The sequence below is a fragment of the Lampris incognitus genome, chromosome 18 (assembly GCF_029633865.1).
Source record: "Lampris incognitus isolate fLamInc1 chromosome 18, fLamInc1.hap2, whole genome shotgun sequence".
NCBI lineage: Eukaryota > Metazoa > Chordata > Actinopteri > Lampriformes > Lampridae > Lampris > Lampris incognitus.
This window is the reverse complement of record NC_079228.1, coordinates 28,799,988-28,871,140: the sequence shown is the minus strand read 5'-3', so window position 1 is coordinate 28,871,140 and position 71,153 is coordinate 28,799,988. Positions and strand designations below refer to the sequence as shown.

The window sequence follows — 71,153 nt, the reverse complement described above, 5'->3', positions numbered from 1 at the left end:
ACATGCCTTCCCTCTCTCCTTCTCCTTCGCCCAACAGTAGCATGGTTTCCGACAGCACCCTGCTGGCCACCAGTACCAGTGGTGGTCGTTGGTAACCTGGACCTTGACTGGATTGGTCGAGGCCCGGGTTATGAGCCATATATTTGATGTGGCAAAGATTTTTCGCCGGATGCCCTTCCTGACACAACCCTCCCTATTTATCCAGACTTGGGAATGCACTGACTTGTGCATCCTCAGTGGCTGGGTTTAACCAGGGCCTTAACCAGGGCCTGTTTAATATGGAATTTCTGCCCTCCCCCGGCCGTTGTGTCGATGAGGACATTGTCAGATCAGTGGTACAGTGTCCTGATGACTCCTAGTTTGCGCTCCAGTGGCTGACGAGAGTCAAATCTTAAGTACTGATCAGTATCTGTTGGTTTTATGGTAAACCTCAACAATCAAATGTCCCCCATCACCAATTGAAATGTCACAGTCTAAGAAGGCTAACCTGTTATTTTTCCTCCCTGGTGAACTTGATGTGGTAGTCCACAGAGTTAAAGTGGTCGGTGAAATGTGGTACATCCTGAGATTTCATTTTAACCCAGGTGTCGTCCACAAATCTGAACCAATGGCTAGGTGGTGTCCCTGGATAGGACATCAGAGGCCTCTTTCCCACTTCCTCCATATACACTATAGGTGAGACTGGGGAACCCATAGCACACCCATGCTTCTGCCTATAGTACTGCCCCCTGTATGTGAAGTATGGGGGCTGAAGATGCAGCTTCAGCAGCACACACTCTTGGTCAGTGTTAAGGGTGGTCCAACAGGAACACACATGAAGAGAGACATGACATCATAAGAGACCATTGTTTCATTCGCCTCCATAATGAACTGATTCAGCTTTCTGCGATGTCCTTACTTGGATTATTAAGCATCCATAAAGACATTCTGTACACTTATTATATTCCATACAAAAGACAATTCTCGACTCCAACAGCCCCCTCCCTCTCTCTTCTACACATGCAAATTTTGTTTCGAGCTGCTTTCACACTAACCTTCAATACAACACCTTGTGAAGGGCCTGGAGCATGTCAAATCATTTTCTTATTCAAAAGTTTTTTTTTCTTTCTTTATCTTACTGATGTTTCAGAGGGTTCCTGTTTTAGGAATGACTAGGGTATGTTCGTTGCGAAAACAATGTGGAAATAGGTGGATTGTGAAACAATGGGCCCTTTTGCATGGACATGTAACCACGCCCCACCCCCCCCCCACCCCCGGCAGGGCAGGTACACTAACTTGCAGCCAACAGCACAATAACTAAATTCACATGTACCTCAACAGGATTTACAGCACATATACACATAATTAACACCAACAGCATATGAACTAAGACATACGTATATTCACCTGCAGTTTCCTTCAGTTTTTCAGTAGGACTTCTGGGGCTCTGTTATTGACATGAGTGACTAAGCCCTTTGACTATGTGACAAGAAATGCAAAGTTAATAACAGTGATTTCACACAGAGGCTCTGGTTTAGGGGTCCCCTGAGCCCTTGCGCCCCTGGGCCTGGACCTGGTTGGCCCGTTAGATAATCCACCCATGAATAGGTGCCACTGAACGCAGCCTTTTGAACCTTTGCGCAGTAATTGTCCTCTCTCGTCAGTTTAAATTGGCGCTACCAAACTAAATGAGCAGAAGTTGTTTGATCAAATCCAAAAATCTGATCCGAATACAGAAGGGGTTGTTCCTGTGAAATTCATATTTGTCGCACTTTTTCGCAAAAAAAAAAAGCATGTGTGCTTTTTATTTTGCTTTTGTTGGACTTGCTAAGGGTTAACCTCAGATTACTTAAACTTTACTTGTACTTTTAGACTTCTGGAATACTTCATACTTTTAAAGAAAGGAGTAACAATACAAACACTTGCAGCTACTTTAAACCAAACGTTGACTTAATAAATATCTTTAATGCACTTGTAAGTTCAGTTCATTGAAGCTGGTATAGTTTTTATCCTCACTGTAGGTATTCTTTAAAAATATACTTATACAATTTTTTCTTATAAGGGACTGGTAAGACCTCAACTGACTCCTAGCCAGTCCCTAATATACATATACTTACATTCATAGTACTGTGTTAAGAGCTTTCCAGTCTCGGCCCCTGAACTTTCTCCCCTACCTTTATTGACTGACACATATGAAATGAATAAATTAAATGGGGAAAAAAGAGCCCACAGAAAGCACCAGGGCGTTTTCTCGGAGTTTTCTTCTATGTGAATATCTAAACCTTGTCTCGCTCTCATTATCTGAACCAACATGAAACAAGTTACTCTGGTCTCTTATGCCAAATGTAAATCCTAACATGTATTTGTAATTCCAGCCAAAGCAAATATATTGTATGGGTCACACCCCTGCTGAATTGATTTCAAACATCCAGCTTATATCTTATACAAAACATCACAGAGTTGACATGCGGGGCACGATCTGACATCGCCGTGTTGTTCACACCACATCATAATTAGTGTTGTTTCAGGACTATCATGCAATGGACCAATGACGTTGCTGTACTGTCATGCTTTTGTGACACAGGGGGGAAAGGACCGGAAAAAGGCTAAAGCTAAGCTATCATAACCTCAACCTAACCCTAACCTTAACCTAACACTTACCTTACCCTAACCTTAACCTTAACCTAACATGTATCTTACCTTAACCTAACACTTACCTTAACTTATACTTACCTTAACTTCACACTTACCTTAATGTCACACTTAGCTTAAACACTTAACTTAACACTTACATTAACTTCACACTTACCTTAACTTCACACTTACCCTAACTTCACACTTCACACTTATTTTAACACTTAACACTTAACTTCACACTTACCTTAAGTTAACCTAACACTTACCTTAACTTGACACTTACCTTAACTTGACATTTAACGTAACTTAACACTTAACACTAACTTAACACTTTAAGTGAACACTTACCTTAACTTCACACTTAAATTAACACTTAACTTAACACTTACTTTAAGTGAACACTTACCTTAACTTCACACTTAACTTCACACTTACCTAAACTTCACACTTACCCTAACTTCACACTTCACACTTATATTAACACTTACCTTAAGTTCACGCTTAACTTCACACTTACCTTAACCTAACATTTACCTTAACTTAACACTTATCTTAACACTTAACTTAACTTCACACTTAACTTCACATGTAACTTCACACTTACCTTAACTTCACATTTACCTTAAGTTAGCACTTAACAACTTCACACTTACCTTAAGTTTACACTTACCTTAACCTAACACTAACGTTTCAAGTCCGAAGGGCTTAAACCCTGTTATTTTTGTGCTGGTTTATTTTTTTCCTTCAGAAATGTTTGCGTTAATTCCCGTGAGATGGTAAATGGTAGAGACATAAGATTTTTCCCATTGATTGGAAGTTGTGTGGAAGTGCTGCCCAAGAAACATGATCTCAATTGGTCTGATGGCGGCGCTATAATTAAAGGTCAAACTTTTGAAAAGTCATAATTCCATAGCTGTAAGTCAAATTTATACAAAACTTTGTACAGACATCAACCCATCCTCACTATACATAATTGCATTTAAAAAAAATTTTTCTCTTAAAACACTTTCTTGACATCTCCTCCTAAGCCATACGTCTGATTGCTTACAAATTTTCTGTCGATCATTATTGGACCAAGCTTATCAAAGGTTGTATAAACCTTGTTGATATCTTTAGTTTTCAAGATATCGACCAATGAACTCCAAAAGGGCGTGGCTCAGCACATAAATAGACCAACAACCGTTCGGCCAATCAGCACAAAACTTGCAGGATATGTCCACAGATCGTTAGACGTTGAAAGCTTCAACAGTTTTATTAAAAATATCCACCAAGTTTCGTGATGTTTGGACAAACTATAATTTATTTATGGCCAAATTTTCACAAGGCCCATGCACGTGTTTGGAACTGGTGGCGTCTCGATTTGAATTAATTTTTCAAGGTATGTTTCAGGTACGTGTTGGCTTGAACTCCTGAATCATTGCTTGCAGCTATATTTCTATAATAAGAATAATTCTTATTATTATATGACCTCAAGGCCAACCGGTAAAGTTCTCAGAAGTCAATGTGGTGGTGGTGTGTAGAGTGTGTAGCCTGCCCCACCCCTCTATACACACACGAGGCTGCAGCAAATACAAGTTGGACTTAATCAGTAAAACTGTGAGGCAAACATGTAAGAACACACTGTTTTGATGCATGGCATGTCATACAAGGGTTATCAGAAGTTGGAGGCCCAGTTGGGAATTTGCCAGCAATTTCCACGTTAGGAGGAGCAGGCAACAAACGTATTCCAAAAAGTGACACCACCCTTTCTTCTCTTATCTGAGGATGCATGTTGTGCCAGGCCAAGATTGCAGTCTGCAAGAACATGTGCCCAATCTTTCAGCCTTTTATATGGCATACTCTTTTATAGGGTATAAATATAATTGCTGCTCTCTAAGGAGATCTCTTCGGTGGGCTCTGTAGGCGACTGTGCAATTGTGCTGCTGCATAAATTGTGTTTTAATCGTGACTGAGAAATCTTGAATCTTGAAGCAACGGCTCAATAATTTGAAGCGAATGTTTATTCATCGAAATAACAGCAAAAGCTTGCTATGAACAATGGACCCCTGTTCACATTATTTAAAGAAAATTTATCTATAAGCACTATCACGTGTTAGTGTCGAGCAAATAGGGAGCAGGCCTGTACCGTCACATGTTGTTCTAAAGGTATAGCTTTGCAACACCCGTCTTCTGTTCGCTGTGTTCAACTACTTTTTGTCACACATGCAAAAAAAGAAGAAGGTGTGAACACTATCCTCCCACTGATCAGAGACGGTCTGAGTAATGTACTAGCTACTCCCCGGCTACTCCCCAGCTACTCCTAGCGACCCCGACTGGGATACGCGGCTTGGATAATGGATGGATGGATGGATAGCTACTCCCCTTTCTTGCCCTCTTTTTCCTTCTTTCTTGTGTGTGCCAGCAGCTGCAATACTCAACTCTGACCACAGGTAGGCACAAGAGCATTTCACATAGACGGCCCAAAGGAAAAGGGGAGATAATGAATAAAAAGGAAGCGATGCTGCCAATGAATATTATCAGTTGTTGCACTCGGATCAGTTTAACAAGAACTATGGTCTGGTAAACAAAATACTAGGAGATCATTTTTAAAAAATATCTCGTTTAAGGATTATATCCGGTGATAGCCTGCATGGAGCACATTAAGTCCTCAAATTGCTGTTACACAGAAACATTCAGTTCTCAGCTCGAACAGCCCCCCTCTCTTTCCTACACACGCAACGTGTGTTCAGGAACTGGGGCGTGTCACATCGTCTCCTTATTCAATTGTTGTTTTGTTTTCTCTTTGTTTCTTTGCTTTAATTGACGTGTGTTTCAAAGGGTTCGCTAGCTGAAGATGTTACAGATGTTTCAGGAGTAACCGGGGTGTGCCCGCTGCCGAAGCCATCGCACCCTTCTTAACCTCTGAGCAGGAGTTTTCCTCTCGCGTCAAGTTTACAACGGGGGTTCTCGCACCACATGAGCAGAACTTGTTCGATCAACCCCCCTAAAAAAAACCGATCCAAATACGAACGGGGTTGTTCCAATGAAGTTCATATTTGTCGCAACAACAAAAAAAAAGTGTGTTTCGGATTTTTGCCTGTTGGCAAAAGTTCATTAAGTTAATTTCACAATCGGTGAAGGCCCGTGGTGCGGCTGTCAGGTTGTAAAGGTGACGCACCGTCGGCGCCGATGTGGCCTACGTACCGCGTGGGCAGCTCGCCATCATGCTTCCTACCCCCGTAGTCATGGAGACACGCGCAGGGCGGCGCCTGGCTATAAAGCCTCGGCCTCGGGGCTGCCAGAGCCTGAACACCGACCGGCCCCTCCGCAGCACCCAGCACCGACACGGTAGGGACCTGCACGCTCATCTGTAACCGCTCTGTCCGGTCCCGCTGGGGAGGCTGTATGTCAGGCGTCACATCAGCCTACTGAAGAAACGGCTTTTCTACAGGCGGAGGCTTTTCTACAGGCGGAGAGTCCTCATGCAAAAGTTTTGAAGGCTGCTAAAGTTAACGCGAAGGGTTTTTTCTTCTTCTTCCGGTTTGAACACGGGGATGCTGCCAATCAGAGCTTTTCAGATTGTGGACCAGCGAATATAAATTATTTTGCAAGTTTGATTTCTTAATGTTTAAAGTGTAAAAAAACAAAACAAAATCTGTTCTGATGTCTTGGAATTGTTTCAGCAGGTTTTACGTTTGCAGGCTGTTGATTTACCCTTTAAGAACAAGGCACAAAGCCTCTTTAGAAAGGCAGTTAGTGAGCGATGAGGCGCGCCTCCATGTCGTTCCTTCACGTTTCATCCTGCTAATGTCTTTCAGTCATAGTTTATTATTAACAGAGTGGAGCTGGGTGTGACTGGGTGGCAACGAAACGTGTCTTGGTTGTGGACATGTCCACATTGTCACGCTGCTGCGGGCGCAGCCTCCTATTCATCCAACTAACCTGGGCCGCGACATTTTTTCCAGCATCTCTCACACAGATGACGCTCACTTCCTCTCTTCGCCTCCCTTCCCCTTTTTTTTTAATTTTTAAATTTGTGTTGCAACTTTACAACAACTGCTCCGTTTTAGTGATCGTTTCATTTTTGCCCCCCCCCCCCCCAGATTGACTTCAGTTTTCCCCCAGGCCCCCCTTCCCCCCAGATTGACTTCAGCTTTCCGTTGCATTTCGGAGGACTTCTTCTCTTGACAGGTTTACCCGAGTGTCATTCATCAGTGGGCGGGGCCTGGCGGCGGGGCACAGCGCCCCCCCCCCCCTTCGTCACTTTTCGTTCCTCCCACGATGAATTACAACACCACTCTTTGGTGGGGTCAGTCTTGTCACTTGAAGGATGTGGTTTCAAAATGCGTCGGCTGTCTTTAATTCTTTTGAATTTCCTCTATATTACCTTAAAAACTGCCGCACAAATAGATTCTTATTAGAAGAATGAGGGGGGGGAGGAAGAAGAAGAAATTGTTTGTAATGTGTGAACATGTATGGATCCGCCTCCCTATCATACAGCCTTGTCAGCTGATAATGTTAATCCCATGTTTGCTTTGTGACGGTAGGGGCTATAAATCCTAGCCAGGTCACTTCTATAGTATCCTTGACATGTTGGGCTGGGTGCAGCACTCTTGCTGTTACTGGTGGACTGGGGGGGGGGGGCTGAGGCCCCCGTGTATGAAAAAATGCTGCAGAAGTGCCCTCTTGGATGCTTCTGTGGTAGATAAAACATGATTAAGTGCCCTCTAGGGTGGCCCAATGTGTAAGACAATGTGATGTAGTACCATCTAGGGTGCCTTTCCAGTGGACAAAATGGGATAAAGTGCGCACTTAGGGTACAACGTCCAGCGCTGGTGTCCTTTTCATTTTTTCACCCCTGCCCTTCAAGTAGCATGAGTCCATCACCGCTTCCTGTTTTTCTTCTATATCCTCTGATAAATTCTTTGCCATGAGCTTGAGGGTCAACAGCAGCACCCCTTTGTGCCAGGGCCTTCGCCAGCAGTGTCCATTTTCAACAATCACTGTCTTTTTTTAAAAAAAAAGTCTCCTCTTCTGTCCTCTGCATCCACCACCACCTCACCTCAACCCCAATTTACTCCGATGTCTCTCTCTCTCTCTCTCTCTCTCTCTCTCTCTCTCTCTCTCTCTCAGCCCCACCGAGTTAAACAGCAGCCATGCCTTCAGAACTGGAGAACGCTATGGAATCAATGATCAAGGTGTTTCACCGTTACGCCTCCAGGGACGGGAAAAACGGCTCCCTCAACCGAAGCGAGCTCAGGGAGCTGATGGAGAACGAGCTGTCTGGCTTCCTCAAGGTGAGAAGGAAGGGCACCCACATCACAGTACCTAAACCTGCATCACCTACATAACAGTGCCTTCATACCTCTATATCACAGGACATCTCTCTCCCTCCAACATTTATATTTTAGGTGTTTAGCAGATGCTCCAATCCAGAGCATATCCGGATTATGGATTTACATGAACATTTCCATTTACGTACTTGCCAGATACATTTATCGAAAGCGACTTACAAAGAGTCAGCAATTTGCAGATAAATTCCAGTGTCACCAACTGACATTATAGAGCACTACAAGGTAATCACAGTAGTACTATATGAGGTAGTAGTTGTAGTAGTACATTCACCACATAGTAATCATATCACAGTAGTACCATATGAAGAAATAGAAATTGTATGTTTGCTACGTAATATTATATCATCGGCAAGACTGCATGTCGTGTCGAGTATAATAATGTGAGTCAAGAGGCAGAGGACGGGAGAATCAAAATACAAAGTGTAGGGCGTCCGGGGTGAATAGTGGTCTATTCCATTGCCTACCAACATGGGGATTGCCGGTTTGAATCCTCGTGTTATCTCCAGCTTGGTCGGGCGTCTCTACATACATAATTGGCCGTGTGTGCGGGTGGGAAGCCGGATGTGGGTATGTGTCCTGGTCGCTGCACTAGTGCCTCCTCTGGTCAGCTGGGGCGCCTGTTCGGGGGGAGGAGGAACGGGGGAATAGCGTGATCCTCCCACGCACTACGTCCCCCTGGTGAAACTCCTCACTGTCAGGTGAAAAGAAGCTCCTGGAGACTCCACATGCATCGGAGGAGGTATGTGGTAGTCTGCAGCCCTCCCCGGATTGGCAGAGGGGGTGGAGCAGCGACCAGGACAGCTCGGAAGAGTCGGGTAATTGGCCGGATACAACTGGGGAGAAAAAGGGGGTGGGGGATAAAAAAAAAATTAATTTAAGAGCATAGAATGTCAAGTTTATGTCAAGTATTTAGCATGAATGTCTGTATTAAGGTGTGCATAGGTCAAATTAAAATGCAGAGTCTTAAGAGTGCAAGTATTATAAACCTAGCTGGTCAAGACCCCTTCAGCTGTTTCCACTTTTCAAAAAGTTTGACTCGTTACAATTGACCTCTCCAGAAGCTGTTGATATGACAGCCACTTAGCCATGAGGATATGTCACCTCATTTAACAGTTTGACATCAGCAAATGTTTGTCTTCCTCTTTTAATCCAGTCTCAGAAGGACCCTGCTGCAGTAGACAAGATCATGAAGAACCTGGATGCCAATAGAGATGGCCAGGTGGACTTTGAGGAGTTTGTTTCTCTGGTTGTTGGACTTTCCATTGCCTGTGAACAGTGCTATCAGATGCACATGAAGAAGACGGGAAAGCATTAAAAAGGCAACAATTGGGAATGAGAGAGGAAAATGAAGAAGGTTTCACTTTTGTAAAGGTTACTAATGTCAATTAAAAATGCTGAATAATGCCCAGCACCCAGAAGTTACGTGTCGTGATTATTGTGTGGATGGGTATAGCTGTGTATGCATGTATTTGTATGTTGGTTTGCAATCGTCTGCACGTTGGTTAACATATGTGTGTAGTGTATAAATCCACCTTCGCATTCACAGTGGTGCTAGCAAGTTTGTGACTCCTTTAGAATTTTCTGTATTTCTGCATCAGTTTGTGACCGGCTCTTCATCTAAGTCCTGAAACTAGATAAAGAGATCCTAATTAAACAAATAACACACAAATCACACTCTTTAATTTATTTATTGAGCAAGATTACCCAACATTAAATATCCTTGTTGGAATAAGTATGTCAACCTTTACCTTTAGCAATTGGTGTGACCCCCTTGAGCAGCAATAACTCCAACCAAACGTTTATGGTAACTGCTGATCACTCCTGCACGTCAGCTTGGAGGAATTGTGGCCCATTCCTCCTCACAAAACTGCTTCAACTCAGCGATGTTGGTGGGCTTCCTTGCATGAACTGCTCTCTTCAGGTCCATCCACAACATTTCTTTTGGATTAAGGTCTGGACTTTGACTCGGCCATTCCAAAACATTACATTTCTTCTGCTTTAACCATACACTGGTAGACTGACATGTCGTTTAGCTTCGTTGTCTTGCTCCAAGACCCACTTTCTGTTGAGTTTCAGTTCACAGACTGACACCTTGACATTCTCCAGTAGAATTTGCTGGTCCAATCCAGAATTCATGATGGCAAGCCATGGTGGTCCAGAGGCAGCAAAGCAGCCCCAAACCATGATGCTGCCACCACCGTGCTTCACAGTTGGGATGAGGTTCCTATGTTTGAATGCAACACAATGCTTCTCATTTAAAACAAGTCATCCAAAGAACTTTTTTCCAATAGCTTTCTGGCCCATCCAGGTAGTCTTTAGCAAACTTTATATGGGCAGCAATGATCTTCTTGGAGAGCAGTGGCTTCCTCCTTGCTATCCTGCTATGCACACTATCCAGAGGTGTGTAGATCTTTAGCTGTTACCCTGGAGTTCTTTGTGACCTCCTGGAATATCATATGCCTTGCTCTTGGAGGGATTTTTGTAGGATGACCACTCCTAGGGAGACTAACTATGGTGTTGACTTTCTTCAATTTGTACACCATCTGCCTGATAGTGGATTGGTTGAGCCCAAACTCATTGGAAATAGTTTTGCAGCCTTTTCAGGCCTGCTGTGCATCACCAGCTTTTTTTTTTCTGAGGTCCTCAGGGATTCCTTTGATTGACACTTGGCTAACTTCCATAAACCTGTGTGGTGAAGACGAGACTTTGATAGTTTATGTTCTTTCAACAGGGTGGGGCCTGCAAAACACACACCCGATTGTCATCCCATTGATTGAAGCACTGATTCCAATTACCCCTTTAAATGAACCGATAATCCTAAAACCTCAAGGATTATCAAGTGACTTGGATGAGTGATGAAACGTTTCTCCCACTAAACGTTGTGTCCAGATGAACTGATTCAACTTTCTGGGATGTCCTTACCTTGAGCATGCATCGAGACACTAGAGTTTCATACACTGTCTCCAACAAAGAGATTTACTTTTGGATCACTTTGCTCGTTAAATAAATGAAAAAGTACAATGTTTTTGTGTCATTTGATTCATTGGTTTCTCTTTATCTACTTTTAGGATTTAGATAGAGGTCTGATCACATTTTAGGTCAAATTTATTAAAAAATACAGAAAATTCGAAAGGGTTCACAAACTTTTTGCCACTGTACATGCCCACTTACTGTTGCATCTGATTATGTTGTGTTTTGTGTGTGTGTGTGTGTGTGTGTGTGTGTGTGTGTGTGTGTGTGTGTGTGTGTGTGTGTGTGAAGTCAAGTCAAGTTTATTTGTATAGCCGCAAATCACAAGGTAGTCCGAAAGGGCCTTACCATCAGTACAATATATGACAATACATGAAACGCGACACCCTCTACCTTGGACCCTAGACCTGAATGAGGAAAAACTCCACAAGAAAAGCCTCATAAGGAAAAAATGGGAGAAGCGCAACAAAGGAAGGATCCCTCTTCCAGCATAGGCAGACGTGAAATAGGTGTGTGTGTGTGTGTGTGTGTGTGAGAGAGAGAGAGAGAGAGAGAGAGAGAGAGAGAGAGAGAGAGAGAGAGAGAGAGAGAGAGAGAGAGAGAGAGAGAGAGAGAGAGAGAGAGAGCGAGAGACAGACAGACAGAGAGAGAAAGAGGGGGAGACAGAGAATCATTAGGCTCTGCACATGTGTTTTATGAATGTTTTATAGTCAGTGCAGTAAAATAAAATTTTCATCCACAAGCCACAGTAGTTGGGGGATTCTGATATTCCAAGTCTCCCTATTCCATAAGCCAAGTAGCGATTTAGAGAGAAAACAACACCAACTGGCCGTCTTAAGTTGCACATAGGGGCAGGCAAACACCAGCCAAAGTCAAACTTTCCCTCTTTTAGTGGCTGGTGTGGTTAGACAGTATAGGACCTGTATCAGAGATCATTGAGTCCTCTCTTGTCAGTTACTTCAGATTTTATGGCGTAACCCTAACGTGTACCAATCTCTGCTTGCTATACCGAAGAGGGCGAAGGGGCCTATCCCTGTCTGCTTGTTTATTGCTGTTTATCCCCGCTTATCGCTGGGCTGAGAAATCCTCAGTATGTTCCCGTGGTGAACACACCCCTGTCTGTACCTCACACTGCGACTCTCAGTCTTACGCACCAATCATAGACACCAGTAATGTCTTCTGTGGGAAAGGAGGGGGGAGGGTTGTTTTGTGTACCGTTATTTAGTGCATTTGTGGAATAGTGGTTCTTTTAGAACTCATTACAAGTAACAGGGAAGTTGGATGAAAATGTGGAAGGGCTGAGTCACAGGACACAGGACACACATCAGATCAACGATTTTCATATCAGTGTTTGTCCACAAGGCCTTTTTTTGTGTTTCATGGACGGGTGGATGGTGTTGTTGGGGAGGAACACACACACACACACACACACACACACACACACACACACACACACACACACACACACACACACACACACACACACACACGGTCTCTCTCTCTCTCTCTCACTCTCCCTCCCTCCCTCCCTTCCTCTAACGTTAGCTGCCTGGGCAAGGCCTGCCCCTGTGGTCTACCAGTGTTACTGGTTACCAGGCAAACATGGAGATTGCTAGGATACCGCAGTGTGGGTGTAGACAGCAGGAAAGTTTAGACTTAACCCTTCATCCACATGAGAGCCACACCCGTGTGACACATGGCGGATGTTAAGGGGGAAAGAATTACTACCGAGCCGACTGAAAAAAACAACACATGTCATCTAGATTGAAAACTTGAGGGAAATATCAATAGCTTTTTGTCGATAGCGTCACAGTTTATTGATATGTGTTACTTTTGTGAGGCTGAGGACAGACTGGTCATTGTTTTATCACATGGATCGTTTTTTGTTTTTGTTTTTTCCTCCAAAAGGAGTAAACAGGAGATGGGAATGTGGCATGTGAGGCCACAGCATCGTGCAGCCTGCAGCTCATCCATTGTCAATGAACAGAGAATGACGGAGGGAATAGGAATGTGAAATCCGAAGTAAAAAAAAAGAAAAAAGAAAAAGTTTTATCTGAATTTAAGCAACCTAGCAGTTTCTTATTATGGAAGCGCCGTTCACTCTAAATCAGAATATATACACAACGACGACCATGGATTCTCCCACAAGTTTCAAAGCCCCCGATTCCTCTCAGTGGGAATGTGTATTGGTGGAAAATCAGAGATTAGCAGCTGGTTTCCTTTCCTCCTCCTTTTTATGTTTGCGCACCACATTTTTCCGTACCGGGATACAGCACAGAGGGTACAGAGATAGCATATTCAGAAACAACTGCTATTCCACTTTATTCCACACACAGACTCTTTTTGCTCTTGAGAGGCTCGGAACACACAGTGCTTTTTATATGCAGTCACATAAAATTCTTTTCTGTTGAGTAATCAGCAAGTTTCCTGCTGGAAGCTGCGAAACTCTCATGAAGAACGAAGGTCCGCCCCGAGTCTACCGCCGTTCAGCCACTAGATGGCAGAAGTAGCGTTTCTCCGTCTCTTGTGTCTCTGTATCTAAACTGCGTATCTGTGTCTGTTTACTGCTTAGTATTATGCAAACCACTGTTAACACACGAAGGAAGGCCTGTCTGCATTTAACCTCAGCTCTAACCGAATTAAGTAAGCGGAGAAAGGGGGCGAACATGGGAAAATACTTTTGTCCTTGTTGTGACAGAGTTAGCAGTCCCCAGCTGACCCATAGCGTGCATCCATTTCTCTGACAAGATTTTTTTTATCAAATGCATTTTAAATTCTTTTCAGGCTGACTAAAATGTGCAAATAGACAAATGCACAGCACCAAACAGAAGAATGTATCGAAGAGCAAATGCAAACAGAGACTTGAGCCGAACGGGCAATGTACACAAGACAAAAGGAATGTCGCTCACCCACCCAGATACCCACACATATACACGCGCGGGCGCGCACACGCGCACGCACGCACACACGCGATGTCAATTACAGCGAGTTTAACAAAAGCTCAGAAGTTTCCATAGAGATTTGTTCTCTCGCGTGTGGCTGTTTGAGACTCCTCTCGTCTTACTCACCAGCTCAGGGACATGACTATGACTCATGGCCTTAACAACGACCAACAAAATAAAAAAAGGAAAAAAAATACCAGGAGCAAAAGTGGACCCATATAACCCCACAATCCTCACTAATTAAGACCATCTCTCCGTTTAACCGTTTAGATGCCCCTTGATGTCTGAGCCCGAGGCTGGGGATGACAATCTAAAATGGCTGCAGCTCTGTAACGCTTCTAAATGTGTGCATAATCACGGCCTCTCCAGAAAGGTAACCCTTCGTGGTTTGTCGCTGAAGTTCCAATTTTCAGCTGCTACTGAAATGGAGTAGCAGAAACTCTATTAGATTTGATCTTTGCTAAAAACAGAAATCATTGATACGGCTTTGTGTCTTTAAGCTTATGGCCTCAGTGGAGATAGTGCCCAAAAGCTTACCGGTCACCTCTTCAAATGTAACTACAGTGGTGCTTGAAAGTTTGTGAACCCTTTAGAATTGTCTATATTTCTGTTTAAATGTGACCTAAAACATCATCAGATTGTCACACAAGTCCTAAAAGGAGATAAAGAGAACCCAATTAAACAAACGAGGCAAAAATATTATACTTGGTCATTTATCTATTGAGGAAAATGATCCAATGTTACATATCTGTGAGCGGCAATAGTATGTGAAGCTTTGCTTTCAGTATCTGGTGTGGACGCCCCCCCCCCCCCCCGCGTGCAGCAATAACTGCAACTAAACGCTTCTGGCAACTGTTGATCAGTCCTGCACATCGGCTTGGAGGAATTTTAGCCCATTCCTCTGTACAGAACAGCTTCAACTCTGGGCTGTTAGTGGGTTTCCTCACACGAACTGCTTGCTTCAGGTCCGTCCACATCATTTCAACTGGACTACGGTCAGGACTTTGACTTGACCATTCCAGAACATTAACTTTATTATTCTTTAACCATTCCTTGGTAGAACAACTTCTGTGCTTAGGGTAGTTGTCTTGCTGCATGACCCATGTTCTCTTGAGATTCAGTTCACGGACAGATGGCCTGACATTTTCCTTAAGAATTCTCAGGTATAATTCAGAGTTCATTGTTCCATCAATGATGGCAAGCTGTCCTGACCTAGATGCAGCAAAACAGGCCCAAACCATGATACTACCACCACCTTGTCTCACAGATGGGATAAGGTTATGCTGGAATGCAGCATTTTCCTTTCTCCAAGCATAACGCTTCTCATTTAAACCAAAAAGTTCTATTTTGGTCTCATCTGTCCACAAAATTTTTTTCCAGTAGCCTTCTGGCTTGTCCGCGTGATCTTTAGCAAACTACAGACGGGCAGCAATGTTCTTTTTGGGGGCCAGTGGCTTTCTCCTTGCAACGCTGCCATGCACACCATTGTTGTTCAGTGTTCTGCTGATGGTGGACTCATGAACATTAACATTAGTCAATGTGAGAGAGGCCTTTAGTTGCTTAGAAGTTACCTTGGGTTCCTTTGTGACCTGGCCGACTATTACACGCCTTGCTCTTGGGAGTGATCTTTGATGGTCGACCACCCCTGGGGAGGGTAACAATGGTCTTGAATTTCCTCCATTTGTACACAATCTGTCTGACTGTGGATTGGTGGAGTCTAAACTCTTTAGAGATGGTTTTGTAACCTTTTCCAGCCTGATGAGCATCAACAACGCTTTTTCTGAGGTCCTCAGAAATCTCCTCTGTTCTTGCCATGACACACTTCCACAAACATGTGCTGTGAAGACCAGACCTTGATAGATCCCTGTTCTTTAAATAAAACAGGGCGCCCACTCACACCTGATTGTCATCCCATTGATTGAAAACACCTGGCTCTAATTTCACCTTCACATTAACTGCTAGTCCCAGAGGTTCATATACTTTTGCCACTCACAGATTTGTAATATTGGATAATTTTCCTCAATAAATAAATGACCAAGTATAATATTTTAGTCTCATTTGTTTAATTGGGTTCTCTTTATCTACTTTTAGGACTTGTGTGACAACCTGATGAAGTTTTAAGTCACATTTATGCAGAAATATAGAAAATTCTGAAGGGTTTGCAAACTTTCAAGCACCACTGTATATAGTGCCAAAATATAAGCATTTTACATTGTCTTTGCTGTAGGTATGCAAAGAAAGGATTTCCATCAAGCACATTTGGAGTCTCCAAATGGACACTTTGTGCCATGTGATGCAATGGGCCTTTCAGAGTGTGCAGGACAACATACCTCTGTACCTTTCAGCAAGACAATGTTGGAGCATTAACTGGGATAACAGCAAACCGTATTTATAGCACATTTTCTAACGAGTGCTGCAAAACTTGCTATAGTGTGACGAAGACAAAGCAAACGAGATGCACAGTAGAAGAAAAAGGTCATGAATTCATACAAAGACATGAAATTTCTTGGTGGCTTAGTGATTAGTGATTTGTGCAGCATGGTGGCCCAGTGGTTAGCGCTGTCGCCTCACAGCAAGAAGGTCCTGGGTTCGAACCCTGGGGTTGTTCAACCTTGGGATCATCCCAGATTGTCCTCTGTATGGAGTTTGCATTTTCTCCCCGTGTCTGCGGTGGGGTTTCTCCAGGTGCTCCCGTTTCCCCCACCATCAAAAGAAACATGCAAGTTATGGTTAATACTCCTGTCTGTGACCCTGACCAAGGCAATGGAAAGAAGAACTGGAGTTGGTCTCCAGGTGCTGCACGGCGGCTGCCACTGCTCCTAGCTACACAGCTAGGATGGGTTAAATGCAGAGAAAATGTTCCATATGGGAATCAATTAATTATCTCAAAATCAAAAAAAAAATAGCACCTGTGCATCACAGCAAGGACAGGAGTTCAATCCCAGGAGTTCGCATGTTCCCCCTGTCCACACCTGTTTCCTCCGAAATCACAAAGGCACTTGTGTAAGTGTAATCAGAGACTTTAATTTGTACGTTAGTAAGCTGTAAGGCAGCTGTAAGTCAATGTGTGTGTGGGCTCTTGCAAGCTAACCAGTATTTCTACCTGCCTTGCACCTCTCAGAAGGTCTTCACACACTGATATGGACTGCGTGGGTATAGAGAATGAGTTAATAATAAGACTGTTAATTGGTAAAAAAAAAAACCAAATACAGTGAGTATAAGATAAACACCAAATAAATTAAATTTAAAGATCAAACTATCTTCTGATCAACTTCAGTGTAATAGATGACACCAAGGTATTTCGTAGTCTCACAGGCTGGACACCCTAACATAAAAATATCTAAGAAGACCTTGCTTTATGAGTAAAATGTAATGTAATTGGACTCCCTAATGACCCCCATGGGGTAATTTGCTTGCCATTTGACTGGCACCCAATTGAGAGGTCCACAGGTCCACGCAGGGGCTTGTAAAGGCTGGTCCCCCTGTTCACTGCACTCCTCTGTTGAATGTAGGACTTGGCTGCAATGAGGAATACACGTTTAGCTCATGAGCTCAAACACTGCCTGATTAATGTCCTGTAAATGAAATACAGGGACAAACCCCAGCCACAAACTGTGCTACCCTGCAGTTGCTATCATATCTGTGTATCTGTCTTTGTATGTGTGTATATGTGTGTGCATGGGTGTGTGTGTGCGTGTGTGCATGCGTATGTGTGTGCATGTGTGCGTGCGTGTGTGTGTGTGTGTGTGTGTGTGAGAGAGAGAGAGAGTGTGTGTGTGTGTGGGGGGGGGTCACATAAGTCTGGAGGTGAGAGCAGTGGCTGGAGCCCTTTACAATGCTAAGGTGAACTTCGGCTTGCAAAATCACTGAATATCATCGAAGTTTCCCTGAAAATCACCATGCTGTTTACTGCCAGTGAAGTTGCTCTTTCCATTTCGGAGACCCCGGCTTGTGATCACAAATCCAGATATAGTCGTCCAAGAATATTATATAAGAATTTGTATTAGCTCGAGTCTGTGCAAAATTATTAAAGTCCATCCACTTAGCTGTCTGCCCTCCAAAGACAACAATCTTACACAGCTTATTTTCATTAGGTTGTAAAACACTCCGATATCAAATGTAACAGGGACCAAAATCACCCCCCCTGACATACATCCTGAGCCTTGTTGCCGCGGAAAAATAAAATAACAGTGTGATTATATCGTCTTCACCGATCTTAAAATCCCTTAATGCTGTGCATCCTGTCTGTTCATTCAAAGTATACTTTTGTTGTTTACCAGTGACAACCATGATGAAAGGGAGGGAAGTGAGGGGGAGGAGTGTTTTGGGATGAAGGAGCATGATAGAGGGGAGGGATAAAGTTCCTGGTGAAGTATAAAACGTCCATTATATCCTCTTCTCTGTTAGTCTTGTCCGTCACTCTCTCTCACTGATTGACTTCAAGCCTCACTTTTACTCTCACTTCTCCTTAAATCCCAACACATCAGCCTTGGTGAGTAGAAAACCTAAACTATGTTTTTGTATTTGTTGTGACATTTACTGAATTTACAGAATGGTGCCAAAACCTCCCCGGTTTTAGTTGTTTCTAAGCATGGGTGTAGCTGAGGATAAACTCGTGTATATTCAACCCATCCACCCCTAAATAAATACATGCATTTTGATGTTATTAATTTGTGGCTTTAAATGGATGTCAGTTATGGGAAGAGGAGGCCTGCAACCGTAACCGGGCATATCTTTTTAGCATGTTGGCCGTGATCAGCCAATCAAATTCTTCGATTTGAATGTAGCCGGGGATTAAGAAAAGCACAGCCCAACAATATTTTGTGTGCCCGCTCCTTCTTTTTCCTGTCTGAAAGCTCTCTGGCACCACATTTTTCTCTATGGGCCACACCCAGAGAGAGAGAGGGGGGAGGGGGGGATGGGGGGGGGGGCAAACCATGTAAGTCAGGATTCATCCTAGCTGTCTGTCATGGGTGCATGCAGTGAATGGCAATAAAAGCAGGTATTCAAGGTATACTATAAACAAGACGTGCTATCGGAGACGATCATATCACCAGGGGGATTGTTCAGGCTTTCACCGTGCTTCCTCACCTATTATCTGGAGAGAAGGAGCTGTCGCCTTAACGGTGGCTGTCCATGTAATTCACTGAGAGAGTCTCGGTGACTTACCGGGGGGGGGGAGGGGAATGAGACCAATTAAACGGATGGAAACTCTGGTTTATTTTTGTAAACAGCTCCACGGGAAGAAAAAAAAATACAGGAAACACTGCTAAAGTCAAAAGCAACCATGTTAACAGCTGCTCGCCGTTGCTGGGCTACTGTTGAATATTGCTGGAACAGAATAAATCAATCAATTTTTTTTCTCTTTTCAGTTACAAAGACTGTTCTTTTGTGACCTGTTCTTTTAAGTTACCACAAAATCGCATGCTCCAGATGGTTTAAGCAATTAGTCGTCGTCATAAATAATTCGTTTTGCATGCGGGAAACAACAGACCAACGCACACTAAGCCCTTCAGAACCACGTTGTGAATTTGGGCTGTACAAATAAACTTGACTTGACATGACTTGACCTGACCTGACCTGACTAAGTCAACAGAAGTCTTGAGCTTGGAGGATTGAAATGCCTCCGCCTCAATTTGCCAGATAAGTTTGAAACCAGCAGTACCCTCAACTCTCAACCAGCTCTTGAGCAACGCGCTCAAATCCAAGATAATCCTATGAAGCTGTTGAACTGCCAACTTTTCCAGCCAGTGGCTGCAATATTTTAGATGTGTGATTATTTCTGTTACCTTCACGCCCCTGAATTTCAGCGTCGTTCTATCTAACCCCTTTGCAGGATATTTGCTGCATGTTACCCCCCCCCTCCCAAACCCTCTTTTAATTTCAACTGTCCCATCCAGTAAAGGTGGTGATTAGCAGGTGGGGAAAAAAAGACAACATTTCTTCCCTGCAGTCCCTGAGCTCCACTTTTTTAGCACTGCACATACACACAATTAACACCAACAGCATGTTAATTAAGACATACCTTTACCTCCATTTTCCTTCAGTTTTTCAGTAGGACTTTTGGGAATCTGTTACTCTGTTACTGACATCAATGGCTAAGCTTTTTGACTATGCAGCAAGAGATGCAACGTTAATAACAACGAATTCACACAGAGGCTCTGGCTTAGAGGCCCGAGTCCTTAGGCCCTTGGGCCTGGGCCCAGTAGGCCCGTTTGGTAATCCACCCATGCTGTCAAAGTAAGCAGTCACCAACTGTGAGTTGTGGCAGCCCAAGATGAAAGTATCCTCCCCTTGTGATCCAACAAATTTTCTGATTCTGCATGAGACAGACAGTATGGTCCCAATTGCTCACATCTGAGCACGCCATGAAATTGAAAAATTGTTTTCCAGCTGCAATGGCAGTCATCTCACTAGCAGCCCTGGGGTAAATTTTCTTTTTCGACTTATTCCATACCCTTCTCTCTCTCTCTCTCTCTCTCTCTCTCTCTCTCTCTCTCTCTCTCTCTCTCTCTCTCTCTCTCTCTCTCTCTCTCTCTCTCTCTCTCTCTCTCTCTTCAAACCAGAAGCCACCATGCCGTCTGGGGTACAGCAAGCCATGGATCTCCTCATCAAGACCTTCTACAAGTACTCTGGGGCTGAGGGTGACAAATACACCCTGTCCAAGTCAGAGCTGAAAGATCTACTTCGTAATGAACTGGGAGAGATGCTTGGGGTGAGTGACAACTATGTTGCTAAAAAATACATTACAGCTGATTTGCAGTAGTATGTGTATTTATAAGTACCCATACTTTAACCAGTCCAATGTGCCTGACTTCATGTGTGGAGAGGGTCAGTGACTGCTTCTGAAACAGAGAGATGTTTGTGATCCATTACAGCCTGTTGTGCTTCCCATTGTCATGGTGTCCAACCAAAATTCCTTCCTGTTTAATCATCGAGGAAAAGCCCTCCATTTAGTCTGGCCTGAAACCTGCAATGTCATATGATGCAACTTGATTGATTGATGATATAACCTTAAACTAAAATGTAGTACTCAGGGGTGTACGGGTAGTGTGGTGGTCTATTCCATTGTCTAGCCACAGAGGATCACCGGTTCGAATCCCCATTTTACCTCCAGCTTGGTCGGGTGTCCCTACAGACACAATTGGCCGTGTCTGCGGGCGGGAAGCCGGATGTGGGTATGTGTCCTGGTCGCTGCACTAGCGCCTCCTCTGGTCGGTCGGGGCACCTGTGCGGGGGGGAGGGGCCACTGGGGGGAATAGCGTGATCCTCCCACGCACTACGTCCCCTTGGCGAAACTCCTCCCTGTCGGGTGAAAAGAGGCGGCTGGCGACTCCACATGTATCGGAGGAGACATGTGGTAGTCTGCAACCCTCCCCGGGTCGGCAGAGGGGGTGGAGCAGTGATCAGGATGGCTCGGAAGAGTGGGGTAATTGGCCAAGTACAATTGGGAGAAAAAGGGGGGTGGAAAAAAGCAGTAATAATATGTAATACTACTGAAACTAAACAAATAAATAATCAGTACCACTTTACAACAATGCATACTTTACAATGGTTTTACAGGTTGTTCAAATTTACTTCATTAACTCATTTATTAATGTGTAATAAGTCAATAATAAGATGGCACAACACACGAACAAACTGACTATTTGGATTGCCATGTTTGGAGCCCACATTTTGTCATACATCATGTCATAACCCATTTGATCGGCACCCATCACCTTCACAGAAAACCAACGACAAGGCGGCAGTGGACAAAATCTTTGCCGACCTGGACTCAAACAAAGACAACAGCGTGGACTTCAAGGAGTACGTCATCATGGTTTCCTGCCTCACTGTCTTGTGCAACGAATTCTTTACTAGCAAGAAATAGAGCACAAGCACCACTGTGACCAACACAGGAAGCTGCCTTCATGATCCCAAGGAGGACATATTCACTTTTGTTTAGAGGCACGAACATACATTTTTTTAAAAGATAGTCTCACTTTCTCTCTATGATATCACATCAACAATAGTGAATCTGTAGAATGACTGAAGACAAAATGTAATAATAAACATTATGTATCTCGTTACCCTTGATTAGTGCGGTTTGTGTGTCGTTGTGTTATTGGGGGTGGGGGGGGCTGCTGTTTACTTACTGGATTTACCGTGTTATGCTTGTGACCACGCTTATTTGACAAACATAGGAATTGTTTGGCTTTTGCTTGGTTCTGAGAAAGTTGAATCAGTTCATCAGTTCATCAGAAGAGTGCTTGGTAAATTCATTGAGACAGAAACCGACCTGCCATGCAATAAATGTCATGAAGTGTTTAAAGGCAACTAATGGGGGTTAAGGCAAAAAGACAAGTTTTAAGTTTGGATTAAAGGACTCAACAGACTCTGATTGTCTGACGGCAGCCGACAGGTTATTCCATAAGAACGGGCCCGATAGGAAAAGGCCCTGCCACCAGCTGACTACTTTTTAACTTTGGGTACACACAGGAGCCCTGTATTTTGAGGGCGGAGAGCTCAAAATGGAATGTAGTTTAAGAAGATCAGACAGGTATGATGGGGCAAGCCCATATAGGATTTTATAAGTCAGCAGAAACACCTTGAAGTCTGATATAACATGGATAGGAACCCAATGAAGGAGGCAAGAATTGGTGTAATATGGTTAAATTTTCTAGTTTTAGTTAGGATTGTAGCTGCAGCATTTTGAACCACCCGAAGTCTTTTAGTACTAGCACATGGCAGACATGAAAACAGAACATTACAGTAATCAAGTCTGGATGAAACAAATGCATGTATTAGAGTCTCTGCATCAGCCATGGAAAGGAAAGACCGAATTTTGGCTATGTTGTGTAAGTGGGGGAAAAAAGGCAGTCTTGGTGATTTCTTCAATGTGCTTATCAAAGGAAAGGCTGGGATCAAATGTAAAACCAAGATTTTGGGATGCCACACTTTGTGAAATCACAGAGTTGTCAATTGTTATTGTTACTTGATCAAATTGGTATCTGTATCTAGCAGGGCCAATGACCAGCATCTCAGTTTTATCTGAATTTAAAAGCAGAGACATCCAATTTTTCTCAGCAGCCAAGCAGGCCTGATAGGCACATACAGCTGAGTATCATCTGCATAGCAATGGAAATCTATCCCACGACTGCATATAATTTGCCAAGAGGTGAAATGTAAAGAGAGAAAAGTAAAGGGCCAAGAATCTAGCCCTGTGGTATGCCATATTTAACATCAGAGAATTTTGATGTAATGTTATTATAGCCGACACGCTTTGTTCTTCCAGATAAGTAGGACTTAAGCCAAGAGAGAGCTAAGCCAGAGACACCAAAATTACAATTTATTCTGTCTAATAACATACAATGATCAATGGTATCAAAGGCTGCACTGAGGTCCAGTAGTAGAAGTACAGAGGTGGACTCAGAGTTCATAGCAAGTAGAAGAGTGTTCACTACTCTGGTCAGAGCAGTTTCAGTGGAGTGACAGGCCCTAAAAGCTGATTGAAAAGGTTTATTTAGATAGATTTCTTCTATATGGGTGGAAAGTTGTTGATACACATACCCTCATGTTGTTAAACATACCCTCTCTAGTACTTGAGAAAAGAATTGAAGATTAGAGACTGGTCAATAGTTATTAAGAGAACATGGATTGAGGTGCAGTTTCTTAAATAGAGGTTTGACCACAGCTGTCTTAAAACTGCTTGGAACAGTGCCAGTAGTAAGTGATAAATTCCAATGTCCAGCATTGTAGGTCCCAGGAAAGGCCAGAGGTCTTTAAAAAGTTTTGCTGGTAAAGGGTCAAGTAGTTGGTTTAGAAGCTGACATGAGCTTAATTAAAGTATCACTCAATCAATCAAGTTGCATTTTTTATAGCGTTTTCTAGCTGCAACAGCCACTCAAAGCACTCAAAGCACTTGATTCAACTCCTTTGGATAGTCAAAGTATCACGAGAGATAGTATCAAAAATGTAAAAACAGGGACTATCAGTGACTCATTGTATAAATATGAATTTGGTAAGGCAGGATCTGCAGTAGTAGCTGGAGCTGAAGAACTAATTTTGTTTATGATCTCATCAACCTTATTGCAGAAAAAGTCTAGAAACTCATGGGCAATGAATGGTGAGCAGCTAATAGACAGCTGTTTTTTAGTAAATTTAACTAGTGTCAAAGAGAAATCTGAGATAACGTTTATTATGCCATCCATTGATTGGATGCAAGACTCCAGTTCTTTTTACTGATTTTTTCTTTACACCATAGAACTAAAAGTGCAGACAGACAAAGAAAAAACAACATCAGCTTGTACAATCGTTAGGAAAATAGCACTGCTTAGCACTGCAGCTAATACAGATAAAGAAAACATAAGCTAATACTAACCACTTTAGCCTGCTTCTCAACCAATGGCAGAGTTATCTTGGATATTCCTCCGAGGCAATCTTCTCAGTCCAAATACGATGCTTGAACATAAACTTTTCTTCAATCTTACATGCACTTTTTCATATGTAACTGTAGTGAAAAACTACAAAGCATAGAGTGACCAAAAACAAAAACGAACTAGCAAGGTTACAGTACTACTACAGGCGCCTCAGACCTTGTGTGAAGTTTCCGGAATTAACGGGCACTACTTCTGGTTTTGAGAATGTCAAAATAAAGGCAAGTATTTCAAATAAAAGCACATAGAATGGCTGCAATTACATTTATTAATATTGAATAAGCGAGATAGATACACTGCTTTTGCAGCAGTTAAAGCATGCTTGTATTTCAATAAACAGTCATGTCAAGATAGATAAGAAAACTTGCAATTTTGATTGTTGCCATTTATGTTCCAGTCTCCAGTAGGCCCACTTAAGAGCACGTCTCATTAATAAACCAGGGTGAGGGCCTCTTTAGTCGCCTAGTTCTGGCAGTGAGAGGTGCAACCGAATCGAGGAGACACGATTGAAAGGAGTCAAAACTTCAGGCAACTGCTGGCCAAATGCAGCTACAGTGGACGGACCAATGCAGTGAGTGGCGATTACACATGTGCTGACATTAACAGGACAGGCCAATAATGCTTCAAATTTAATGACGTGTGTGTGTGTGTGTGTGTGTGTGTGTGTGTGTGTGTGTGTGTGTGTGTGTGTGTGTGTGTGTGTGTGTGTGTGTCAGGGTTGGGATGGAAAAAAAAGTAGGAAATAACTGGCAAACAATTAGAAGTAACTGGACAACAGTGAAGGAAATAATGAAGGAAAAAAACAGTGAGAGAAATTGCACAAAATTGCTGGGGCAATTTGCTCTACACCAGGAACAAACCAGCTATTCCAAAAAACATCATTCACAGTTCTGAAGTGTCAATTAAAATTCCCAGGCACAGACATTTTAACTACTGTAGGCCAGTTTTGTGTTAAAGAATTGTATTACAGATAAAGAGAAATCACATGAACCATCACAAGAATTGTCTGTTTTCCCCAATTCCTCTATATTTTCCATTAGAGTAACCTAAGCTGCTGACCAAGCAATGTCCAATAATGTTTCATTCCTCTGTAAAATGTGATTTTAGCATCAGGATGCTGCCAAGATCATATTGGCAGTGTAACTTTTAGCTTCCCGTTTCATGACAAGTGCCGGGTGAGCACAGTATATAACTTAGGCAAAAATTTGGAGAAAAACAACGTGTTTCACTCCTTACCTGGGTTTATTTGAACGGCACATTTCCCACAGGTTAAATGCAACTAATGTCATTCAGGAGTGGAACTAAATGACACTAAGAAAACACTCTTCAAGTGTGATGAGCTTCTAATTGTATTCTGTTGTGGAGTCATTTTCCACTATGTTGACAATTTGTCACCATGTCACTAAACATATAAGAAGCAATTCTCTCCCCACATACTAATCTTTCTGCGAAAGAGCTAAAAATATCGTTCCAGGCATTCACAAAAATGAATCACAAATGAATGGAAAAAATATATATAAAAACGCCTTAATTGTTAGTGGCTATATCAATAAAAATTTGCCAACATGTTTCAACCACAAAGCTAATCTTTGTCAGGGCATAATCATAAAAATAAACCCTTGCTCATTTATACAAACACTAAATAAGAGGCCAGTTGGTCACATGGTACTTAACAAGAGAAAATTAAAGTATAGCAATAATGAAAATTACACCTGAAAACACAATAAAAAGATATACTGAAAAATAAATGATAATAATGAAAAACAAATGGATGCTAAACAAAAGATAACATTGGCAAAATGTTAACCAAAATTTAATTGAGAAAAGACGTCGGTTAACAAAACCATAAGAAACAAGTGAAATCAATATCCTCAGTTAGACCCAGGCAATTCAAGGCATTCAGACAATGAATCCAAGAGGTTTCTCTGTGGTTTAGTCTCTGGATTCTGTTACCACTCCTGGTTACAGGTTTCACAGACTCAATACCTTCTGTCCTCAAGAGATTCATTGCTATTATGGAACGCCATAACAACTCTGGCTATTGGGTAATCACGATTATGGGTTCAGATGGCATCTTTGTGCTCAGCAAGGCAGTCTCAAATGTGTCTCAAGTGCATGTAAAGGGACAAATAAAAGGCAATAAACAAAAGCAGTGTTGCAGTTCATGAAATCATTAACTGTGTATTATTTCTTGGTTTCAGAATCAAACATTTTTTGTTTGTACCACATATATAACATTAATCATACCATACCATCACCACTGACAGTACCATTGTCAGTGCTGACAATTCATACTGTCAGGCAGGGGTTATGGACTCAAAGGCAGACAAAAAGCTAGAGTCTGAGACGGCAGGCAACATCGTAGTCAGAAAAAGGCAGATGTTCTGAAACACAATAGCAGAACACATATACACTGGCTGAACAAACAAGTACTTAATACAATGGCACAATCCAGCAAGGGAACAGGGAAACCATGGGAGTATATGAGCTGTAGTTAATCAGGGAATGTGGAACAGGTATGGGCTACACGGGGGGGGGGGTTACCTGAGGGGCAGGAACTGACATGACAAGACAGGTGAGAACTTCATATATGAAACAAGTATGGATTACACTGACATGGGAAAGATAGGGGAAAAGACATGCAGAACTAACTCATTTGTCCCAGCTGCTATTGGACTTTTAAATAACTCAATGTGATTTTTATATTGTTATTAATTGTCTATTTGATTGTCTGATGGTTATGTGGTTACTGCTGGCCATACAATTGCTCATCAGGGCTAATAAAGACATGCTTGATCTTTGATCCCTCTCGTATATTTCAAATCGTTCTAATGCGTCACACGAAAGGCCACCAAAAGTTGCTTCGTCAGATTGTGAAGCCAGTTAACACAAAGGCCTAAAGACCAACTTGTGACTAAATGCACTGATGTCACAAACTGTTCATAGATCAAAGGACTGATTTCTGATTTAATTGATGCTTCATGATTCCAAGAAACAAGTTGGGAGAGGTACCAAACAACCAATGCATGCCAAAAGAATATGACTAAAAGACACAGAACAACGCTACACCTCAACTAATGAGTGGTGTCAGTGTGTGAAGTAGTAAACAAGCATTTTATGGTGAAACCATTCACAAATGTAAGTAAGCAAGTAATAATTTATTTATATAGCTCTTTTTAAAACAAAGTTACAAAGTGACTAAGTGCAGCACAAAATACAGAGGCAGAAAATATAAACAACATATATACAGAAGAGGGGGTGGCATGGTGGTGCAGTGGTTAGCGCGGTCGCCTCCCAGCAAGAAGGTCCTGGGTTCGAGCCCCGGGGTTGTCCAACCTTGTTGTGAGTCGTCCCGGGTCATCCTGTGTGGAGTGCGCATGTTCTCCCTGTGTCTTTGTGGGTTTCCTCCGGGGGCAGGTCAGATGAATCGGCCATATTAAATTGTCTGTGTGTGTGTGTGTGTGTGTGTGTGTGTGTGTGTGTGTGTGTGTGTGTGTGTGTGTGTGTGTGTGTGTGTGTGTGTGTGTGTGTGTGTGTGTGTGTGTGTTGGCCCTGTGTGATAGTCTGGCGGCCTGTCCAGGGTGTCTCTCCACCTGCTGCCCAATGACTGCTGGGATAGGCTCGGGCATCCCTGAGAGCAGGATAAGCGGTTTGGAAAATGGATGGATGGTTACTTCGTAGCTTGTAACATAACTACCACTACTTTTGGCTGCTCCCGTTAGGGGTCACCACAGCGGATCATCCATTTCCATTTCTTCCTGTCCTCTGCATCTCCCTCTGTCACACCAGCCACCTGCATGTCTTCCCTCACCACATCCATAAACCTCCTCTCTGGCCTTCCTCTTTTCCTCTCCCCTGGCAGCTCCATATTCAGCATCCTTCTCCCAATATACCCAGCATCTCTCCTCCACACACGTCCAAACCATCGCAATCTTGTCTCTCTTGCTTTGTCTCCAAACCGTCCAACTTGAGCGGTCCCTCTAATATACTCGTTCCTAATCCTGTCCTTCTCCGTCACTCCCAGTGAAAATCTTAGCATCTTCAACTCTGCCACCTCCAGCTCCGCCTCCTGGTCTTTTCGTCAGTGCCACTGTCTCCAAACCATACAACATAGCTGGTCTCACAACAATCTTGTAAACCTTCCCTTTAACTCTTGCTGGTACCGTTCTGTCGCAAATCACTTCTGATACTCTTCTGCACCCACTCCACCTTGCCTGCACTCTCTTCTTCACCTCTCTCCTGCACTCCCCGTTACTTTGAACGGTCGACCCCAAGTATTTAAACTCATATGCCTTCGTCACCTCTACCCCTTGCATCCTCACCATTCCACTGTCCTCCCTCTCATTCATGCATAGGTATTCCGTCTTGCTCCGACTGACTTTCATTCCTCTTCTCTCCAGTGCATACCTCCACTTCTCTAGGCTCTCCTCAACCTGCTCCCTACTCTCGCTACAGATCACAATGTCCTCTGCGAACTTCATCATCCATGGAGACTCCTGCCTGATCTTGTCCGTTAACCTGTCCATCATCATTGCAAACAAGAAAGGGCTCAGAGCCGATCCTTGATGTAATCCCACCTCCACCTTGAACCCATCTGTCATTCCAACCCAACACCTCACCAGTCACACTTCCCTCATACATATCCTGCACCACTCCTACATACTTCTCTGCAACTCCCGACTTCCTCATACAGTACCTCACCTCCTCTCTCAGTACCCTGTCATATGCTTTCTCTAAATCCACAAAGACACAATGTAACTCCTCCTGGCCTTCTCTATACTTCTCCATCAACATTCTCAAAGCTCTTTCCTGGCATGAAACCATACTGCTGCTCGCTAATCATCATCTCTCCTCTTTACCTAGCTTCTATTACTCTTTCCCATATCTTCATGCTGTGGCTGATTAACTTTATACCTCTGTAGTTGCTACAGTTTTGCACATCACCCTTGTTCTTGAAAATTGGTACCAGTATGCTTCTCCACTCCTCAGGCATCCTCTCACTTTCCAAGATTGTGTTAAACAATCTCGTTAAAAACCCCACTGCCATCTCTCCTAAACATCTCCATGCCTCCACAGGTATGTCATCAGGACCAACTGCCTTTCCACTCTTCATCCTCTTCATAGCTGCCCTCACTTCCTCCTCGCTAATCCACTGCACTTCCTGATTCACTATCCCTACAGCATCCAATCTTCTCTCTCTCTCTCATTTTCTTCATTCATCTGCCCCTCAAAGTATTCCTTCCACCTTCTCAGCACACTCTCCTTGCTTGTCAGCACATTTCCATCTCTATCCTTGATCGCCCTCACTTGTTGCACATCCTTTGCAGCTTAGTCCCTCTGTCAGACCAGCTCGGCTAAAGGAGCGGTTAGTGATGTCGCCTTGTGGTTGCAGTACACTCCGTATCGAATCCCGCACCGGGCAAGATAATAACCGGTTACATTGGTGGCAGAGGGTTTGTAGATGTCGCCTATACTGTATGAAACGATAAAATAACAAATACGGAGGTTCCACTTTCACACGAGGACCACTTTATTTGGATTCTTCCCCCAACAGAACTCCACAGCAACATCACTGCGTACAGCACTTCCGCTCTCTCTTCAGCCTTCAAAATAAGAGCTCAAGGCATATACTGTGGCAACAGCTTATAACAGGAACTTAAAATCACTAACAGGCTAAGTCCAGAAAAATAGGTTACACACATATTTCAGTGCATTATTAATTCACATTTTCAACATTTTTTTTTGCAACACAGTATCAACCTTTCTGCTTTTCTTTTTCTTTTTTTTTAGGTTGATTTCAAACAGTCACAGGTCAAAGATAACTTTTGGCTTAACCACACGTCCTGACCTGGTAGTGACGTGTTGTGGTAACACTCTTGGGAAACCTGACACACTTTGCTTACAGTCTTAGACTCAGTTGTCTGGGGCTCCACCTGTTGGTCGTGGGTGTTAACTTCCTGATCTGCATCACATTCGTTGGTCTGTAGAAGATGTCGTCGATTGCGTCGAAGCGCTTGACCTTCATCTGTGATGATGAAGATCTTTGGGTCTCAGCTAGTCCGACAACTGAAGCGGGTTTCCACGTTCCAGTTGGCTGTTGGACTCGGACTGTGGCTCCTGTCGGCAGTGCAGGTAGCATTTTGACATTTCTGTCATAATACTGTTTTTGTCGTTTTTGGCACAGTTCTCTCCTGCCATGGACTGCACTGGGACAAGCGAGTTCTGGTTGTAGCTGTTTTGCAGTGGTTGGAAGGACTGAGCGTAAGGCTCTGCTCATTAACATCTGTGGTGGGGAGTTGAGTCCATCCACTGGTGTGTTCCTGTATTCCAATAAGCTGAGGTACGGGTCTGACCTCTGTGTGTGTACTTTGCCCATGAGGGCTTTGGCTGTTTGCACTGTCTTCTCAGCCAACCCGTTGCTCTGTGGGTACAGGGGGCTGCTTGTGACATGCTCAAAGTCCCATGCCGGTGCAAAGCTCTTAAAATCCTGTGAGCTGTAGCAAGGAGCATTATCCTTGGCTTGCAGAAATAGTGAGGGAGACAGCTAGGAAGGCACTTGGTGCGTCATCAAGACAGAGGAAGGAAGACAAGGAGACTTGGTGGTGGAATGAGGAAGTACAGCAAATTATACAGAGGAAGAGGTTGGCAAAGAAGTGGGATAGTCAGAGAGATGAAGAAAGTAGACAGGAGTACAAGGAGACACAGTGTAAGGCAAAGAGAGGTGGCAAAGGCAAAGGAAAAGGCATATGGTGAGTTGTATGACAGGTTAGACACTAAGAAAGGAGAAAAGGACTTGTACCGATTGGCTAGACAGAGGGACTAAGCTGCAAAGGATGTGCAACAAGTGAGGGCGATCAAGGATAGAGATGGAAATGTGCTGACAATTTTATCTGTATTGTTGTTGAGTTTTATTGTTTCCCTTGTTTTTAATGTAAAGCACTTTGAGCTGCATTTTATGTATGAAAGGTGCTATACAAATAAAGTTTATTGTTATTATTATTATTATTATTATTATCACTCACTACAGACTGGGGTATTCCAAATCTTACAAGCATGGCCTTCAGTTTCCGGATGACAGTTGGGGAGGTGAGGCTTGCGATTTTCTCTACCTCAAAGTACCTCCTATAATAGTCAACTGCAACTATATAGTCAGTGTTGTTTCATTTGAACAGGTCGGTGGCTATGACCTGCCAACGTCATTCAGGAATGGAGTGTGGCAGCATTGGCTCTTTGGGGACGGAGTGGCGTCGCTCTAGGCAAATGCTACAAGATCCAACTAGTGTCTCTATTTGTTTACCCATCCCTGGCCAGAATAGAATCTCCCTCCCATCCTGCTTACACTTCTCCATGCCAAGATGGCCTGTGTGTTTGCACGCAAGCATGTCTGCTCTGAGTGATTTTGGCACAATGATTTTTTTTCTCCTTTTAACAGAATGCCATCTGTCATCATTCATCCCTGTGATTTCAATATTCAGCGACAGCAGAACATTGTTTGACTGTCTCAGGCCACCCTGATTGGATAACCTGGCTCAAGGCTGAGAGTTGCTCATCCTTGGCTGTGGCAGACCTGATTTCTGCCATTTTCCGGTCGCTCACCAGAGCACTGCTGATCACTGTGTGTATTTGGGAATCCATGCCTTCACTCAGGGAGTTGTCACTGTACTCAATCGGCTCCCTAGACAGCGTGTCCACGGCTGGTATTTGCTTTCTGGGCTTGTGAACAATGTTGACGCTGTAACTTTGCAACTGTAGTATCATGTGCTGAAGCCACGGCGGTGCAGATGCCAAGGGCTTTCACATGATTGACTCAAGCGGCTTGTGATCTGACTCAATGGTCACCTGATGTCCATACAGGTATTGGTGGAATTGTTTGCATCCAAAGAGCACGGCGTACAGCTCCTTTTCGATCTGAGCATAGTTGACTTCCGTCTCATTCCATGCCTTTGATGCAGCACGACTGCTCCTAAACCATGTTAGGAGGCATCCACCTGCAGCTTCACATCCTTAGTGGGGTCAGTGTAGGCTAGTACGGGACCGGGCTCTTGTGTTAAGAGGCTTTTCACTTGCTGGAATGCAGTATCCTGGTTCGAGTCCCATACAAACTCACTGCTCTCTTTCAACAGTTCTTGGAGCAGGGCTGTTGCCTCCGAGTGTCTGGGGGCAAACTTAGACAGGTAAGTGATCATGCCCAATATTGTGTCTAGCTCCGCCTTGCTCTGCAGTGGGGGCATTTCTTTGATTGCTTTGACTTTGTTGGGGTCAGGCCGGACGCCCTCTCGTGTCAGTATGTGTCGAAAATAGCTCACCTTGGGCACACAGATGATGCTCTTGTCTTTGTTCAATTTTATTCCTTTCTCTTTGGTTCTCTGCAGCATGGCCCGCAGTCTGGCATCATGCTCCTCTTTGGTGCGGCCATATACAATGATGTCATCGCTAATGGCGGCGACATTGTGGAGTCCTTCATAGGCCTCGTCCATCCATCTCTGGAACTCATCTTGTGCAGATATGATTCCGAACAGGAGTCTCTTGAACCTGTATCTGCCATAGACAGTGTTAAATGTGGTTAGCATGGATGACTCTTCGCTGAGTTTTATGTTCCAGTAACCAGACCTGGCGTCTAATACGCTAAAGTACTGTGCCCCTGAATGGCTTTATTTAGGGGGCGGGGATCACTTTTTAAGGTGAATGTGAATGGTGGTCTAATTCATTGAATGAGAATCTTTCTAAGTGACCGCCCTCAGAGTTTTGATGAACAGGGTCTACTCAGACGAGCTTGTTTTAAACACTGGGGGAGCCACAAGGCTGTGTGCTGTCATCACTGCTGTTTTCCATTCACACAAATGAAATACTGTTTACAGCATTAATGTCAAGCTGTTCAAATATGCTGATGATATGGCCCCTGTTGGTCTTCTCCTGAAAGACAATGCCATACATGAGGAGGGTTACTTTAGCCAGGTCACAATACTGCAGGAATGAAGTCAGGCAAGTAAACTGGAAATGAATGTGGTCAAAACAAAAGGGCCTTATAATACAAACAAAACTAGTTTAACCAGTAACATCCTCCCTGTCACACCCAATAACCAGTCTGTAGAAGTAGAACATTTTAATACTTGGGCATAATTATTGATCAGACCCTAACTTTTAACGAGAACACAGAGAGCATTTTTAAGAGTGCCAATCAGCAATTGTTTTTACTCAGGAAGTGGAGGAGCTTTGGCGTTAGCCAACACATATTTGAAATGCCATACAGGAGCCTGGTTGAAAGCATTTTATCATTTAGCATAACAGCTTGGTACAGCAACTTGAGTGTAAAGAGCAAAAACAAGCTCTCCAAAATTGTTAACATTGCAGAGAAGGTGATTTGCAAGTCACAAAAACAACTTTACACTATATTTGACAGTGCTGTACACAGGAAGGCTAAATATGTAACTGGAGATACCTCACACCCAGAACACTCAGAGTTTGAGCTGTTCCTGTCTGGCTGTCAATTCAGGGTCCCAAGGGCCAGCCGGAACATATACAAGAAGTATTTTATTCCCAATGCCATACAGGCAGTGGACACAGAATGACTGCATCAGGGAACACTTGTTATTTTATAAGATTTGCTCTCTGGTATTATTTATACAACCACTTGCTGCTATCAGACTATTTACACCATTGTATGTTGTATATTTTGTATGTTTTTAATGGTATGTTGTGCCATGTGTAGTGTATGTACTTTTGCTGTACCTTGGGAGAAGCTAAAGACAAATTTCCACTGAGGTGGACAATAAAGTCAATCAAATCAAATCAAAATCTGAGAGACGTTGTGGGATGCCATTCTGCATCAGGTTCCCTCCTCATCTCTTTGCGTTAAACATGGTCAGACCCAATGCAAAACCCTTCACCGTACACACTTCACAAAAGTCAGGCTTTCTAGGATTTATAATGATGTTAACTCTACGTTTGATAGGTGTCGCCAAGCCTGCACTACCCACATTCATATGTTTTGGTCATGCCCTTCCTTATACACATATTGGCGAGAAATCTTTAACTCAGTTTCAGATTGTATTAGGACTCGATTTGAACCAACAGCAATCACAGCATTGTTTGGAGTACTACCTCCCAATCTGGTACTTCCAAAATATAAGGCAGACTTTTAGCATTTGTTACCTTATTAGCCAGATGTCGGATTTTACTGATGTGGACATCCCCTGCATCCCCCTCTCATTCCTCATGGATCAAGGACATTTTGTACTTCGTTAAAATAGAAAAGATTAGGTGTTCTATAAATGGTTCTCTTGCCAAATTTAATAAACCATGGTGTCCTTTTTTTTGCACATTTTGAGGGTTTGGTGTTTGGTCAATTCCGGAGTAACAGCTTTAATTGAATATTTGTAACCACTGTAATGTACTTTTGATGGGTATGGAATGTTGGGTCATTTTTGTTTCTATCGTGTGAATTCTGTATTTATCTTTAATTTTTATTCAGTGACCAATGTGTGTGTTTTTTGTCTATTTTTGTTTTCTTTTGACGTTAGCTATGTCTTCACCTACTGCATTGTTCAAGTATTCGTATTCTGTTCTACATACATGTTCTGTTTCTCTCAATGTGTGTTATACTTGACACAATATTGAAACTTGAAAAGTAACTTTTTTTTTGCATTTGTGTGTTGTTCAAAATCTAATAGATAAACTTGAGGGGGGGGGGGAGAGCATCATCCAAAACTAAGTGATGTATTGTGAATGCACTAGCAGTTTTTTCAGAAGCATGCTTTTGTAAATGAATTCTTTGAGTATTAACTGGGGTCTCGCCATGTTTGCTTCCTTTGACATATAGGATGGAATAATTAAACTCACATTGCCTTGGTTAGATTTACAGAGGCCTATAAACTTTCAAAACTGTAAATTAATAATTCTACAGTTATTATTATATGTCCTTCAGGCCAACCAATAAAGCTCTCAGAAGTCAACGTGGCGGTGTTGTAGAGCAGTGGTGCCCAACCCTGCTCCTGGCGAGCTACCATCCTGCCGTTTTTCACTCCAGCCCTAATTTAACACTCCTGATTCTACTAACTGCCTACTGGCCGAGACCTTCATTAATAGAATCAGATGTGTTAAACCAGCGTTGGAATGAAAACCGGCAGGAGAGTAGCTCTCCAGGAGCAGGGTTGGGCACCACTGGTGTAGAGAGTGTCTTGCCTGCCCCACCCTCCATACACCAACCAGGCTGCAGCAAATACAAGTTGAACTTGATCTGAGGCAAACATTTAACAAAACACAGCTTTGGTGCATAGCATGTAATACAAACATTAGGTGAAGCTGGAGGCCCAACTGAGAAATTGCCAGCGATTCCCACATTAGGCTGAGCAGGCAACAAGTGCATTCCAAGAAGTGACACCACCCTTTTTTCTTTTATCTGAGGCTGCATGTTGGGTCACGCCAAGATTGCAGTCTGTAAGAACATGTGCCCAACATTCAGTCTTTTATGTGATTCAATCTTTCATAGGGTATAAATATAATTGCCGGTCTCTAAGAAGCAACAGCTCAATAATTTGCAGCTAATGTTATTCATCGAAGTAGCAGCAAAAGTTTGCTATGAACAATGGACCCCTGTTCACCTTATTGACAGAAAATTGATCCATCACATGTTAGTGTTGGCAAATAGCGAGCAGGCCTGCACTGTTACAGTAGGTCTATCACAGAGCAATGCTACAGTGTGTCAGGTAGTGGAAGAGGGTTCTGTGGTGAAAGCATTCACAAATGTAACACACCTTGTTTTTGTTAGGCTCCAGCACCCCCGTGACCCTGAGAGCAGGATGAGGGGTTTGGATAATGGATGGATGGATGCAAAATGTGTTTTACAGAAATATTAAAGACCGTACATAAGCCATCCTGATATCCATATCATGTCAGCTGATGGCAAAAATCCCTTGGGAGAAAGAATGCAACAGGCTTGGTTTACATCAGGTTCAGCAACCTTACAATTCCTTAGTAAGGGTGATGCACTCTGTTTGTATAGGTGCATGCATTCAAATTACAGGTGTATTGTTTTGCCTAGACAAGTGACGAAGGCGAGGGAATTAAGAGGGAGGAGTGAGATGAAGGGAGGGACACAGGTGTGTATAAAACATCAGTTACTTTCTACTGTCCGTCAAGATTGTCAGTTACCCTCTCTCTGACTCCAAGCCTCACTTTCGCACTTCCTTCTTCTTCGATCCCAACAAATCAACCCAGGTTAGCAGACAATTTAAACGTTGTTGTTGTTGTTGTTGTTGTTGTTGTTGTTGTTGGTTGTTATATTTGCCAACATTACAGAAAATAACTGGAATCTCTGAGGTTTTTAATAAATTGTGGGCTTAAGGATTTAACTCGTGAATTCAATTTATCCACCTTTGTCAAAATCATAATCGAGTTAACTCACCTTTTGAGCCGATATGAATTTTGACGTCCAAAATTGGACATGGAAGTCAGTTATATGAAAATGATGTCTTTGTTTGCCACACTTTATTTAAATATTTCTCACATTCAACAAAAACTATTAACCCCCCCCCCACCTCAACCCACCAAGATCCCGAGATAGCGCGACAAGAAATCATAACCAAAAATGTAAAAACAAAAAAAACAAAAAAAACAAATAAAATCTGGAATTCTCGATAAAAACTAAATAAGAGGTAGTAAATAAAATGTACAGCAGCAGTATGTGTGTAATAGTTTGTTAGTGAGTGGGAGCATTCCCTCTTTACCATCATAGAGTTTACACGCCATGTAGCAAAGCGCCATATACATTAATTACCAACCAAGTGCAATAATAAACAGTAACATTCCAGGTATTTATAAAATGAGGCCTGTTAGAGGAAACAAAATCTTAATCTAACAACTTCATTGAGATTGTCATAGTTTATCCCCCCATTTATTTGAAAACGCATCGCTACTTGGGAGACAGAAATATTGTCAGATGGCTTTTGTACCAATCTTTCGGCTAACTGTAACTTACAATGTCCTTCTATCGGGCATCCGGGTGGCGTGGTGGTCTATTCTATTGCCTACCAACACGGGGATCGGCAGTTCGAATCCCCATGTTACCTCCGGCTTGTTCGGGCGTCCCTACAGAAACAAGTGGCCGTGTGCGCGGGTGGGAAGCCGGCTGTGGGTATCTGTCCTGGTCGCTGCACTAGCGCCTCCTCTGGCCGATCGGGGCGCCCGTTGGGGGACGTAGCGTGATCCTCCCACGCGCTACGTCCCCCTGGCGAAACTCCTCACTATCAGGTGAAAAGAGGTGTCTGGCGACTCCACGTGTATCGGAGGAAGCATGTGGTAGTCTGCAGCCCTCCCCGGATTGGCAGAGGGGGTGGAGCAGCGACCGGGACGGCTCGGAAAAGTGGGGTAATTGGCCAAGTACAACTGGGGAGGAAAAGAGGAGGGGAAATTTCAAAAAAAGAATATCCTTTTATCCTGTTTTGCATTGCACATCTGGCTTTCATCACCCAGTCGTGTTCTTAATTTCTTCAAGTTCAACGTAGTCTGAGATCCAGAAAAGCACTACCAATGATATTGTGTATGTGCCTGTTCTGTCTGTGTCTATAATCTCCTTGGAACCGCAGTTTTCTCCATGTGCCATATCCTTAGAGATTAAGCAAACTGTAAACAAACCCGTATCTCCCGCTCCGCAAGCGACAACGTTAACCAGTCGACTAAAGGGTCCGACCCGTTAGTCAAGGACCAACGCGTCTACTTATCCATGCACGTTACAGTATACTGCAATAGAAGGTGAGGAAATTACCAGGGGGGTTGTACAGGCTCCAACCTGCTTCCATACCTCTCTCAGACTGAATTATCTGGAGAAGAAAGTGTTGCCTTAATAGTGCCCGTTTGTGTAATTCTCCAAAAAAGTCTGCTTCAAACTACTTACATGGGTCGTGGACTGAGATCATGTATGTCCCAGTGGACAGTATAGTAATCATCACTCACATCTTAACAAGTGATCACAGAAAGTTTAATCAGTTCATCCGGACACAACGCTTATTGAGGAAAACGTTTCGTCACTCATCTAAGTGACCTCTTCAGTCTTGATTCAACTTTCTGTGATTTCCTTACCTGGATTATTGAGCGCGCATAAAGACATCTCAAGTGTAAACAGTTTTCCAATGCAATGGCATTCATATCACTAGCAGCCCCGGAGTAAATTTTCCTTTTCGACTTGTTCCATACCCCCTCTCTCCAAACCAGAAGCCATCATGTCGTCTGGGATACTGAAAGCCATGGAACTCCTCGCGTCCACCTTCTACAAGTACTCCAAGGATGAAGGTGACAAACACACCCTGACCAAGTCAGAGATGAAAAAGCTGCTTAAAGAAGAAAAGTTACTGAATTTTGAGGTGAGTGACACTGGATTTCCCAAAACTACTGTAAACTACTAATAAGACACGTTAACCTCTAGCTAACGGGTCTGACCCTTTAGCCGAGCGGTTAGTGATGTCGCCTTGTGGTGCAGTACATCACGTATCGAATCCCGCACCGGGCAAGAAAATAACCGGTTACAATAGTAAACTAGAACGCAGTCAACTATAATCTAAATAATTGCTTTCAAGAACTGTATATAAATGTGTGCTTGTGATTTCTGTTTAAATAAATTAGAACAAACAGATGTCATGTGCTTACCCATTTGAATGGCACCCCTCACTTTAACAGAACGCTGGTGACCCGGAAGCCGTGGAACAATTCATGAAGGCGCTGGACACGAACCAAGACAACACCGTGGACTTCGCGGAGTACGTCACAATGATTACTGCCCTCACTATCTTGTGCGATCCAAAATTCGGGCAGTAGTGCATCGCCAATGTGCAGGGGGGCAAGAACGGCAGGAGAGCAACAGATAGGGCACCAGTGCCACCCTGTGGTTAGCATAGGAAGTTCCCTGAGAGGGGAAACTGCTGTCTCTGCTTGAGATAGTGCATCGCTGGGGTTCGATTCTGTGGCATACCTTGGACATCCGTCTTATTCAATAAACATTGAATTGTCTTTTTTTCGCTTTGCAGTCTCGCGTTCATGCTGGTCAGGTTGTTAGCTAAAGAAATGTACATACACACATACGCACTTTGAACAACAAGACATCAGGCTCACGGTCCAAATTCAATTTCTAAATCAGGTGACAGAAAGTAAAAACTGCATGAATAAGACCTCTATTTTTTAAACCCCGTGTGTGTGTGGGGGGGGGGGTACATGTGTGTGTGACGAGAAAGACAAACAAAAGAGGTAAGAAATAACTGAAAGAAAGAAAGAAAGATTAAGAAATTGCCAGGAGGCTGGGACAATTTTCTTGTAATCCGGTATCTAGACACAGGCCACATGACTACGAACATAATTTATGACATAATCACATAAACGAGAGAGAGAGGGAGGGGGGATGTTACACATGGCCCACCTTGGTTTTGAGTAATTGATGAAGCACACGGGTAGATTGGGGGGGGTGCTCAAGGGGGGCCCGAGGCTACCTCCAATAAATACCTGGCCACCCTTTTGCCAGCCTACGATCAAAAAATAAAAAAAATACATGGATGCTGGTGATGTGACGATAAGCACTTCATGATAACCTCAGATCAGCATTAACACAATTCTTACCAGATACCGTAATATTACAGTCTCTGAGCTTGTATCAAGTTATTTCATTTCTCCATTATAGAGATTATTGTGTTGAGAAATCACGTCAGGACACAGCGCTGTCGCTCGACACAACCTCTGCGTTGCATTGTTTATTTTGACTGACACAGCGACACAGGCAGACCCGATCAAACAACCCAGAGCCCGCAGGCATCACCAATCGATCCCAGCACAATAGAACAGCGCCAAATCAAATGCAGCACTGTCGATGTGTGCAGACATAACAGAGATGTCTGTAAATACCGTAACTACTTTACGGTAAGCACGGGAGCTGTGTTGGAGCATAATATGTGAAATCTCTTATGACTTCAAACCGGTCTCTAGTTCTATCAACCAAATAGTCATTTTCAATAAAGGGGGGGGGGTCCTTCATTTTAGAAAATGTTTTATAACTACCGTATAACAGTAAAGTAGTATAATTACTGATCTTGTCAGATGTGTACACCATTTAAATTGAAATCGATTAGTTAGATTTTGCTGGTGATGCACAAATGAAGATATTGTGGTGACCCACATCTATATATCGAGAGACATTCACCTAAGAGGACGGTGTACCTTTAAGGGAAGAGGCGAGGGGTCAGATAATGCACTTCCGCTTCCGGTTCACAGTCAGTTCAGTGTCGTTGTCGAACGTATGACATGCAAAGTTGGAGCTAGTAAACTACCTCGACTACGTCTACTCTCACGTCTCCTGTCTCGTTGTTTTCTAACTCCACATTGGTGACCCCGACGTGATCGAACTACTAATACGAGTATGTCTGACAACGACGACGCCGGTGCTAACAACATGGCTATTGCTAACGCTAGCATTTACACCGCTACTGTGAAGCTACCCGACTTTTGGCAGCATAATCCACGGCCGTGGTTTCAACATGTGGAAGCCCAGTTCCAGCTGAGAGGGATAACGCAGGATGCAACGCAGTACTTCTACGTAGTGGCGGCGTTAGACGCATCGACAACGGCGCGAGCAATGACACTGTTGGAAGCTCCGCCAGCTGCTGGCAAGTACGATGCTATAAAGACATTCCTCCTGAAACTATTTGAACTGTCGGAGCTGGAGAAGGCAGACCGTTTACTGTCCCCGAATGGCCTCGGCGACGGCAAACCGTCTGAGTTAATGGAAAAAATGCTGTCTGTGCTGGGATCGGCTGATCCGGCCTTTCTTTTCACACACATTTTTCTGAGGCAGCTCCCCGCACCTGTACGCACAGCACTGGCCAGTTCTCCTCTCGCCGCCTCCAAGGACTACCGTTCTCTGGCTGCTGAAGCAGACAGGGTTTTCCTGGCCAACCGGCAACAGTTTGTGCATGCCCTGCTACCCCACCAGACCGCCCCACCACCACCTGTGTACGACTATATGGACACCGCGGCTGCGGTGACAGCCCGCCGCCAACCTGACGACGGGCTCTGTTATTACCATGCCAGGTTTGGGGCAAAAGCAAAACGGTGTCGCAAACCCTGCAGTTACAGGGTTCAGGGAAACGCCAAGGCCGGCGCTCGTTAACGGCTATGGGCGCCGGCCGTGACTGCAAGCTGTTGTTCATCAGAGACTCCTTGTCGGGCCGACGGCTGCTGGTTGACTCTGGCGCTCAACGCAGCATACTACCAGCACAAGCTGTGGACACGATGACCGACAGTCACGGCCCCCAGATGGACGCCGCCAACGGCACGTCCATTCGGACGTACGGTATCAGACATGTGGACGTGTGTTTTGGCGGCCGACGTTTCGGCTGGGACTTTGTGATGGCTGCTGTATCCACCCCGATCCTAGGTGCGGATTTCCTCTGTGCTTTCAACCTGCTGGTGGATGTTAAAAACTGTCGCGTGATTGATGCCGTCTCTTTTGCGTCATACCCCTGCACGCTTGGGGGCGCTGGAGCGCTGTGCCTCGCTAACACACTCTCCACCGGGGAGCCATACCAACACCTGCTCGCAAATTTCCCCGAGCTCACCACACCCACCTTCTCCTCGGCGGTGGCCAAGCACGGCGTGGAACATCATATCACCACAGTGGGCCCCCCAGTTTACGCCCGGGCCCGACGCCTCGACTCGGCCAAGCTCGCAATAGCCAGGGAGGAGTTTTCGACTATGGAGCGCCTCGGCATTGTCCGCCGTTCTGACAGCCCGTGGGCTTCCCCTCTTCACATGGTTACTAAGGCCGACGGGGGTTGGCGCCCGTGCGGGGACTACCGTCGCCTAAACAATGCCACGACCCCCGACCGGTACCCCATACCGCACATACAAGATTTCTCTACCCACCTGGCGGGCGCTGCCATCTATTCCAAAATCGACTTAGTGCGGGGGTATCACCAAGTGCCGGTCCACCCACTGGATGTCCCAAAAACGGCTGTCATCACACCCTTTGGGCTCTTTGAGTTTTTACGTATGCCTTTCGGCCTTAAAGGGGCGGCGCAGACGTTTCAGCACCTTATGGATTCTGTGCTCCGCGACATGCCATTTTTGTTTGTGTACTTAGACGACATCCTCGTGGCCAGCGCGTCGGCGGAGGAACACATGACGCACCTCACACAGCTGTTCGACAGGCTCAGCGAACACGGCCTCATCATCAACCCAGCTAAGTGTCAGTTCGGGGAGTCGTCCATCACCTTCCTCGGGCACCACATCACTCCACAGGGGGCCGTTCCCCTCCCTGCCAGGGTTGAGGCTGTCACCATGTTCCCCCGCCCCCGCACTGTACAGTCGCTGCAGGAATTCCTGGGCATGGTGAACTTTTATAACCGTTTCCTGCCCCGTGCCGCCCACATCATGCGTCCCCTGTATGAGGCCCTGCGGGGTAAGAAGTCTAAGGACGAGCTGGACTGGTCTTCGGGGATGGACGAGGCTTTTGTGGCCGCCAAGACCGCGCTGGCCAACGCTGCGCTGCTAGCTCACCCGTCGCCTGCCGCCCCCATAGCCCTTACAACGGATGCCTCCGACTACGCCGTGGGGGCCGTGTGTGAGCAGTGGGTGGAGGGGGGCTGGCAGCCGTTGGCGTTCTTCAGTAAACAACTCCGTGAGAGCGAGCGCAAATACAGCACCTTTGATAGGGAACTACTGGGTCTCTTCCTCGCAACCAGACACTTTAGGTTCCTATTGGAGGGCCGACAGTTCACCGCTTTCGTGGACCACAAACCGCTGACGTTCTGTATGGCCAAAACCTCAGAACCGTGGTCTGGGCGTCAGCAGCGCCATCTCGCGGCGGTTTCCGAGTTTACCACGGACATACAACACGTGTCGGGCAAGGATAACTTCGTCGCCGACTGCCTTTCACGGGCAGTTGTTAACGCCGTTCACTTGGGACTCGACTACGCCGCTATGGCAGCGGACCAAGCCAAGGACGCGACCGTTCAAGACTACCGGTCGACCCCTACGGCGCTACGGCTGGAGGAAGTGACGTTCGACGCGGCCAACACCACCCTCCTCTGTGACATCTCCACCGGTCAACCGCGCCCCCTGGTGCCTACTTCCTGGCGGCGCCGAGTTTTCGACACCGTCCATGGCCTTTCCCACCCGGGAGTGAAGGCCTCGACCAAGCTGGTGAACGTCAAGTTCGTTTGGCCTGGGCTCCGTAAGGATGTTAGAGCCTGGGCCGGCTCGTGTGTGGCGTGCCAACGCGCCAAGGTGCACCGCCATACCAAGGCCCCTTTGGCGCCGTTTGTGGTTCCAGAGAGGCGGTTTGGCCACGTCAATGTTGACCTGGTGGGTCCCCTGCCCCCCTCCCGTGGTTATACGTTCCTCCTCACTATTGTGGACAGGGCCACCAGGTGGCCAGAGGCTATTCCCTTGTCCTCCACGACGGCAGCAGAGGTAGCGCGGGCGTTCATCGGCTGCTGGGTGGCCCGTTTCGGCACGCCTGGTGACATCACGAGCGACCGGGGCTCCCAGTTTACCTCGGAGCTCTGGACGGCGGTCGCTGAGCACCTGGGGATGAAGATCCACCGCACTACGGCGTACAACCCGCAGAGCAACGGACTTTGTGAGCGGTTCCATCGGGACATGAAAGCCGCTCTGCGGGCAAGCCTCACTGGCTGCGACTGGATGGACCGGCTCCCGTGGGTCATGCTCGGCCTGCGTTCGGCCCCGAAGGAAGACCTCCAGACCTCCTCCGCTGAGCTGGTGTATGGCCAGCCCCTGCGGGTTCCGGGGGAGTTTCTTCCGGATGCTACGGCTCCCTGGTCGGCCGCCTCTCACCTCAGTGCGTCCCGGAGCGCTGCCGGTGCCTTCGCTCCCGTTCCGATGTCTCAACACTGCCTCCCCCGGTCCTACGTCCCCAAGGATCTGCCATCGGCGAGGTACGTCTTCATTAGGCACGACAGCCATCGGTCCCCGCTGCAGCCCCCATACGACGGGCCCTTCCGCGTCCTGGAGGCGGGGGATAAGAACTTTGTGGTGGACATGGGGGGCAGGCCGGAGCGGGTCGCTATAGACCGTCTCAAGCCCGCTCACTTGGACATTGGGGAGCCAATGCAATTGGCCCTACCCCCGCGGCGGGGGCGCCCTCCTAGGTCGGCCCCGGCACCTGCCTCTGTTCCTGCTTCGGCCCCGCCTATGGCCCGGGTTTCGGCCCCATCTGTTTCCCCTCCTGTGAAGCGCAGCCGTTATGGCCGCAGGGTCCGCCCTCCGACTCGTCACCTGTTTTCCCCGTGACTTTGCACTATGTCATTGACTGTTCTGTTGTAGAGTCTATTTTTATGTTCATGACTTGCACTTTTGCTGTTTTGCATTGTTTTGTTTAGGTGAATTCTGGGGGGGCCTGTGTGGTGACCCACATCTATATATCGAGAGACATTCACCTAAGAGGACGGTGTACCTTTAAGGGAAGAGGCGAGGGGTCAGATAATGCACTTCCGCTTCCGGTTCACAGTCAGTTCAGTGTCGTTGTCGAACGTATGACATGCAAAGTTGGAGCTAGTAAACTACCTCGACTACGTCTACTCTCACGTCTCCTGTCTCGTTGTTTTCTAACTCCACAATATATAAGAAGGCCCCGAAATCGCATACTATTTAGTACACTAAACTATACCAAGAGCCAAACTGTGATGGTCAGACGACTGAGTCAGAGCACCTCTGGCTTGTGGGGCGCTGCCGGTCAGCAGTGGTGAGTACCCACCGACAGTGGTCTGCGGAGGCACAAACCACAAACCGGCGACAGGGTGTTGGGCGCCAAAGGCTCATCGATACGCGAGGCCAACCAAGGCTATCCCACAGTGCATCGCACCCTGCAGCGTGTGAGACCAGTCAGACGGCCCATGATGACCCTTGTCCACCTTTGAAAGCGCCTACAATGGGCACTTGAGCATCATAACTTTTTCTTTTGGACCACATAGATGGCCGTGTAATGGCACCAGGATGTACTGTGGTAAGTCGACAAGCCAGTGGAGGAGAAGTGATACTCTGGGCAGTGTTCTGCTGGAAAACCCTGGGTATGGCCATTAATGTGGGTATCCATTTGACACGTGCCACTTACCTAAACATGGTTGCACACCAGATACACCCCTTCATGGCAACAGTATTCCCTGGTGACAGTGGCCTCTCTCAGCAGGATAAGGTGACCTGCCACACCTAACACATTGTTCAGGAATGGTTTGAGGAACATGATGAAGTGTTCAAGGTGTTGCCCTGGCCTCCAAATTCTCCATATCTCAATCCGATTGAGCGTCTGTGGGATGTGCTGGACCAGTAAGTCCGATAGACGGCGGCTCCTCCTCACAATTGACAGGACTTGAAGCATCTGCTGCTAATGTTTTGGTGCCAGACACCACAAGACACAGGAGCAACAGCATATTAGGCAGGTGGTCATAGGGCTTCGGCTTTTAGTGTAGGCGCCAGGGTCGATTATTCTGACTTGGATGTGCCCAAGCACACCAGTATTCAGTGAAAACTAGGTGTTTTAGTGTTGAGTAGACCTTTAACTGTTGTCGTTCTTCACCAAACGTAAACGCCGAGATATTTTATCCGTTTTTAACAGCAATATTGCGTGACATTATTTCACTGGCGTCATATGAAACTAACATTTGGCGTTTAGTTGGAGGAGTTTTAAAATCCAGTGCGACAGACCCTGGACTGATCTTGACTCCAATTAGACGAGGAGCTGTGTAAACAGGATCGGCTCGCTCGCTGCATAGGTAGGGTAGTGTAACCGAGCTATTTTCTCGCCCGGTGCGGGATTCGATACGAGGTGTACTGCACCACAAGGTGATATCACTAACCGCTCGACTAAAGGGTCAGACCCGTTAGCTAGGGACTAACGTGTCTTATTAGTAGTTTACAGTCGTCACCCTCTCCCGGAAGCGGCAGATGCAAACAAGTTAATTTTCTTCTGTAAATAAAGCAGGGGGGTGGGGGGGGTGTCGGTATATATTTTTACCAGTGTTGCTACTGTAGCTGTATTGTCTTCACCAGATGAGTTGTGACCACGCTCACCAGCTGTCTCTTCAAGGTCTTGTTCCATCTGCTGGGCCTGGGCCATTTCACCTTTATTCTGTATTCAATAGATTATGGGGGTCAAATTGATCTACAATGGAAGAGGAGTAAAAGATTACCAATAACGATAAACACCCGTTGTGAGGTCCTAGTCATCAGCTCCTCCTCTAGTCTAATCCACACTCCATCTGCTACCTTTGGTCTTGAATCTTTGGTCCAAGGCTGTGCCCTCTGTTTCAGTAGGCTATCTTATAAAGAATGACACACACACGAGTTGCTCAGTGCAGCCAAGTATATTCAAAGTGATGTAACATGTTCCTGAGCGCGGGTCATGTGTATCTAAGGTAAACTAGTGGATAGCCGATGGCATCGATCTATCTAGACCCGTAACATCCTCCTTTTCCAAGTATAAACACATACACATGAAGTTAGTGCAAAATACAATTACTTTCATATACGAACAACCAATAACAGTGCAACAGCAGTAAATCTCTTCATATCCCATACCAGTGTAATAACCACAGTAGCGTATGATAACATTTCTCCTCTTTTCCCCCTCTCTCCCACATAGCAACCATCAACATTATTCAGATTACATAGTGAGTTTCAGTGGAGGTTTAGACAGCCGTCCAACCCTTGTGTAAGTGTGTCCATCCGAACGCGGAGCGCCAACAGGAGTAGATGGCGCCTTGGGCATGGACCTGATGGGGCTCGGCTCGAACACAGCCTGAGGGGTCTCAATGACAGTTTCTGTAGCTGGATCCCCGTCCGGTGTGTGTGCCGCAGCGGGTTCAACAGGATCGTGCGCGGCTCGTGCAGCTGGCTCAGCCACTCTGAGATCGATCCTGTTACGACGGTACAGGGAGCCATCAATGTCCACAAGATAAGACCTCGGCGCAACCCTGCGGAGACAAGTTCCGACTCTCCAGCGGCCAGTGTTATCACCTGGCAGGGGCTTCATCCGTACGACTTCCCCAGTTTCAAGTGCCGGCAATTCACGGGCAGATCTGTCATAGAAGGATTTGGCGAGTTGCTTCCTGTGGCGCAGCTTTTCAGTGACGCCCACGACAACAGCTGGTTCCAGGAGCTTGCTTGCCGCCGGGATGGACGTCTTCAACAGGCGGGACATGAGGCGTTGTGCTGGGCTGCTGCCCATGTTTTCCGTAGGTGTATTCCTCCAGTGAAGCACGGCTTTCCAGGGGGTAAGAGCCCTCGAGGCAAATGCGATGGGCTGACCTTCCTGCATGAGACAACAACCGAGACCGCTCTGGCTGGCGTCGCTCTGGATTGCGATTGGCTTAGTTACATCATAGTAGCGCAGGACGGGCATGGCTGTCGCCAGAGCCTTAAGCTCATGAACCGCCGCCTCGTGCTTAGGCAGCCAGTGCCAGGGTGTGTCCTTGTCCAACAGGCGTCGCAACGGCTCGCAGACAGTAGATAGATGAGGCATGAACTTGGCTAAATAGTTAGCGAAGCCAATGAGACGCTGCACGCCCTTGGCATCTGTTGGGTTCGGCATGTCAATAATGGCTCTCACCTTCTCTGGATCGGGCTTCAGTCCAGCAGATGAGAGAATGTGGCCATGAAACTGCACCTCAGCCACCTTGAACTGCAACTTCTTCAGGCCGAGGCGAAGCTTGACCTCGCGGCAGCGTTCCATCAACGCCGCAAGCTTGACGTCGTGGTCGTCCCCAGCCTCCTTGTCTGTGTCCCCGCAGCCGACGACCAGGATATCGTCTGCAATGGGCTCAACGCCCTTCAGACCGGCGAGGAGCTCGTGCTGCTTGCGCTGATATACCTCGGGCGCCACCGATACTCCAAATGGTAGCTTGAGCCACCGCTTCCTCCCCCAGGGGGTCCAGAACGTGGTCATGAGGCTACTCTCATAGTCCAGTTTGCATTGCAGGAATGCATCCCGAGCGTCCACTAACGTGAAGACTCTGGCCTTGGGCAATTTATACAAAATGTCCTCCAAGGTAGGCATGATGTAGTGAGAGCGCTTTAGGGCTTTGTTCAATGGTTTAGGGTCAATGCATATTCTCAGCTTCTCCGGTTTTTTAACAATCACCATGTTGCTGATCCAATCTGTAGGATCTGTGACAGGCGCAAGGTGGCCGTCAGCCTCGTACTTGTCCAGCTGGGCTTTGACTGCTGCTTTCATTGCGATTGGGACATTGCGAGGGGCACTCTGTACTGCAGCAACACTAGGATCAAGGTCAAAATGGACCTCCCCAGGCACGGATTCCACAGGGGAGTTGAACACGTCACTGTATCTGTTGATAAGCTGTTCTTTAGTTAGGGCTCCTGGTTGTGTGTGTTCCATTTTGAGCACATCCTCTGGAATTGTGAAATGCATGAGCCCTAAGCGTTCACAGGTGGAGCCTGACAGAAGAGGATGTTGGCTGGTCCTCACTATTTCGAATGAGAGCTTGTGTGTTTGGCCTCTCACAGTACAGTCAGTCTCAAAGGTGCCCATAGAGCTCAGTGTTTCCCCCGAATACAGCTTCAGTCTGGTGTCACTCGGGCGGAGAGGTGTGTTTGGGGCCAGCCTTTTCTTGTCTTGAAAGCCCATTACATTGCAGGTGGCTCCAGAGTCCAGCTGACATTGTTGTGGCTTGTCGTGGAGTTTCAGAGTCACAAACCACTTCTTTCCTTTGGTGTGCACTGCGCCGATTGACTCAAACATGTACAGATCATCTGCATCATTACTATGCTCTGGGGGTTCTTCTGTGTATTCCACACAGTTTACCTTGCCCTCAGCATGCCCCTTTTTGCTCTTTAAGCACACTTTAGAAAAGTGATTAAGTGTCCCACATGACCTACATTGTTTCCCGAAGGCCGGGCAATGCTCTCTGCCCCTTGAATGCGAGCTGCCACAATATTTGCAATTGCCTGCATCTCCTGCTGTTCTGGATGGATTGCTCTGTTTCCATTGGTTTTGTCTGGGTTGCCTAGCAACGGCATGCACTGCCTCCGGCTGCGGTGTTGTTGCAAACTCCATTGCTCTCATACGGATGTCAGTTTGCTCTGCTGCGCGACACATGTCAATAGCTGTGACCATGTTCAAATCCTTCTCTCTCAACAGCCTGTGCCTAACGGCCTCGCTTGCAACTCCCAGGACTATCTTATCACGGATCATTTCATCTTTCAACTGTCCATACTCACAGGTTGCTGCCCTCTCTCTCAGTCTCGTCACAAAGGTATCAAACGATTCTCCTTCCTCCTGCTTGCAACTCCCGAAAATGTACCTCTCGTATATTGTGTTTTTTGCTGGCTTGAAGTATTTCCCCAACTCTCTCAGTATGGCGTCAGGATCCCCTTGATCATCTTCTGAGAGGTTCAGATTGTGGCGGTAAATATGCCTGCATTCACTTCCCATCACACTCCTTAGAGTAGCCGCTTGTATTTTCTTGTCCTTGCCAAGTATGCCCGTGACGAGGACGTAGTCTTCATATTCGGCCCGAAAAATGTCCCAATTGACACTCCGTTCGCCTGTGAAGCTCATCGGGGACGGTGGTGGAATATTCACGTTAGCTGCCATTGTATGTGATGCTATCGGCGCCGGTAATGCTAGCGTTAGCTCCTCTGTGACAACGTCTTCAGCAGAAGTACTTTGCTCTGAATCGGAATCCTCCGACATGTGACCTACTCAGGCCGGCCTACAAACTTAAACATGCGAGCTAGTAAAATAAGAAATAAGTTCTCCGACTTCTGGCACCATGTTTCAGTAGGCTATCTTATAAAGAATGACACACACACGAGTTGCTCAGTGCAGCCAAGTATATTCAAAGTGATGTAACATGTTCCTGAGCGCGGGTCATGTGTATCTAAGGTAAACTAGTGGATAGCCGATGGCATCGATCTATCTAGACCCGTAACACCCTCCTCCAAGAACTGCTTGATGCTCTCATCCTGCAAGACAAAAACATAGTATAGTAGCCAGCTCTCTGAGTATACCTAATGAAAACTGAGAAATCAATAGTACTTGGTATCATTTTGAGAGGTCACCCCAGACCTTGTCCTTGATGGTCTGTGTAAAGGAGGAGTCCTCATCAGTAACTGTGAAGTGGTGCTGGAGTTTCCCCAAGATGGGCAGAATCTGACCCAGGGTTTGACTTCTTTCAGCAGAGATGCAGATGGTTGAAGTATAAAGTATTTTCATAACTCTGACAAACTGTTCTGCTTTTCTATAATCATCATCAGAAAGTCTCTCCAGTCTGAAAAAAATTTACACATTGTTTTATTAGCTAGAATACAGTCTTATGAGCACAATAGTTCACATCGATAATGGAATAGGCTAATATTAATGTCCATCCTTCTCGACAATACCTGTCCTTCTCCATTGATTTCTTTATCCGAGGGTCCATGGAGACTGCCTGGATGGCAGGGAACTGCTCCAAGAATCACTCCACCGTCAAGAACAGGCTGCTCCACCTGTTCTTCACATCCAGGATGACAGCATGTTCTGGAAGGCTTAGAGAGACAGAGCGAGAGAGAGACAGAGAGGCAGAGAGAGACAGAGGAGAATTGTGTGTCTCAGTTTTGGTCTTTGGCCATGATAATCAAGTTTTGAGTGTGTGTGTGGGGGGGGGGTTGTCAAACTGGATGTCCATTTGCAGTAATAGTTTACTAAATGATTTAGCCAAGGAATTTTGCACTAAATTTTGATTCTACTTACCGAGAAGATGCTGCTTCACTCTTAGGACAGGTTAAGCCAGGCTGCACCTCCAACCACACCACCATTGCTCTGATTCTTCCCGCCCACTTTGAGACCAAGAGTATAGCGTACAACTTTTGAGCAACAATATTGAGTGTGAGCAAAGCAGCCAAATTTTCTAATGCTCATCCTTTTAACTGCCACGTCCATATTTGCTGCATTGTCTACAGTGATGACAACTACTTTGTCCTTTACACTGAATTCATCCAGAATATCTCCTATCTCCTCTTCTATTACATTCCCTGTCTGGGATGTGTACACTGCCCCTGTATGCAGGATTTTCTCCTTCATGGAAACCTCTTTCACACAGTGGACTGAAACTGTCAGGTAGTGGTCCTGTGCCACACTGGTCCACCAATCAGCAGTCACAGCCACATCCCTGATGTCTTGCAACTCTCGCTTGACATTCTCCTTCTCTACTGCATACCATGCAGGTATGAGTGTACCTGACAGCGTGTCTGTGTTGGGGGACTGATACTTGGGGTTTAGGGTTCTTATCATTCAATTCAATTCAATTCAATTCAATTTATTGTCATTAAAAACAATGTGCAGACACATGTTAAAAATGAAATGAGGGCTATGGCTACACACAACAGTGCAAGACAGGCATAGACAAACACAGCAAACACAGGATAAGATATACACATGAAGACCAAAAGCTAAAAATAAGTTAAATAAGAGCAAGAGTACAAAATATTTGAAAATATCTACAGACATTCAGTGGGTAGCCAGGTTCAGGTAGGCAACAGCTTGTGGAAAGAAGCTGCTTTTGAGCCTGGTAGTGCGGGCTCTGAGCCTCCTGTAGCGCCTCCCAGAGCGCAGGGGGGAGAACAGTCCATGGTTGGAGTGGGTGGGATCTCTGCTGATGCTGAGACCCCTTCAAAGGCAGCGTTTGTGATAAATGTCTTTTATGGCTGGGAGCTGGGTACCGGTGATATGCTGGGCCGCCTTGACAACCCGCTGCAGAGCTTTCTGGTCTACTGAGGTGCAGTTGCTGTACCACACTGAGATGCAGCTGGTCAGGATGCTCTCTGTGGTGCAGTGGTAGAAGTTGGTGAGAATTTTGGGGGATAGACGGGCGCTCCTCAGCCTCCTCAGGAAATGCCGGCGTTGTTGGGCCTTTTTTCACAAGGGTCTGGGTGTTTGACGTCCAGGAAAGTTCCTCGCTGATGTGGACTCCAAGGAATTTAAAGCTGGAAACACGCTCCACTTCCACCCCATTTATGTCTATGGGGGAGTGGCTGCAGCTTCTAGACCTCCTGAAGTCCACAATCAGCTCCTTTGTCTTCTGCACATTGAGGACAAGATTGTTGGTAGTACACCATGATGTGAGGTGCTCAATCTCATCCCTGTAGGCCATCTGGTCATTGTTGGTGATACGGCCAATGACTGCGGTGTCATCTGCAAACTTAACTATAACATTTGAAGGGTGAGTTGGCAGGCAGTCGTGGGTAAAGAGGGAGAAAAGGAAGGGGCTCAGAACACAGCCTTGAGGGGCACCTGTGCTGAGGGTCAGGGTGGAGAAGGTGTGGTCACCTAACAGACTGAGATCTGTTGGTCAGGAAGTCCAGGGACCAGTTACAGAGGGAGGGGTTGAGGCCAAGGGAGAGGGGTTGGTGGTTAGTTTGACGGGGATGATAGTGTTGAAGGCAGAGCTATAATCTATGTATGTGTTGTTAAGTTAAAGGTGGGTCAGAGCAAAGTGCAGGGCAGTGGCAATGGCATCCTCAGTAGACCTTTTGGGACAGTAGGCGAACTGATGTGGGTCGAATGTGGGGGGGATAATGTTTTTGATGTGAGCCAGAACCAGTCTCTCAAAGCACTTCATGGCAATGGGGGTGAGTGCTATGGGGGTGAGTGCTCCCTATAATTGAAATTAGAACACAAATAGTTGTGTTAATATGGTCGTATCAATATTGTTTACTTATGATAAAAGTAAAAAAACATTATCTAGGATAAATGTTTACCTGGGCTATAGGGCAACTACCTTTAAGTTACAACACCATTTACAGCTTACTTACCTCCACCATGGAGCCTCCACTGTAGAAAAAGGCAGCAAACCTTTAACAATAAAGTTGGTCACTGCCCTGTGGCACTCATCTTTCGTTTCCATTGATATTTTTCTTTTTTCTGCCAGTATGAACGGATTGACACTCACTGGCATTGTCCTCACACCAGGATGGACAGGGGCAGAGGCTGAAGAAAAAAAAAGATAGCTGGGCTTTTTAGCCAGCCGACCCAATGAATAATCACATTGTAACAAGCTAACTTATATCAGTTACTGTCAATCTTAATGCATTTCAGCGTTTGATTTAGCTAGCTATATAGCCATAAACTAAAGCTACACACAAACAAGATCTAACATTACATGGGTCCAGTGACCACGGCACACCTATTGCAGTAATGCTAATTTTAGTAAACAACCATGTACAAGTTAGCCAAATGTTTTATGTTTGCTAAATGTTACCTGCTAAAATCCTCATCCACAGCAGATCCTCCATTTCCATTTCTTCCTGTCTTCTGCATCTTCCTCTGTCACACCAGTAACCTGCATGTCTTCCCTCACCACATCCATAAATCTCCTCTTTGGCCTTCCTCTTTTCCTCTTCCCTGGCAGCTCCATATTCAGCATCCTTCTCCCAATATACCCAGCATCTCTCCTCCACACATGTCCAAACCATCTCAATATTGCCTCTCTTGTACACACACACACACACACACACACACACACACACACACACACGCACACACACACACACACACACACACACACACACACACACACACATATATATATATATATATATATATATACAAACTTTGTTAAAAGAAACACTCAACGGTAGGGAAAGTGCTCAACAAATAAGGAGCAAAATAATCCAGTGAGTCAAGTAAATTCTTTATGAGACAGTACAAGCCTGTTTCATGCCATAAGAATCATCAGACAGCTGATGATTGTTTACGGCATGAAAAAAATGTTTTTGCATTTCTACATTAGGAAAAGTTAGGCATACTTCTGGGTCTAAGACGTTCCGCCTGCCACTACTGAGGTGGGGGGCTGCGCCCACCACTAGGGGGGGCAGGCCCCCTTCCCGCGCTAATATCAGCATATGTTCCACCGTTTCCTTGCAGTTTCAAGTTTCGCATTTATTATTGTTCACACATTTATGTATTGTTCTCCTTCATTGTGTATGTAGTAGCATCGAGTCCTGTATGTCCTGATCTCAACCTAGAAAAAAATGACATCTTCTTTCCTACATTTACCTCTTTTACTGCTCACTCTGACATACTTTTGAAATTTGTAATAGTGTCATTATCCCAGATTTCTGCTGTGCCCTCATTTCAGTTTCAACAAGGAGCAAATAAATCCCGTATATTCCCGCGATGCCTGCGGTTTGAAACGTTACGTGAGCGTCACTGTCCCGTGACGCGCCGGAGGGCGGTGCAACAACGCGGAGTCGGTCTGGGAGAGCAGCTGAGAACAGAACAGGGCTGGTATGTTGTTTTGAATTTGCTGGAAGACACCGACCCGAGGAAGAGGAGGAGGAGGAGGAGAAGGGGGGGCAGGGCCCACGTTGAAGATGGCGGATGTAGAAGGAGACGAAACTCGCCCGACTCTCCCTTCGGTACCTCGTAATGGACCCACTGTCGGTTTGGCGGTCGGAACCGCGGGCCAGAGCGCAACCACGGTGACGTCAGGTCCGAGGGTAGTGAGGATTGTCAAGTCGGAATCGGGCTACGGTTTCAATGTCCGTGGCCAAGTCAGCGAAGGGGGGCAACTGCGAAGCATCAACGGAGAACTGTACGCACCTCTTCAACATGTCAGCGCCGTTTTGCCTGGGGGGGCAGCTGACCGTGCCGGCATCTCGAAGGGGGACCGGATCCTAGAGGTGTAAGTAGTCCTTTCATTGTGCTCGCGTTAGCCTACGCCGAGCAGCTAGGTAGCTTGGCTCCGTATCTGTGTACTTGGTCATTTTAAGCACGTTTGTCATCTGTTCAAAATACAAAACGCCATTCGTCCGTTATAACAACAAAAAACTAGCCAGCTAAAACATAGCTCGGAAGTTATTTGGTTCAGCTGGTTAACTATCTCGTTTAACGCCAAGTTAACGTTAATATAACCAGTGAGCGGACGTCAATCAGGTTGCGTAAATTGGTTACTAACGGGCTGTGCATGCTGATTAGTGTTAGCTAGCTACTTCTAGCCAGCTAGGGGGCTAACGTGTTTTCCAGCTGACCCCTTTTTGCGCAGTGATGTTTTGGCACGACGGAGCGAATAAAACCTAATTTACATTTTAGGCTGTCGCCTTGACACGAGGCGTAACGTCTATGAAATAGTTTATATCTGTGTTTTGAAACCACTGAAAGCCAATCGGAGCCGGTGAATATGTGCCCTTAAGGCTCCGTGACAGTTTGTCAGTGCAAGTCGGGCGTGCTGGTTAAGTTTGCGTGCTGCACGGACTTCAGCGTTGTCCGTTGTTTATGTTCTTTTCCTTCACTGTGTGTTTGGGTGAAGTTGGCTGCTGAAGCCGAAGAGATCAGTCGAGGCACGCAATATATTCTTTGTGTTCAAGCAAGGCCACTAATGCAAGATAAGGCGTTCTTGATCAAGAATCTCCAGGGAAAAGACCGTGGCTTTGATACTTCCAGTTGTTTAAGGTTATCCTTGGCAAGTTTATCATTTACATTTTTAAAAAAAAGTATGCCTCACTCGGTTTGCATCGAGTGGAAAACTCGTAGTATTAGAACATTGATGAATGGTAAATCTTGTGAAATCTGATTCCCCCCCCCCCCCCCCGTCAGTTTCACCTTATGCGAAGTCAAAGTGGATACTGCGTGCTTTATTGGGTATAAAGGTTAACAAGGAAAGTGACCATAGTCCATTTCTAATCATAATAATTTCCCATGGGGACTATTTTTTACTACTAAACTGAGAACAGATAGTCGTTACTGTCTTAGTTACACATTGGCTAAATCTGAAATTAAGGAGAGGGGAAAAGGGAAATGAAATTTGTCTTGCTGAGGCACCAAAAAGAGTTACAAGCTGATCTATGATTTCTCCATCCAAACTGTTAGGCTTCTCAGGTCATATGACCTGACTTGTAATTTCCATGTGACACATGGTTGTCTCTCAAAAAACTTGAGGCAAGACTGAGGGCAAGAAACTTAAGCAGCAACCTCATCAGGTTCCATATGACACACATTTCTGCATTTTAGCTTCACTTTATGCTGACCGGAAAATCCCAGCTTGATGGGTGATAGTATCATCATTAGCATCTATATTGATTACTTTCGAAACATGGTGCTTGCGTAAAAATGCTTGTTTCGAGATACATCCTGAATTAAACTGGGTGAAATGTGTGTAACATTATAATCATAGTTTCATAGTAGCTTTTGCTGGTGAATTTAAAGGGGACAGTTTTGTGGGAGCTTAATATGGCTGCAGTATTGATGTCTCTTAATTTTGCCCTAGCCTAATTGATATTCTATCGACCTCCTTTGTCGCCAACTGGCATTTGGGATGGCATTCTGGCACAGGCTGTACTCCTTTGATTTGGCTAATTAGAGGATGATGCGATCATAGCAGGGATACTACTTGTCCCTTTATCTCCACCTTTCCCCCCACCCACAACATGCATGCACGCGCTCACACTCTCACACACACACACACACACACACAATTTGTGTTCAGTTCAGTGGACTGAAGGAATGTCCCAGTATAGTCTTCTGTCCACATCATACACTGGTTGCACTAACCCTGTCACTGGTGGGGTTTTTTTTTTGTTGTTGACATTTTCCACCTTTATTTGATAGCAGTAGCAGAGAGAGGCAGGAAAGGCAGGGGAGAGAGATGGGATGACATGCAGCAAAAGGCCCGGGCCAAATTCGAACCCAGGCCGCTGCGGTAAGGACTCAGCCTTATATGTTGTACGCGCTCTAGCAGGTGAGCCACTGGGGCACCCCACTGGTGGTTTTAATTGTGTTTCACTCACACTTTCGCCTTTGGTTTTGCTGGTATCAATGAAAAAATAATGATGGAAACATGGCATATGGCAGATGCTTGGTCGCCGTTGCTCTCTTCCGTCCCATGTCCCCTTGGTTCTAAGAGGAAGATTAACACAGACACCTGATGCTGCTGCCATCTGGCCCCAGATAAGTGAGCTAAGGAGTGTAGGCATCTTGCAGCACAGCATGCAAGCCTATTGTGGCCAAAGAGAGACATTATAACTGGCCTAGTTGCTCAGCAAACCTAGCATAGTGTCAGGTTTATCAATGGTTGGCGAAAGAAGACCACTTTAGTGTTTCTCCAAGATTTATTTTCAGCCGGGGTATTCCCCAAAGATACAGGTGCCATATGCAGGTGCTGTGGCAAATGACTTGTTTGTTGACATTTTTTATTTTGTTCATTTCCTTTGGCAGGGTGGCATGTTACCTTAGTAGGGTGCCCCACCCTGCCAACACAATGGTAGGAGAAACACTGCACTTTACTACATGCCACACATGGTATAGATGCATGTTAGCAATATCGGTCTTTCGGTCGTGATGTCACAAAGCCTCTGATCCTTGGAAGATGGTGCCTGGCATCGCGTTGCCCTTGGAAATGGCCCAAGTCCAAAAGACCGATAATTGATTCAATCGTTTTGATTAAGGCAGTAGCCTGTTATGATAGTCAATGTAGGCACTTAGATAAAGCTAGCTCTTACCTTTGCGAAGATCACAATGTTGTCACAGCCTGTTGGCATGAAGCTGTGGAGATCTTGAACCCATCCATTCGTAAATTGCCTGTGTGCTTCGAGGGATTTAAATGATTTAAACAGGTCCATTGTGTAAGTACTAATACCATAGATGAGGTAATTTACCATGTCCATGTAAGTTAATGGCGAAAGCTTGTCTCGGTCGTGGCTCCATTCTTTCGTTGGCAGCTCGTAGGGATCAAAGTTTAGGGCATTCGGTTTTGTCAAATAACAACGTTTGGTATTGGGACATAATTTGTCCCTGTATGTCACCTTTTCTTTGTATCTTTCTTTAAACATCTCAGTGAGGTAAGGGTAAAGGCAAATGTAACGCTAATGTATGGCTAAAGTGCTAGCTAATTTGTAAACAATGCCTCTCATCCTTGGAAGATGGCGCCTGGCGTCGCGTTGCCCTTGGAAACGGCCCAAGTCCGAAAGACCGATTATCTATATATAACTTAAAAAATGTACAGATCAAAGATCAGTGGTATCTTCATATCCCCCAGGGATTCAGTCAAAAGATTTTGAATGTTAAAATACCTTAAAAATGTACAATCGAGAGGGATCAACATACACAGCTTCTCTGTGAAATTCCAGTCAGAATACTGCTTTGTCTCACTGTACTTAAAGCCAGGCACCAAAAAAAGCATAATTTGAAGTCTCCCAGAGGGGCATAGTTGGATCAATGCTGTGCAACTGTTTGGTAATGTATGTTGCATAGCCAGATGAAGATGAGTAGTTGTCTGGCAAAACATCGGGGAGCACATGCTCAAACAGACAAATGCAGAGATTTTCCCCAAAGGCATGTAACTTGGATCTGTAAAACAAACAAATTATGAATTAAATAATGAAACGAAAGGCTCTCTCTCTCTTTCTCTCCCTCCCTCCCCAGTAATGGGGTGAGTGTTGAGGGTGCTACCCATAAGCAGGTGGTGGACCTGATTCGAGCTGGGGAGAGGGAGCTGGTTCTGGCCGTGTTGTCTGTACCACCCCAGGAAGCGGATGGTTTGGAAACAGGGGAGGACGGCTTGGTCCACCCCAACTATGATTACGGCGACAAGCAGGCAGTGCCCATATCCATCCCCACCTACAAACATGTTGAGCAGCACTCAGAGAGGTTTGTGGTGAGTACTGGCCTGACAACAGAGTTGACTTTATATTTCCTTTCAGATTATTACTATTTACCTTTTGTTAGATAGGGTTAGGATTAAGATAAATACATTTGTTTATTTAATTGTATGAAGTGACAGTTGGCAGCAGCCCTTCCAGTTCCTCTCTTGCAAAGTTCATTTTTTTGTAAGAATGTTTTAACATGCTAGATTCTGAAACACCTCTAACTTTTACACATATTTTCCAGGCTTAAGATTGCCATATAGATTGCATTTGTTCAAACTCCAAATCCTATAAAAATCAACCTTGCAACACCATTAACTGCACCACCCCACCCAATCGAACACTTTTTGTTCCTTGTTAGTTGTCATACCAATGGCTCTTCTTCTCTGTCAATGCATCCATGGCCACAGGTATACAACGTGTACATGTCAGGTAGACAGCTGTGCTCCAAGCGCTACCGGGAGTTTGCCATCCTGCACCAGAATCTTAAGAGGGAGTTCTCAACGTACAGCTTCCCCAAACTGCCTGGCAAATGGCCTTTCTCCCTCTCTGAACAGCAGCTGGATGCTCGACGCAGGGGTCTGGAGGAATACTTGGAGAGAGGTAGGCTGGATTTGAGGTTTCACCAGCCTGCTAGCCCCATAGCCAATAGTTTCCTGTTTAATTAAATACAAAATGTTCCTTCAGCTCAATCTCCACAGACTTCATGTCTGGAGAAAGGCACAGGTTGGGGGGAATGGGGGGCGGGGGGGGGTTGCATAGTAGAAAAGAAAACAGAATAGGAGGATAATAAAAAGGATAAAAGAAAATTGGGACAGAGGACCCAGCCACTGGGGATGCACAAGCCAGTGCATTCTTTGTGCCGGTCCCAAGCCCGGATAAATGGGGGAGAATTGCGTCAGAAAGGGCATCCAGCGTAAAACTTTTGCCAAATCAAATAACGCGGATCATAGATCAAATATGCGGGACAGATGTGTTAGCCAAATGTTCAAGATATTCACATTTCCATAATTGGTACAAGAGGAGATAGGATGCATATTAGAGGTTTGTTATAGCAGTTCAGTTAGAAATTAGTGAAGATTAGATAATTGACTTTCATGGCAGAGTCTAACAAACATCTTAAATGCCAATGAAACCCAGGCACTTAAACCCATTAAACCTCTTAAAAATCTGCTACTGTTATGTTACAAATTAGAGCACTCCTTACCAGTTCAACGTTAAAAAGAAAGAATACATAGACACAAGTCATTCCTTTGAAAAACATTTAAACAGAGAGGTTAAGCACCAGTTTTCCTGCATAGCATGCAATATGCATTTCACGTGATGAAGAGAGGCACATAAATCTCAGTTTGAAGAAGTGAGAGAGCACATGTGTCATGTTGCAATTCAGAGAGAGGAGGAAGAAGTTTCTCATAAATGGTAATAACTGTGGAATGTATCAGGCTGTCTGGAATACCTGCATGTCTTGTCGAACCTCAACAGCTCAACCTGTGGAGACCGCATATGACCACAGAGCATAAAGACAAAACATTTTGCTTGCTTTTCTCTCAGCGTTGTTGATTTGCCACATGTTGACCCCTGTTACTTCTCTTAATCTGTCTTTCACTTCTCTGTCTCACTCTTTCTGTCCAGTGTGCTCAGTGCGGGTGATTGGAGAAAGCGACATCATGCAGGAGTTCCTCTCAGAATCGGATGAGGTACGCTGTCATCTGTGCATGTGGTTGCATCTGTTTATCAAAGGGCTGCACAAGCTTGACTTGTTTTCTCTGTTGCTGTACAATTGCCGTGTGTTCACTTGCAAGCATTCACTCAGCATGATCTTTTTCACACGCTAATCATAGTAGTTTAAAGAATTTGTCTGAAACACTTTTCCCTATTAAATAAAAAACAAATTTATGGTCCACAACATCGTGGGATTTGTTGTATCTGCTATAACTGTCTCGTCTGAGTTCTAGAAAATCTACTCCGTGTACATGCATGCGCACGTATACATTGAATCGCTCTCTTTCTCACTTTCTCTCTGCCTTCTTTCTTTTCTCTCTGTCTCGCTCACAAAGTTGCTTTTATATACATGGTGTACAACTGTTCTTACTGTGTCATTGCTGTTCAGAACTATAATGGTGTGACAGATGTTGAGCTGCGGATAGCCTTGCCAGACAAGACCACCATCTCTGTCAGAATTCGCAAGAACAGCACTACGGATCAAGTCTACCAGGTATACCACGTTACAAATACAGGGCCTGCATTCCTAATTCTTTTGCAAAAGTAAAAGACAAGTAAAATAATGAACCATCGCCAGACTAAAATTTAAAGAGAATATTTAAATAATGCATTACAGTTTCCTAACATCTTTCTTCCCCAATCCACATTTTTATCATAGCAAACCTAATATCTAACCTTTCTTGTTTCTCCTCCCTTAGGCTTTAGTGATTAAGGTTGGAATGGACAGTATCATGGCCAGCTACTTTGCCCTTTTTGAGGTCATCAACCATTCCTTTGGTAAAAATTGTATATGTTTTTTTCCACTTGTACACGCTTCGTTGAACCTCTGTCACGTCATCAGTGTCTTGTTAATGGAATTCGAGCTATGGTCGCATGTGCGTCTATTATCGAGAAGCGCAGGTCACTGGTACACAGTGAATCATTTCAAATAAAGTCAATAATTAAGCTGGCATCTCTCAGGCTCTTCCTCTCTCTCATTCTCATCACCTCCCTGTTTACCAGTGCGGAAACTGGCACCTAACGAATTCCCCCACAAGCTGTATGTGCAGAACTACACATCGGCAGTGCCAGGAACCTGCCTGGCTCTCCGTAAATGGCTGTTTAGCCCCCAGGAGGAGGACCTGCTCAGAGACAACCCGCTGGCCCTCCACTACTGCTTCCACCAGGTAGTAATCAGGATAAAAATGGGGTATATTTTATATCAATATCATGGATACCTTTGTCTGACTCACTGGATGTGGATGGCTGGAATAAGCTTCCCATCGGTGTCTACTATTTTAGTCTGTATTTTACTTCCTTCTGTCGTCCATGTGTTGCTGTCTTCAAAGTCTCCATTTTATGAACAATAACAACAAAAAGCACTCGAGCTAGCAAACTACATTGCCATCAGGGGAAACTTCAGGAAGGATTTGGATTTTGCAATGGCAGGTCTGCTTTGTTAATTCGGTGGATTCTTAAAAGATTTTCAAATCTATGTTTGGATAATGTATGATCTAAAAGGGATAACAGTCAGCTTGTTTGCTGGCTGTTAACAGCTAATAAATCATCTTAAAAAAAAAAAACAAGTCTAGTGAGTTTTTGCAAAGCTAATGTGTAATCAGGCTTTAACTCTCGGACGCAGATTGTCAAATTATGTTTTTTTTCTGTGTAACTGTTATCGTATACATTGTTATTTCTTTTTCTTTTTTTAATTTATACATTCGGCCCTTATTTTAACAGTGTTACAAAATAATGCACATGTACATAGATAAATCATAAGAAATTCTGTCAAACAAACAAAGAAAACGGGGATCGCCGGGTCGAATCCCCGTGTTACTTCTGACTTGGTCGGGCATCACTACAGACACTTTTGCCCGTGTCTGCGGGTGGGAAGCTGAATGCAGATTTGTGTCCGGGTCACTGCACTAGCACCTCTGGTTGGTCGGGGTGCCCGTTCAGGGGGGAGGGGGCAATGGGGGGAATAGCGTGATCCTCCCACGCACTACGTCCCCCTGGTGAAACTCCTCACTGTCAGGAGAAAAGAAGCTGCTTGCGACGCCATATGTATCGAAGGAGGCATGTGGTAACCTGCGGCCCTCCCCTGTCAGCAGAGAGGGGGTGGAGCAGTGACCGATATGGCTTGGAAGAGTGGGATAATTGGACGGGTGCAATTGGGGAGAAGGGGGGGGGGCAAAAAAACCCCCAGAACAAACAAACAAAGAAGCCTTATTGACCAAAAATCGACATACATTGTCCATTGTTTTGGATGGAGTGATCTTTTTTAGGTAATTGATCCATATGCCAGGGCTTGCTCGTTCCATGGGCAAAAGGATCCACGATGGCATTTCCTTCTCACACTGTTTTGCAAGGACACTTTTGAGCATAGCACAGTTTAACTTGACAATTCTGATTGGTTTAAAAAATAGAAACAACCAAGCATATTTTTTTTCACCTCTTCCAGAATGATAATGGTTTCTGCCAGACTTCCTCTGCACTGGCAGTGTTAAAACTTAGCGTGGATATAGATCTGGTTATGCAAGGCTATAGATACCTCAGAGTTGTATATCCACACAGTTTTTTTTAATTCCTCTTTTTCCAGTCAGAAACCCCTGTAATACGTCAATAAATCGTAAAACCTTTCTTTTGTACTTTCCCATTTCAAAGTCCCAAAAACGCACCCCAAAATCAAGGAAAAAAAGACTCAAACTTGCAAAGTACTTTTGAAAATCATAAGTGAAGGAAGTGCTTTGCCATGAAAGAAAACAGTCATGGAATTCTGACTAATGACATTTTTGCTGGTCCAATATGCAGACGCACTCATCGGGCTCAGTGTATGCATGTTACTTTAACTAGCTGGTCAATGTGATAGAAGAATTGTTCGCAACACACAAAGAACGTTTTTACTGTCATGTGCTGCTGGCCTTTTGAGTTTTAATATTATTCTACTACTCTGAGGTTAAATGTCTATATTCTTAGAGGAATCGGATGTATGTGCCAGATTTTCTTCCTCATTTACGCAAAATCTCAACTAGATTGTGTTAAATAGTTCAGTTATCCTTCAGCCATTTTAAAAATGACACAAAAATCAAACTAACACACAATATTATAAATTATATCTACAGTATTCAACATCAAAAAGAATTAAATCCTAGTAGTGTCAAACTGCAGATGGAAAACACTTGGATAGTCATTCCTAAAATATACCTGATGGAAAGTTGGCCGTAGTGTATATTTTCTTCTTAATCCTACTCTGTCTCAATCTTGTTAACCTTGTTTTTAGCCTCTTAAGGAAGGCTGTCTATCCAAGTTGGAACACCATAAAAGTAGAGCGCTCTAACCAGAGCATTATATTAGAGCAAAACTAGTTCTCCTAGGAACATCTTTCTGTTGGACTTATTGATGAAAATTAATTATTGTAATCTCCCCTTTTTCACATTGACATCCTACAGTTTAAATGAGTACAAAGAGATTGATTGGATTGATACAAAGTTTAGTATAGAACTCTTACCATTATTAGCAGTGGGGAGAAATGCACGATATTGGTTTAATGCGTACATATACCAGCCACACCTCTCACACAGACATACTCATTTTCTTTCTGTTTTCTTTAACTCATTTTCTCTCTTCCCCCCCCCCCCCCCCTCTCTCTCTCTGCTTTGCATGACCCAGGCACTGGATGATGTGAAGAAGGGATTCATAAAAACAGAGGACAAATCCTACCAGCTGCAGAAGCTGGCAGAGCAGCGCAAGATGACCATGGTCAGTCCCACAGTCCACTCTTTGTTCAGGGACGGAATTGGAATGACAGCACCATTTGCCACCCTACCAAAGCCATCACCTATAAACTACCAAATAAATCGGATAAAATACTCAAGAAATTGGTTAAGCGGCAGTAGACAACTTTCAACCCCCCCCCCCCCCCAGCATTTCCACGTGGTATTATTCTTTGCGCCGCTGTCACAAAGACAACCAGATCATTTTCCATTTATTAGCAGCCTGGCTACTGTCCAAAGCAAGAAATAACCGTAAGAATCCCAATTTGAACTAGAAACCCTGATTTCAGTGCTATGATAAAGGCAGGGTAAACATCCGGTAGTTTTAATAAGTAGGCAGATTGTGTTACTTAACTGATCCAGTAGAAGGAATGCCATCTGAATGTCGGTTTGGAACCCTCTCAAGTCCCCGGTGTTGTATCGAAATCTGTTTCCCCCTAGCCAGAGTTCAATACAACACCAGGACGCTTAATTAACCTTAACCTAACCACAACCTTAACCTAACCTAAGCTTAACCTAATGCCTACCTTAACTTAATTGTAACTGATAGCTAACCTGTTTCCATGCGAACACTTTCATCTGGCTTGGGAGAAATTGATCTCAATAGGGAAGCTGAATTTGATACAACACGGGAGCTCTCTCCATATAGTAAATGCCCATCCAAGGTTCACTCTTGTTTTAGCTGTGTTTCTATCCCCCTCCCTCTTTGCCTTCTCCGTCAACAGGGTTTGTTTTCTCTTGCCAGGTAGAGTTTCCACTGTCACTTCGGTTGTTTCACGGTCCACCATTTCCGTTATTGGGGATAGCTACCAATAGTGACTGGGGGAAACAAAAGCGCTATCCTATCCTAAATGCCGATGGTGTCATTATCTTATAGCCATTACACTGTCTAATCAACATTTACTTCATAATGATAAGTTAAAGCAAAAAAAGTTGTCTATTGCTGCTGTGGTTGTGTTCTTGTGCAATATGTAAAATAAAGGCATTCGTGGTACATTGAATTTGTAACATTCTGCAGATATGAATTCTCATGTGTATTAATGTACACTTCCATTGTCTCCTAGTACCTGAGTCTGCTACGATCATGTGAGGGCTACAATGAGGTGATGTTCCCACACTGCTCCTGCGACTCCAGGAGGAAGGGTCATGTGATCACGGCCATCAGCATCCATCACTTCAAGTTGCATGCGTGCACTGAGGATGGCACGCTGGAGGTGTGTGTTTGTGTGTGCACACTTGTACACATAAAAGAACATGCAAAATGTTGTGTGTTATTTGTTAGCTGAGCAGGTTGAGAAAGGGGGGAATGAGGAATTGTCTGGACTAGGACTTTAAACTGCAAACTTGCATTGAGGACAGCCTCCTGTCTTGTGCGTATGTTTGTGAATGTATGTTTGTTTGAGAGGGACAGAGTGCTCAAGGTGAGAGATGGGTGGTACAAGTGTAGGCAAGGGATGCTTGTAGAAGGTGTACAGTGTGTTTTGTGTGCATGCACACATGTATGCATGCATTAAGTGATAGATAATCAGTACACTCAGAAACACGTAGGACAAAGCACACCTATCTTCTCCCCTACCCCCCTCAGAATCAGGTGATAGCTTTTGAGTGGGGAGAGATGCAACGCTGGGACACAGACGAGGAGGGCATGGCCTTCTGCTTCGAGTACACCAGGGGAGAGAAGAAACCTCGCTGGGTCAAGATCTTCACCCCATATGTGAGTTAGCATCCATCTCAAAACATGCACAAGATTTGTGTGATACTGTCAGAAACGACATGAGTTCTTCTTTCTCTCTTTTTTTAACTTTATATTCAGCATGTTTTCTTTTTTGTGTGTTTTAGCTTGTCTGACATGTTTGTTTGAAATGTCAAGACAAAAAAATGTGGAATTGGTGGTTGTTGTGAAATTCTCATCGAATCAGTGTGCTTCAACAGATGTGACCTCTTAAGGTCAGCTGAGTCAGATGTTATTAAGGCAGGAAATGGGAGAAACTGAGGATTCACAGTATTGAAATCTTTGCCAATAAAGGATGCTACCCACTGTTCATAGCCAAAACCAACATTTTTTTTTTCATTGAAATACCACCATGTGTCTTAGTTTCCACCAGTGGAGGTTGCCTATTATTGTAATGTAACCATAATGCTTGCTGCAGTTGCAGACACCTAAGAAACATTACTTTATTAGTACCTGTCCTTATTTATTACTAAACCCTACCATGTCTCCAAATGTCTGCATTCACTAAAGGAGATTAGCACTAATTTCTTCATCTTAAATGGAGAATAAATGTACCATTTGTTTTGGCTTAACATTTTCATGCATCTTTGCACTTGCATTTGTTCTCCCACAGGTCGCTCCTTAAAGCTTCCCTGTAAAATGCTGATTATCACACTGAGTACATTTACATGTACACCAGAAATCAGACTATTAGAAGTTATCATTTTGTGCCTTATTTCAATTATTGTGCGCAGATGTATATTGATTATGCGATTACTCTAATAGCTGTGTTAACATGAGACTTTGCATAGCCTAATAGCATGTGCTTCAGGGAAACAACACATTTTTTGCTCCTCTTGATTTCTCCACCCTTCAGTGTTGTGCACTGCATTCCTAACAACAGCAACAGACAACAGCATTCATTCTAGTATTTATAACAACTGAAGGTAGATGAAATCATCATCAGCTTGTGTGTTTGGGTTTTTTTCACCGGGAGGCCGAAACAGTCTCTGCACTTCTCTGGCAACCATGGATGTATAAAACTCTGGATGATGGACCAAAAATGGTAGCCCATTTATCCCAATTCAAGCTGCTCACCCAGTAGATATGGCTGGTGTGGGCCATGGCAATCATGTTTGTTGTCACCTAGGATGTGCAACTTCCCCCTGACGTGCAGTTTCAGTAGGCTGAAAGAAATGGTCACAAGCATCACAACTGGGCATACAACCAGGGGTCTTAAACAGGTTTTTAATACGTCGATTAAGACCTTACCCCGATTTTAGAAATCAGGTAAAGGTGTTCACATGACCATTTAAATAATTGCAGTATGACTGTAATCAGGATGAGATTGGCGTATTGGTGTGCATGTAAACATATCTGTTGTATTTTCAAGAGAAAACTAGTTTTTGGAAATATCAAAACAGCCTCCATTTCTTTGTAGGCTGTAGTGTAGCCCATCTTTCCATCAAACCTGTGTTCGCCATTAGTACGTAATTAATGCGTCATCATATTGGTGCAACATATCTGGCATACTTTTGATATCTGCCCTTATATAATAACAAATTTTTTAGCAATTATTGGCCAATACCGATAAGCTGACTTACATATTGTGCATCCCAGAGGAAGCAAAGCTAACAGGCTAATCATTGCCCGTTGTTGTTAGTGGTGTGTCCCCTTGGTTTGCAAAACATGTGCTGAGTGGGTTTTCTGTGTTTCTTCCCCAGTTTAACTACATGCATGAGTGCTTCGAGCGGGTCTTTTGCGAGCTGAAATGGAGGAAACAGGTACAGACCACACCTTTCCTTTTCCATTCTTGCAAGTACGTGACTTCATGCCAAGTCTGAAACGCTCAATGAGACACACCAAGTTGAGCAGCTTTTTCGGGCTGACTCCCCCCCCCCCCCTTATCTTCTAGCTATATGGGTTTTAATAATGATTTATGATTTCAAAATTAATTTCTCGTTTATCTCTTGCCTTATATCAGGTCGAAGAAGAGGCATCTGATAAAGACAACAAGAACTGCAGTAACAATGGTAGGTAATATTAACGAATATATATTTTTGGTCTTTTAAAGCGTATAATAAGATGTGAAGCACCAGAACTCCAACTTTGTGTGTGTGTGTGTGTGTGGGGGGGGGGGGGTGTAAAATATCTACCTGGGACACTCCAGTCAGAAAAAAAATACATTCAGTCAAAGCCCCTCCACATTGCACTTTGGGTAAAAGCATACACACTAAAAGGTTTATTATATTAGAATGAAATTTGCCGTCAGATGGAGTGATGATAGCCTAACATTATCCCATCACTGCCCAAAACTCCCAATATGAGGGGAAATTGGGGAAGATTGCCCTTGTTAACTGCCTCCTACTGCCTTGCTAGTTCATAAGTAACCTGGAGCTGATGACAGTGAAATGTCTCTGTTTACACGCTGCTTTCACGTGGATTAGTTTATTGTCGTCACAGCTTTTGCTTGACCTTACATATTGTTTATTACGGAGCAAAGTCAAAGGAAAATAACAAGGTAAGTGAAAAGTTTGCTTCTGTTAGACTCTGTGCCCCACACTCGCAGTATGCAAAAAATAAAACGGGACAGAGTTAATTATCTCCCATGGCCAACTGTGATGGTATCTGGGAGAAGACATGAATAGGTGTATGTACATGACTAAGACTCTTTTGCAGACATCCTTGCAAGACTCACACAGTAGTAGAGAACAGTTTAGAGGTATTTACACTCCACGTGGGACCTCAGGAGAGCAACGAGTACATGTGAACTAACAATCACAAAGCATCAGAATCAATGCAAGGACGACCTTGGAAGTCATAAGAACAGTACTGACATGATGCATAGCAGAGAATTACGTTAGTTGAGAGCTGTAGCGCTGAAGGTTCAACATGAATTTGTCATAGAGACATTGGTTAAAAGTCAGAATGACAACTTAGTGTGCAGAGCCTTTCAACAATGCCACAGTACAGTAAAAAATACTATGTACAGTGGACAAGACTCTACATATGTATATTGACTCAGTTTGAGATGTGCTTTTTCAACAACATGCTGTTTGTTGTGGATACGCTTTCATAATAAAGCAGTTGATTCAGCTTCAAACTCGTAACCATATCCCTGTGTTTCAGATTACCTTCCTCCTCTGGAGACACAGCAGAAAGGGTGGCGCCACCTAGGGGGCGAGATTGCAACCTCCTAAAAACCTCAAGTCACCATCCGAACAAGAATCGATCCGCTCACGCCATCACAGCCACAGCGCCCATTGACAAACCCAGAACTGAGTGACTGACTGAGGCACTCCATGCCCCCATGACAAACTGGAAGTGACCAATTTGGGAAAACAACTCGCATATATCAAACCCAGGGATACACACAGCAGGACAAGCAATGAAGGAAAATAAACAAAAGCAAACTTTCATGTCATTTACTAGATGTCCATAGCATCTCTACTATTTTCCTCCATGTATTACCCCTCAGATACGGGGGTGGGACATTAAAATGAAATCTGCGACCCCAGTGGTTAATAATGAGATATAAAAGTTACAGCAGGTGATCGGGCAGTGTCCACAGCAGCAAGGCAACACCGTTTGGAACGATGGGAGCCCCTTGACAATGCATCCAGCCAAGGAAAGGTCATGTGGTGAGGGAGCCGATATCCGCGACCGGATTTTGACAGCCAGTTCAGCGACATGACTGGAACGGTCGAAACGCTTCAATGTGCCTCTGGTCTACAGAACTTAAATGAAATGCTGGAGAGGAGCAAATCAGGGAGGGAGAGAAACAGGAAAAAGGAGGATACACTACATTCACAGATAGTAATAAGGAAATAAAGCGAAACCCCGCTATACAGTGATGCTGGACATTAACAGAAAGGTTTATGTTGTTTTGTTTTGTTTTTTGGCTAAAGAGTGAATTACCTATGAGGGGGACTGTGTGTTTAAAAATCATGGCTTTGTTTAAAATCTTAATTATCTTTACTTAGAGATTGATATAAGAGTTAATAGAACTTGTTTTCTTGATCTATCAGAACTGACTGACTGAATTGCATTCAGCAGCTCAATTTAATCTCCATTTTCCCCTCTGTCTCACTAATCTAACTTACGGTAGTGTAGAAAGATGTCTGTTGGTACCCACCAGCAGTTTGGACATTTATCCCCCTTCTAAGTGTTTTATTGTGGTGATTCAGCGAAACTCAGAAGTTGAGAGGAAACTGCATTCCTTTTGGAGACTTGTCATTCACCAGCGTCTCGTACATGAAAAACCCCATGTGCAAAAAAAAATGTTATTTTGGGCAAGCCACTTTTGTCCCTAAAACATTAAAAGGTTCAATACAGGCCATTCGTCCGACAAGAAATTGAGGACAAGACATATTGATCATATAAGGAGCTGCAGTTTTTAGGGCAGACAGCAGAGAGCAGTAGAGACCCCAGTCAGTATTGCGCTAAGATGGAGAGCTCTGTTAGCTCTATGGACAGTGCTCCCCTGGGCTCTGTAACTCATGCACTTAGTACCACTCCTCCGCAGCTTGTCCATTAATGGTGTCAGGAGGACAGATAGTGTGTGCCGTGTTGAAAGTGGACAGTGTGTTAACTTGTGCAACCGTGACTGCATAATACAGAATAGGTAGCAATGCAAGTAAGCACCTTCTTCTCTCACTGCACCTCAGTGGTCACAGTATTAGCTGTACGTCAGTGTGTGTCTCTGGTTGGACGTGTGTGTGCGCGTAAATGTTTTGAATGCTCAGTTTGATTCAGTTGTACTTTTATCAGTCCCACAATGGGTAATTATACTAGTTAATTTTAAATGATTCTCTCTTCTTTCATTCTGGCAGTGATGGAAAAAAGCATAATAAATTAGATTCATATTGATTTTGAGTTTCAGTATCTTCAGATGCACAGTTTTTTTATGTCTGTACAGTTGGTATACTTATTGTGGTATACTTTTGGTTTCATTTCAGTAAGTTTTTTTTCCTTTCCATCACTAAGATTATAGTTATATTTATTTGAGTCAACCATAACAACTTTGGCATGTGTGTGTGTGTATATATATTATATATATGTGT

General features: G+C 44.6%; 4 protein-coding genes across 5 annotated transcripts in view; all 4 read left to right on the top strand.

Moving 5' to 3' along the window:
• The first annotated feature begins 5,785 nt into the window (after positions 1–5,785).
• s100a10a (S100 calcium binding protein A10a) lies at positions 5,786–9,367 on the top strand. Its single transcript, XM_056298233.1, has 3 exons — positions 5,786–5,943; positions 7,729–7,892; positions 9,103–9,367. Exons 2-3 carry the CDS (start codon positions 7,752–7,754, stop codon positions 9,262–9,264), a joined length of 303 nt encoding a protein of 100 aa, XP_056154208.1. The 5' UTR covers positions 5,786–5,943; positions 7,729–7,751; the 3' UTR covers positions 9,265–9,367.
• An 8,834-nt stretch (positions 9,368–18,201) lies between these two features.
• On the top strand, positions 18,202–21,933 carry LOC130128666 (protein S100-A4-like). Of its 2 annotated transcripts, none has more exons than XM_056298343.1 (3): positions 18,202–18,353; positions 20,431–20,576; positions 21,591–21,933. In XM_056298343.1, the coding sequence occupies exons 2-3, from the start codon at positions 20,436–20,438 to the stop codon at positions 21,732–21,734; spliced, it is 285 nt and encodes a 94-aa protein (XP_056154318.1). In that variant the 5' UTR covers positions 18,202–18,353; positions 20,431–20,435; the 3' UTR covers positions 21,735–21,933. The 2 variants fall into 2 exon arrangements, with proteins under 2 accessions (XP_056154318.1, XP_056154317.1); XM_056298342.1 differs by having other exon boundaries at positions 20,428–20,576.
• Positions 21,934–30,254: 8,321 nt separating this feature from the next.
• LOC130128665 (ictacalcin-like) lies at positions 30,255–39,282 on the top strand. The gene is made up of 3 exons (XM_056298341.1): positions 30,255–30,411; positions 38,488–38,636; positions 38,950–39,282. Exons 1-3 carry the CDS (start codon positions 30,270–30,272, stop codon positions 39,085–39,087), a joined length of 429 nt encoding a protein of 142 aa, XP_056154316.1. The 5' UTR covers positions 30,255–30,269; the 3' UTR covers positions 39,088–39,282.
• A 15,212-nt stretch (positions 39,283–54,494) lies between these two features.
• snx27a (sorting nexin 27a) overlaps positions 54,495–71,153 on the top strand; it is an 18,530-nt gene continuing 1,871 nt past the window's right edge. Inside the window, exons 1-13 of the mRNA XM_056297908.1 lie at positions 54,495–54,950; positions 58,685–58,916; positions 59,316–59,508; positions 60,538–60,602; positions 61,016–61,120; positions 61,326–61,404; positions 61,630–61,793; positions 64,276–64,365; positions 65,444–65,593; positions 65,965–66,093; positions 67,815–67,874; positions 68,075–68,123; positions 69,220–71,153. The exon at positions 69,220–71,153 is cut by the window's right edge and continues 1,871 nt beyond it. Of these exons, the coding sequence (XP_056153883.1) occupies positions 54,640–54,950; positions 58,685–58,916; positions 59,316–59,508; positions 60,538–60,602; positions 61,016–61,120; positions 61,326–61,404; positions 61,630–61,793; positions 64,276–64,365; positions 65,444–65,593; positions 65,965–66,093; positions 67,815–67,874; positions 68,075–68,123; positions 69,220–69,290 (1,698 nt within the window). The 5' untranslated portion in view covers positions 54,495–54,639 and the 3' untranslated portion in view covers positions 69,291–71,153. The remainder of the gene's footprint in view (positions 54,951–58,684; positions 58,917–59,315; positions 59,509–60,537; positions 60,603–61,015; positions 61,121–61,325; positions 61,405–61,629; positions 61,794–64,275; positions 64,366–65,443; positions 65,594–65,964; positions 66,094–67,814; positions 67,875–68,074; positions 68,124–69,219) is intronic.

What these genes read in the sequence shown, in the direction of transcription:
- LOC130128665 (XM_056298341.1), top strand. Translation starts at nt 30,270, where the DNA reads ATGTCGTCGATTGCGTCGAAGCGCTTGACCTTCATCTGTGATGATGAA. An exon ending in GGCTCCTGTCGGCAGTGCAG is followed by an intron (nt 30,412 to 38,487) that starts GTAGCATTTTGA and finishes TCTCCAAACCAG; the next exon opens with AAGCCATCATGTCGTCTGGG. An exon ending in AAAAGTTACTGAATTTTGAG is followed by an intron (nt 38,637 to 38,949) that starts GTGAGTGACACT and finishes TCACTTTAACAG; the next exon opens with AACGCTGGTGACCCGGAAGC.
- LOC130128666 (XM_056298343.1), top strand. Translation starts at nt 20,436, where the DNA reads ATGCCGTCTGGGGTACAGCAAGCCATGGATCTCCTCATCAAGACCTTC. An exon ending in AACTGGGAGAGATGCTTGGG is followed by an intron (nt 20,577 to 21,590) that starts GTGAGTGACAAC and finishes TCACCTTCACAG; the next exon opens with AAAACCAACGACAAGGCGGC.
- s100a10a (XM_056298233.1), top strand. Translation starts at nt 7,752, where the DNA reads ATGCCTTCAGAACTGGAGAACGCTATGGAATCAATGATCAAGGTGTTT. An exon ending in AGCTGTCTGGCTTCCTCAAG is followed by an intron (nt 7,893 to 9,102) that starts GTGAGAAGGAAG and finishes CTTTTAATCCAG; the next exon opens with TCTCAGAAGGACCCTGCTGC.